Below are 72089 nucleotides of genomic sequence, written 5' to 3' on the forward strand. Positions count from 1 at the left end.
GACACCCCTGACCTACATGATCGCCGTACGACACTTCTCTGCAGTTTATTGTTCGATGGGCAAAAAGAATAACGTCACACTTACATTGAAGACATTACACAGGCTGTATAAAAGAATTGTGTATGATAAATATTTCTTCAAAATGTTATTAGTGATGTCTTGCTAATCCCAGTTCATGAATTAAGCAATCAGGCTCAAACTGCCTTTTCTCAGATGTCTACACTTTATTTGATCAGGAAACGTGCACAAAGGGTTAGAATCCTGTAACATCACAGCCACATACAAGCTTCACATATGATTTATAACCTACAACCTGTCTCCCAGTGTATATCCATAATTAAGGTCTGTGTGTTTTAAAAATTAAAGAAGAACATTTCAGACCTTCACCAAAGCAGATTATTCCTAATTTGGATCAACATCAAATTGTACTCCTTGGTAGGCATACACCTCCTGAATATGACCAATTTTGTATTTGGAGTTTATGCATTATTCACTGAGAAATAGTGGTGCCTCAACCTAAGAGTGTTTTGACATCATATGTGTCTTGTTAGGCCTTAGGTTGCAAGCAAAACTTGTGAGTTATAAGCATCCCCACTATTACAAACCCCGTTTCCATATGAGTTGGGAAATTGTGTTAGATGTATATATAAACGGAATACAATGATTTGCAAATCCTTTTCAACCCATATTCAATTGAATGCACTACAAAGACAAGATATTTGATGTTCAAACTCATAAACTTTATTTTTTTTTTGCAAATAATAATGAACTTAGAATTTCATGGCTGCAACACGTGCCAAAGTAGTTGGGAAAGGGCATGTTCACCACTGTGTTACATCACCTTTTCTTTTAACAACGCTCAATAAACGATTGGGAACTGAGGAAACTAATTGTTGAGCTTTCAAAGTGGAATTCTTTCCCATTCTTGTTTTATGTAGATATTCAGTCGTTCAACAGTCCGGGGTCTCCGCTGTCGTATTTTACACTGCATAATGCGCCACACATTTTCAATGGGAGACAGGTCTGGACTGCAGGCGAGCCAGGAAAGTACCCACACTCTTTTTTTACAAAACCACGCTGTTGTAACACGTGCGGAATGTGGGGATCGAAGGTCACGGTCATTCAGTGTTGGTTTCCGGCCATGCCGCTTACGTGGAGTGATTTCTCCAGATTCTCTGAACCTTTTGATGATATTATGGACCGTAGATGTTGAAATCCCTAAATTTCTTGCAATTGCACTTTGAGAAACGTTGTTCTTAAAGTGTTTGACTATTTGCTCATGCAGTTGTGGACAAAGGGGTGTACTTCGCCCCATCCTTTCTTGTGAAAGACTGAGCATTTTTTGGGAAGCTGTTTTTATACCCAATCATGGCACCCACCTGTTCTCACACCTGTGGGATTTTCCAAATAAGTGTTTGATGAGCATTCCTCAACTTTATCAGTATTTATTGCCACCTTTCTCAACTTCTTTATCACGTGTTGCTGGAATCAAATTCTAAAGTTAATGATTATTTGAAAAAAAAAAAAAAAGGATTATCAGTTTGAACATCAAATATGTTGTCTTTGTAGCATATTCAACTAAATATGGGTTGAAAATTATTTGCAAATCATTGTATTCCGTTTATATTTACATCTAACACAATTTCCCAACTCATATGGAAACGGGGTTTGTAGTTTGTCTATCAACTGTCACAGTGAACCCAGTAAGATCAGCCAAAAAACATTTGATCTTTCCTGCTAGCATTAGCTTATAGCTAGAGATAGACATAAGCGCCTTTTTCCAACAAGGGAAGAAAATGAGTGTTAAGAACAGTGCTGAAAAGAAGTCAATAATTCAATATTATTTTAATTATAGAAAACAAATCAACAAAAGCATGACGGAGTGTGTACCCAACATGGGTAAGCAAATTGAGCGTATCACTGCTAGTCTGCACCATACTAAAGCAGAATGAGCCTAAAGCCAACCAAGAATGTTTGAATACCATCTACACGCCGGACGTTTATCCATGAAAATATGAAAAAGCTGCTGATGGTGTGTTTGACAGAGAAGCAGCTGGAAAGAGATAATGTAGCAGTTCACCCTCCAAGGTCAATGCTGTACATTAGTATTACATTCCTTCATTTAACTATTGAAGTAGTTTTTTTTTTTACATTCTATTGTATTGTTTTTATACAATATTTCAGGTCTAAAAGATTTTAGACCAGACCTTTCTTTCTAGAAGGCATGTTATTTGTTCAAATTTTACTGTTTTGGGAGACAAAGCACTAATTAAATTGATTTCAGTTCATTTCAACAGGAGACGATGATTTGCGATACAAGTGTTTTGAATTAAGAGCTCCATTACATAATCAAATAAGCTCATAAGTTTAAAGTACTACATATTGTAATGAGTTGCAAAAAGACCCTCATTCTTAGGAGACCAGCAACAATTCTACAAGTGTATTTGGATTTGCACTCAAATGTAATTGGTTGTTTCCTTCACCCTCCAAAAGGTCTTGCTGGTGTTTTTGCAGAAACTAACACTCAAACAATTAGAACAATTTGGTGCAATTATTGAAAACACACAGAATGTATTTTTGCGGCTTGGAAAAATACCACTGGTATGCTTCATTCAAAACTAACAATTCAGTCAGTAATTGGATTATTCATTTTACTTTCTCGATGTAGGAAGAAAAAAAAACAAAGGTTACTGGACTACATTGTGATAATAGATAAGGATAAGGACAAAAGAAACAAAACAAAGTCAAAGAGTTTACGTGAAACATTATATTTATTGTAAGTAGAAGCAAATAGAGAAGTGCCTTTCCATCCATTCGAGTTGATATGCCATTTATTCAATGTTCTTCTCCAACAGACACATACATTGTGTAATATTTACGATAAAAATATTTGATTATACCATAATTGATACATCACATGGTCATTTCTTCTATCTTTTATCAATCTTTGACATATTTCAAGTGGGTGATGAACCAAAGTACTGAAAATGAAGCGAATTGTGTACAGAACAGCTACTCTATGTACAACATGTTGAACACATCCTATACACTGAAAGTGTAAGAAAAAGTATAATTCCAGTATGTCGTATACAAGAGAAAACAAACAATAAATAGTCTTTAATTATCTTCGATGTCAATGATCTCTTGACATTTAACCATGAAGCACTTCTTTAAGCCTGCCTGTTACTATTTGACTAGACAGCTTTGAATGTAACTGACAGATTCAAAGATAATGCAGACTCTTTAAATAAATACAACATTAATAATTGGATGAGAATATGTGTGTTTAACAATGATATGAAGAATATGGGGCCTTAGGGACATTATTTTGGGAGGAGCACGTGTGTGGCGGCTTGTGTCGGGTCAAGCTGCATCCCTGGAGAGAGACAAGGTCACGACCTCTTCTGTTTGACTTGCTCCGGACATCATATGGACGTTTGTTGATGTGGTGTCTTGTTTGTCACGCTCATTGTTGGAAACAGACGAGAATCAAATGAATGAAAAACAGCAGAACATTTGGTCGCTCAACTTTTTCGGAACTTTCGGTATACTTTAAAATAGAGACTTAAGTTTGTCCATGATACATAGTCTGGCACACTGATATATCCTCACAAACATTAAGTAATCATATAAAAAATGGTGTACTTTGCATATTTGTCAACCCTCTCATTTTTTCTTGGAAACTTTTTTATTTTGCCTTTCTTTCCCGCTTTAATAGTTTTTTGTATTATTCCTGAATTGTATGTTTTTTATTGTTTTCTTAATGATCTCTGATACTGCTGCACATCACAGCTTCCTGTCTGTGTCTTTGAAATAAAACCACACCAGGTGTTGACAGTAGGCTTCAGGAAGGTTGCATATGACGTCACATCCGTTTTTCTTAATTCACATGATGGTCAAGCAGCTTGAGTGTAGCATTAACACAAGTGAGAGTGAGTGTAGAGTTTGAGGAGAAAATGCCATATTGCTGTTCTGTGCTTGGGTGTTCCAGTCGTTCAAATAGAGAGATAGAAAAGAGCTTTTTATAGAGTCCCGAAAGAAGTGGCTCATAAAGATAATAAAGTCAGGAAAAAAATCAAAAGTGTTTCGAAGGAAATATCTCTTAAAAATATCACTTTCATCATCTTGTGGAATACAATCGGACTATGCTTGTGTCTGCAGCAATCACTTTGTAAAATGTTTGTTTGAACATTTAAATTGTTTGAGAAACTTTCTATGATGCAATCAAGTTTATTCTCTACTATATTAGTAGTGTTTGAACATACAGAAAGGACAATAGATCACATTAGTTTGTGTTCTTTAGTGGCCGCTATGTCTAAATATAACTATGAAGACCTGGTTGTTCAAATAAACTAAGATCATGTTAAGTCCTTGTAATAAATATAGTGATTGTTGGTCCAATTCATCGTATTTTCATTGTCTATTTTTATAACAGAAACAAAAAGCTTTGTTGTTGTCGTGCAGGAAAGCCAAGTGCTTTATTTGAAACGGATGACCACATTATAGCATCTTATGTGATATTTGTTAGTATCAAGACAATATCCTTAATATTATTAATAAACTAGATGAATACATATATAGTAGGCTCAACAGCATATCTTGATAGCGCTAGCAAACATTGCTGAACAACGGGGACATCTATAGCTAAATAATGATACGAAATATGAACTTCACAGCATAAAAAACAACTACAGACATGAATTAGATGAGACTAATATTTGTAGCAGGAAATCAACTGCTAACAAACTTATCTTTTTCTCAGCGTCACGATCAGAGCAGCACGACACTCGTTATGTCAATCGAATATGTTACTTATAAATAATAACTAAATACAACTTTGTTTTTCATGGATTAATTATTATTATTTATATATATTTATTTATTTATATATGCACCTTATTGCTTTTTTATCCTGCACTACCATGAGCTTATGTAACGAAATGTTGTTCTTATCTGTGCTGTAAAGTTCAAATTTGAATGACAATAAAAAGGAAGTCTAAGTCTAAGTCTAAGTCTAAGTCTTAATACTTAATGTGTAGACCCCTCCAGATGTAAAGACACAATATGCCTCCGATCTTTTCCTCTCTAAATACTGTTAGTGTCAACTGAAGTAAAGTTGTGGCAAGCAGTAACTTCTTGGTGATAATAAATGGTTTAAATCAGGGGTCTACAAACCTTTTGACTCTGGGGGCGCATTGGATCAAAACAATTTGGCCGGGGGCCGGGCTGTATATATATATATACATACAGCCCATATATATATGCATATATATATATATATATATATATATATATATATATATATATATATATATATTACTAACGCACTAAATGACGCAAATTGTTACATTATGTTTTCAGCTTGTCCACAACGTTTTTGGATTGTGTCACAACTCATGTTGTGAAATAAAATTAATTTATAAAGGAAAAAAATATATTTCATTTTAAAAATACATTAACTTTAACAAGTTAATTGTTTTGTTTTAAAACTCTTCTCACTCTCTTTTCACATTTTTCCATGAGTTCTATTGACATCATTACTCATTTATTCATGTTCAGCAGTTACTTTACTGCTATTTGTTTATTGTGTTTGCCTTTATTGACACCAAGAAAATATGTACATATTTTTTTTTATATTCATATTATTCTTGTGTGCTGCTGGTATTTACTAGCTGATGTAAAACTTTGAATGTCCCCACTGGAGGACAACACTCTTATGCTATACTCTAGATGTCACTCTCCAAGGTGCTGACGACTAGCCCAATGAAACTCACAGTCATAATTAGACTTTTTACAGTTTTATTCCCAGAAGCAGACTTTTTCAAGGCATTGCACTGCATAAACACATTTTCAGAAATTCATATGACATTCATATACTGCAACTATCAATAATTAATGTGTGTGTAGGAATATGTATTCGTTAAGACAAACATATGAACCTGGTACTTATGCTTGTCTGTATGTGTCCTTTTTCCCAAAGTCAGCTGGGATTTGTTCCTGTGACCGTAATGAGGAAAAGCTGTGTAGAAAATGGATGGATGTTTCTGGGACAGATAGTTGCCCCAATAAAACGCTGAGTTGATGATCTGGAGTGTGGTGACATCCATTGCTTGTTTTCCTGAAAAGACAAAAACAAGCGGTTAAGACTTAAGTGTACATAACTTCAACTTAAGACTTACAGTAATGCAAATTAATATAGATACTGTTCTCTCATAGTGTCAAACTGTAGAAAGTTCAGATGGAAGTCAGATCAATGCATAGAAATGACATGTGCACTGTAAATAAACACAATCTGAACACTTTTCAGTAAAAAAACAAAACAAAACAGGCAGCTCAGTCTGCAACATTTTACAGTAAAATTGATGATGATTTTTGCACTGAATTACTGTAAACGATAAACTGGTATCACTATTATTTTTACATTAAAATTATGACGCCTGAGCTGCTATTTTTTTACCATGACATCTACAGTCGATTTAACAGTGCATCACTGTCAACGGAAAAACGGGACCACTTTAATTTTTATAGAAAATGATAGCAATTGAACTGCCAGTTGTATTTTTACAATAAATTGTAGGGTTGTTTTGACGGTGCATCATTGTAAATGTTAAAACGCTACCACTTTTATTTTTACAGTAAAATTATAGCAACTGAGCTGCCAGTTTTCTTATGGTAAATTCAATGATCATTTTTGAAGTGCATAAACTTTAAATCGAAAAACAGAACCACTTTTATTTTTACAGTAAAATTCTGGCAACTCAACTGCCACTTTTATTTTTACTGTAAATGTAATAGTCGTTTATACAGTGCATTACCTTAAATGGCAAAACTGTATTAATTTTATTTTCACCGTAACATTCTGGTGAATGAGCTGCCAATTTTAAAGCGTAAAATCTATGACCATTGTTTTTACAGTGCATGGAAACTTTTTTTCAAGGTATAATTATACTGACTGAGCTGCCAGTCTATTTTTTTTTTTACCGTAATTTCAACAGTCGTTTTTAGAGTGCATTAATGTAAATTGAAAAACAGTAAAACTGTTATTTTTTGCAATAGAATTTTGGCAACTGACCTGCTAGTTTTTTCCCGGTCAAATCAACGTTCATTGTTTTTACAGTGCATTACTGTAAATGGAAAAATGGTACCACTTTTATTTTAATACTAAAATTCTGGCGACTGAGCTGAGAAGGGTTTCCCGCAAAATCGTTGTTGTACAGTGAAATACTGTAAATTAAAAACCGATACCACTGTTATTTTTACAGTAGAATTCTGGCAAATGAGCTGTTTTTTCAACCGTAAAATCTGACTTTTTTTTTTTATTTCCACTGTCTGTTAATAAAACATCAACTTTCTTATCCACTACTCCTCAATGCAACAATGATGATCCTTCTCCACCATGGCTGCAACCCCAGAATTCCCCCCCCCCCCCCCCCCCCCCCCTTTCCCCAGCCCCTGAAACAGCATACAGTTAGTGCAAATGAGCTGCTTTTCATGCACCCCCTGAATGAGACCTCAACAACAACAAAACCCTCACACACAGACTTGTCATTTCAGGTTTTGTTTGTCAATGTGAACCCCTTGTAACTTACACAAAGTAGTCGTCATGGCATGAGGTGCTGAGAAGGTGTGTGTGTGTGTGTGTGTGTGTGTGTGTGTGTGTGTGTGTGTGTGTGTGTGTGTGTGTGTGTGTGTGTGCTGTAGTGTTTGGGGTTGGAGGGATGCAAGGAGGGGTAAAAAAGGGACGTGCAAGGATGATGAATGTGACATTCCCGGTGTTCCCAGGATCCTGGTGCTGTTTGAAAAGGGGCAGGAAGGGGCGGGCGGGTGTTTTTTGGGGTGCCACACTGGAGTTGTGAGAGTGAGAGGGGACATTTGTGCCCAGCTGTTGGGGGGACCCTATGTCTCCCCTTTTACTCTCTCTGTGACAGGCTGTCCTTTTCACCAGCACATAGCCCGGCCGTGCAGCCTGCTGCCATAACAACGCCACGGCCTCTCTGTCATCTTAACGCCAGGAGAGGAAAGGTTGGGCGGCGGGGCGTTTTGGGGGGAGCTTGCGGGTGAAAGAGGGAGGAGCAATAGTGAATGAAGAATGCAGACATTTTCATCCTGTGAACTTGAACTTGACTGGCAGTCTGAGACACTGGCGGGAGGGAATGTAAATGTATCTCTTTCGGATTTATTTCAGACTAACTCATTTGCATTCACTTACATACTATTTATAATATCACGACTAGGAGTTTATTAAATATATACAAAATTGTTACTCTTTCCATCCACCCATCTATATTGATAACAGCCATTTATGTGATGTTAATATTCCATGCCCTTGCACGCTCTGGGTCCATGCACTTAAAACACGAGCAAATATATGCACTTGTGTTTTCACTTGACAGTTGATTGTGTATGTATAATGGTTATGTTCATGTTCTTAATCTGTTCACAGAAACAGAGCATTGAGATGAGGCGTGAAACCATTATCCGCAGCCTTATACTGTACCTTGGCGAGAAGGAAGACGAACTTTTTGAAGACTGCTTGGTATAGCATTATTTTAATCATCTAAAAATATTTTTTAATGACACAGGTTAATTTAATGTTAAAGTTAAGAGGAAAGCAGACAAAGAATAAATAATAAAAAAAATAATAATAATAAAAAAAATATTCTTGTGTTCATTCTTCCCTGATAATGAAGTCACTTTGAATGATTCATGCAGTTCTATTATTTGTTTCTCAATAACATTCTTCTTTTTTGTTGTAAATTGTATGCAGGAGGACAGCCGGAGTGATGTCAGTAACCACATCCTCAAAATACTCGTCGTCCACGGTGCTGATGAGGATCCAGTTGATATCTCCATCCTTGTGGAAGGCCATGAGATTTTGCCTGGGTGCAACAGTACTGCGAAAGCTTGCTCACTGCTCATGGGACTGATTTATGCCCTGAACTTGGCATACCCTCCCACTTTGTGTTACACTTTTGAAGTCTTCCAAAAACTCATGCTGGAGCTGGATGGATTCAAACTGTCCCCAAAAGTAAACACCTTGAAGTTGAAGTTGCTTTCTTAAATGCATGTCATGACTTTGTCATCCTAGAGGAGGAAAATGACATCATTTATGGACCCTTGTTGAGGACGTAGCATCATGCATGGACTCTTGTGAAGAAATGCCAAGAATTAGCACTGAGTTCCAGTTCATCTTGGTTTACTAGTGGGTTGCCTGTCATAAATGTTTTTCATTTTTTGTCAAATAAGGTATCTGTTAATGACAGTAAAGATTGTATTCTTCAACAAGAATGGTTAGACACCTTAAGCTGTTTATTTTTAGTTGATTATGTTGATTTTATGTCATTAATGTTTTAATTGCATACTTAAAAGTGCACTAGTCAGAGGACTGGTTTAAATGTTGATATTGCACTTTTTCAGTGTAGTTTGTAAGATTTTAATTACATATTTGAGAAGTGACTATGTTACCAGATCTATGTTGGATTTGGTGTATAATGTGTAATACTGTGTATTTGTTGTTTACCAGTCATACCAACCTTTGGATATTTTCTTTAAAAAATATACTTTTACTACTATTTACTTTGAATACCTTTTGCTGGAGATACATCTTTAATTTACTGTTAGTACAAATTCTAATGCAGTACAATATAATGCACTTTTACTATTAACGCAGTACTTGTACAGTACATTCTGTTTTTCCCCCCATTTAAATAGGGGTATACATAATCCATACACCACTGCTCAAAGTTTAAGTGGCGGTTTCTGTCCTGACCCTCTCCCAGAAGTTGTTGTTGAGTATTATATTTCTGCAATGAATGTAGAAACTCTGTTTCAGAGGGTTGTAAGATTGAACTAAAAAGAAACTGTTTAATTGCATTGTAATTTAGTTGTGTGATATGTGATACATATATATTAAATGCATAGAGTATTGGTTAAATTTATTTGGTAACATTTATCAAAAGAAAACTGGCAATGATTACCTAATTTTAGTGAGTAATGTAAAGTAATGCAACCAAGTAAATTAAAATGCCAAGCACAAGAAAATAATTCAAATCTACTGAATTACTTCATAACAGCAAATACTACAGATATATAAAATTTATTTAAAATTTTGAGTAAAATGATGTTCCTGCCGATGAAAAACAAGTAGACTTTACTTAATTTGTTTAAATAAATATAACTTAAAACTTGGATGTAATTAAGTAACTGTTACTTAATATCTTCACAACTGTTATGTTATATGGTAAGTAGAATTTACTTGATACTGGCAAGTGAGTGTTACTTGATATTGCAGCATTAAATTTTACTTAAATCATTTGCGTGCAAATACTTACAATAATTTTTTTAAGTAAATCTTATGAGTTATTTTTTTCAGTGTAGTGACAAGCTGCAGTTCAAACGAAATGAATGGGGACTGCACGTCCACACTGGGGTTCCTAACAGCTCGGACCCACTCAACCATGTGGAAAAGAAGACATGTGAAAGGTCCCCCGTCAGTGTTACAAAGCCATGAACAAGCCGCCGCAGGATAATCAGGTTTATCCCCAGGATTAAGACAAGATTGGCAGCTGTGGCGGCGGGTGGACTTCGACAGAGTGGGCCTGAGTTCAGGTGGAGGACCCCATATTTGTAGACAGGCAGCTCAGATGCCTTTAATGTGTGGTGACATCAAAGACACACACATAAGCTTAGTTTGAAAACTTTTGTTTAATTGTATGTTTTCAAGATGTTAATTTCTACTATGAATTAAAATATAACTACTGTATCTATTTTATACATTGGACCTGAATAGTATTTTCATGTATTCATGGCTGTACAGTACTTGAGATGCCAAACATGGGGCCAAAAAGTGCATTTTACAATAAGAGTTACAGTACAATGCACTGTAAAAGAAAAAACAGGATTTCACAGCATTTAACAGTATTTTTCCAATATAAAATATTGTAATCAAAATGTGCTGTAACATTAAAACTAATTAATTACAATACACTTATATAACAGGAACTACACATACGGTCATGGGAATCGAAACTCAATTCTTGGTCAGAACCATTTCCCAGTGTATCAATTCCTTGGAATCGCTTGCCATTTTTTCAAACGATTCTCTTAACAGATGAGGATGACGTCATTAAACAACGTGCGTAGTGACTTCAGACAGCAACTGAAGTTTGCCCACATTTTACCAGCAAAGATTGCAACAGCGCTACTTGTAATAATTCCAAGGTAGCTATTTCATCAAAAGGAGGACATACGAACGTGCTGAAACATTTGAACATACAGCATGCAGTGAATGTAGCATTTTTGAACCGCGCCGATCTCATGCCAGGCAGCAGCAGTCATCTGACGTAAATACTACAGGTACTAATACCGCCGATAATGTTAGCGCTATTACCTGTTAAATTGAAATGAATGTCTCCTCATTTAGAAAGCATGAGGAGATACATTCTGACTGGTTTGGAGGCGAGCAGTAACATCTACCGCAAGTTTTCACCGCAGCGGGGAAGAGTACCACTCGGCCAGGAAGGACAAATGTTACTGAGCAGTGACTAAGTTTGTGGTCGAAAGCTTAAAACTATTTGCTACATAGATGCTCCTTTGACAGGTGAATGTTCAATTGTAGTCAGAGAAAAGTTGCATGTTTTCCTCCAACCACATTTTTGCTCAGTCATCATATTATACAGGTGGAATTCATAAAATTAGAATATCGTGTAAAAGTTCATTTATGTCAGCAATTCGACTTCAAATGTGAAACTAATAAGTTATATCAACTCATTACATGCAAAGTGACGTACTGTATGTTAAGCCTCTATTTAATACAACCTTAATGATCATGCGGCTTACAGTTTTTTAAATAAACACCACATTTTCTGAGATTTTCAACTTAAGGTTTTCATAAGCTATAAGCAAATAGCATCAGCATTATATCAAGAGAAGGTTTGAAATAATTTGTGTTGCAGGAGCCTAAGTCATTATTTCAGTTTCACCTTGTAAATCTAAGCAAACCTTTGCATGGTATATTTTCTAAGAAGATGATAAAGATTCTTAAAAGTTTAAAAAAATGTTATGAAATGTTACATACTTATGTAATTTCCACATCTGTATCCATCCATCCATTTTCTACCGCTTATTCCCTTTGGGGTTGGTAAATTCTACATATTTTTTTACAAATGTATTTTCTAAAACGTTTTTCTATGCTATGTGCCTTTTAAGACCTCACTGTCGGTTTTGTAAGGTCATGTTAGCTCTGAACTAAACAAAAGTGATGCTAATCCCCATTTTGTTATCTTTTTTTCCAAATAAGAGAACCGATAAAGAAACAAATCGTTACGTAGAATTGAAAGTGGAATTGGAACCGGAAAAATCGTATAAATTCCCATCCTTAGTCATCATCATAGTCCTCTGAAATATCACAACAATTTACTGTAAATTCAACCTGATTTGTAAACCGAGAGAGTAATTAAATGCCTACTGAAACCCACTACTACCGACCACGCAGTCTGATAGTTTATATATCAATGATGAAATCTTATCATTGCAACACATGCCAATACGGGTTAGCTTACTAAAGTGCAATTTTAAATTTCGCGCAAAATATCCTGCTGAAAACGTCTCGGTATGATGACGCCTGCGCGTGACGTCACAGATTGTAGAGGACATTTTGGGACAGCATGGTGGCCAGCTATTAAGTCGTCTGTTTTCATCGCAAAATTCCACAGTATTCTGGACATCTGTGTTGGTGAATCTTTTGCAATTTGTTCAATGAACAATGGAGATAGCAAAGAAGAAAGCTGTAGGTGGGAAGTGGTGTATTGCGGACGACTGCAGCAACACAAACACAGCCAGTGTTTCATTGTTTACATTCTCGGAAGATGACAGTCAAGCTTTACCATTGGCCTGTGGAGAACTGGGACAACAGAGACTCTTACCAGGAGGACTTTGAGTTGGATGCGCAGACATGGTACCGTGAGTACGCATGCAGCTGCAGCTTCCAAACATTTGATCGCTTGCCTGACGTGCGTGCCGCTATGTGCATGTCACGTACGTAACTTTGGGGACTTTGGGGAAATATATGTGTTGTATGAACTTTGGGGAGGTGAACGGTACTTTGGGCTGTGGGATTGAGTGTGTTGTGCAGGTGTTTAAGTTGTATTGGCGGGTTATATGGACGAGAGGGGGAAGGTGTTTGTTATGCGGGATTAATTTGTGGCATATTAAATACAAGCCTGGTTGTGTTGTGGCTAATAGAGTATATATATATGTCTTTTGTTTATTTACTGTTTTAGTCATTCCCAGCTGAATATCAGGTCCCACCCGCCTCTCACAGCATCTTCCCTATCTGAATCGCTCCCACTGCCCTCTAGTCCTTCACTCTCACTTTCCTCATCCACAAATCTTTCATCCTCGCTCAAATTAATGGGGGAATCGTCGCTTTCTCGGTCCGACTCGCTTTCGCTGCTGGTGGCCATGATTGTAAACAATGTGCAGATGTGAGGACCTCCACAACCTGTGACGTCACGCTACTCGTCTGCTACTTCCGGTACAGGCAAGGCTTTTTTATCAGCGACCAAAAGTTGCGAACTTTATCGTCGATGTTCTCTACTAAATCCTTTCAGCAAAAATATGGCAATATCGCGAAATGATCAAGTATGACACATAGAATGGACCTGCTATCCCCGTTTAAATAAGAAAATCGCATTTCAGTAGGCCTTTAACAATTAAATTGCAATTGTGAAGTTACAGCACATACAGCCCTTTGCAAAAGTATTTCTCCCCGCTTGAACTTTTCTATATTTTGTCACCACCACAAACATAAATATAATTTATTGATTTTTTATGGGAAAGACCAACACAAAGTGGTATGCAATTGTGAAGTTGAAAGAAAATGATATGATTTTTTTTTTTTTCTACAAATACAAAACTGAAAAGGGCATTGTGCAAAATTATACAGCACCTTGAGTCAATGCGTTGTGGAACCACCTTTTGCTGCAATGACAGCTGCAAGTCTTTTAGGGTATGTCTCTACCAGCTCTTGCACATCTAGTGACTGAAATGTCTGCCCATTCTTCTTTGCCAAACGGCTCAAGCTCAGTCAGATTATATGGAGAGTGTTTGTGAACAGTAGTTTTCAGATCTTGCCACAGATTTTTGATTGGTTTTAGGTATGTACTTTGACTGAGACATTCTAACACATGAATATATTTTGTTTTAAGCCATTTAATTGTAGCCCTGGCTTTATTATCAGCGTCGTTGTCCTGCCGGAAGATAAACCTTTCAACAGGTTTTTTTCCAAGACTGCCCTGTATTTGTCTCCATCCGTCTTCCCATCAACTCTGACCATCTTCCTAGTCCCTGCTCAAGAAAAACACCCCCAGATCATGATGCTGCCACCACCATATTTGACTGTGGGTATAGTGTGTGCAGACTGTTATGTGATGTTAGTTCCCTGCAACACATACCGTTTTGCATTTTGGGTAAAAAGTTCAATTTTGGTCTGGTCTGACCAAATAAATTTGTTTTCACGTGTTTGCTGTGTCCTCAACATAGTGTCTGGCAAACTCGTCTGGTTTTCGTTAAAGAATGGCTTTCTTCTTGCCATTCGCAAAAGACCACATCTGTGCAGTGAACGACTAACGGTTGTCCTGTTGATAGATTCCCCCACCTGAGTAGTGGATCTCTGCAGTTGGTCCAGAGTCACCCCAAGTCTCTTGGCTGCATCTCTGAGCAGTACTCTCCTTGTTTGGCCTGTAAGTTTAGATGGACGGCCTTGTCTTGGTAGGTTCAGAGTTGTTCTAGACTCTTTCAATTTCCAGATGATGAATTGAACTGTGCTGCGGGAGATGTTCAACGCTTGGGAAATATTTTTAAGCCATTTAATGCTTCAAACGTCTCCACAACTTAAACACTGGCGTGTCTGGTGTGTTCTTTAGACTTCATGATGCTGTTTGCTCCCCAATATCACACACAGGTGGACAGTATTTAGTCAGTAGCAATCATCAGGCAACTTCTGAAGGCAATAGGTTACACTCAGAGAAAAGGGGGCTGAATATATTTGTACACCGCACTTTTCAGTTTTGTATTTGTAAAAACATTTTTTGAATCATGCATAATTTTCTTTCAACATCACAATTGTATACCACGTGTTGGTCTTCCACAAACATAACAACGTTTGTGGTTGTAATGTGACAAAAAATGTAAAAGTTCAAGGGCAGTGTATACTTTTTCAAAGTGCTGTATGATGTAGTTTTATTGGAATTGACTGTAAGTTACTGTGAAAGGAATGCAATTATTAGCCAGTAATTTGCTCTGAATTTACAATGAAAATGTTTACAGTGTGACATGACTGGAAGTGGAACCACACTCAATCTATTTGAACAAATGTGAAAACAGTAAGATTTATATTTATTGTTATTATTATTTTTGTGCAATGTGTAAGGCGCAAGAAGCCATAAAAACACAGTTTGGATATAGTGATGTGTTTTTGCTGTTAGAGTCTACCTGCTTTGGGGCCATCGTGTCAGACAAACATTTTTAGAATTATGCTGTCTTCTGCATGTTGGAGCCACTTCTTGTGAAAGTCCAAATGAACACTACTTGATGCTCATAAGTTTATATTCCATCATGGTTTGCACATAAACAGTACGTTTACTTGATTTAACGCCGCTTGTACAGATCCAGCTCAGAGGGTAACGTGACTGCAGAGATCAAGGACTGACATAGTCGATGCACACACAGCATCACACATGTTGAGAAAGCCTCACACTAACATAAAGAGGCGGTAAGACAAAAGGGACACTTTTTCAGTAGACAGTGACACAGACGTCTGCTGCTGTCTGGATCCTGGTTCCCACCTCCTTTGCAGGCTTCCTTGCAGAGCCCTCACACACACACACACACACACACACGCACACACGCGCACAACGCTGGCTGACCTTTGTCAAGTGGCCCATGCACAAAGCCGCCATTGTGGGGCAGAGTCTCGTTCAGAATGATAATGTGCACAATGTGGCGAGTGTATACCAACAGGTCTCTCCCTCTTTGTCTTTGTCTCTCTCTCTCTCTCTCTCTCTCTCTCTCTCTCTCTCTCTCTCTCTCTCTCTCTCTCTCTCTCTCTCTCTCTCTCTCTCCCTCTCTACACACAAATACATACTATGAAACAATAAAGGCATTTGATAATAACCCAATGTACGGTAAGTGGTGTAAGTATTTTCTTGTGTAAATCACTAACAGTAACCATAACTAGCAGGTACAGTAAAGTCAACAATAAGTATAGTCTAATTTGAACATGACACCACACTGAGCGTGGAAATGGATTAAAAATGATTAAGTAATATACCGGTACTGTGTGTGTGTATTGTCAGGATCAAAAGTATTCATTTTTTTCTTGATTGGAAATAACACAGGGATCTATACAAGAGACATCATTGTGGATATTTACATTTGAACAAAAACTCATTTTTATGAGTCTGATGTATTTTCTGACTTATAAAATCTGTCACAATGTTGGATAATCATGTTAAACAAAGCCAAATCGTCAAATAATAAAATTAATGTGTTTGTTGTGGATGCCTCTGAACAGTGGGCACAGTGTGACATCACAGTGTGGCAGACATACAGCAGGTATGTGTGCATTTCTCGTGTACAGGGCATTCGGAAAGTGTACACAGCACTTCACTTTTTCCACATTTTGTTATGTTAATGCCATATTCCAAAATTGAATGATTGCATTTTTGTCCTCGGAATTCTACAGACAAAACCTCATAATGACAATGTGAAAATGTTTTATTTTTTGGTATACTTATTCAAACTAAAAAAGCTTAAAACTAATCACATAAGTGTTCACAACATTTGCTCAATACTTTGTTGATGCAGCATCAACAGCACTTACAGCCTCAAGTATTTTTGAATACGATGCCATAAGCTTGGCACACCTATCTTTGGGCAGTTTCGCCCATTCCTCTGTGCAGCAACTCTCAAGATCCATCCGGTTGGATGGTTAGCGAACAAGAAAATATTGAGCAGAGGCTGTGAATATGTCGGTCCTTGTGATTTTTTTTTTTCTAAACACATTTTCTAATTAAAAAAATAAAATGAAAATGTTTACATTGTCATTATTGTCTGTAGAATTTTGAGGACAAAAATGAATGTATTTCATTTTGGAAAAGGGCTGTAACATAAAGTGTAAAGCGCTCTGAATACTTTCCAGATGCACTGTATGCTGTCAGCCAGTCTCCTCCCTGTCTGCTGAGCTGGGACTTTTGCCTGCAGCTTCCTGTGTCGTCCCTTCTCGTCTCATGTGCCCCCCTGCTCTGATATCTATAAAATAAATTTTTCCGTGTTTATTTGTCCACGACTTTTTACAGGGGACTGTTTTGTCACCAGTAAGTACAAAGTTGGATTAGCTTTTAAACTCCGATAAAAAAAGACGATTGAAGGTAGGACAAAGTAGATGCTGGCAAATGCAGTTTTTTAATGAATTATAAGGTGTACCTAATGTTGCGACTGGCGAATCTATATACTGTTTATGAAGTTTATTTTCGACCGTGTCTGAAAAATAATAGTAATTTTCATCTTAAATATATATATTTAACAGTGTAAATGATTAAATTATGATACTTTTTGAGAAATGACATGGACGGTCATTTACAATCTAAAACAGGGGTGTTAAACTCATTTTAGCTCAGGGGCCACATGGAGGAAAATCTTTTTCCACATGGGCAGGACGGGTAAAATCATTGCACAATAAAAACAACTTCAGGTTGTTTTCTTTGTTTTACTTTGGCCCCCAACATTTAAAAAAGCACATTCCGAAAATGTACATATCACAAACAATCCTCTTGACAAAACACTTCAAGTTAGTTAAAAATGATGAGGAAAATATTGGTGCAGTTTCATAAACACCATGAAGAACACAATTAATTTAGCCATAATCTCAGTGTATCTGCAAAGCAGTTAAACTTTAAGTCCCAGCCCATCTTGGATTGAACAAAAAACTGAAGCATAAAAAACTCTTCTATGTATCAACTACCTAATTTGTCATTTCCACTGTTCACTTTCTTTAAATTTGCACAAAAGACAATAATTTTCTGAAAACTATATCAATGTGCAGTGTCATGCAGCATTTTAAGTGGGCTTACCAATTGTTTATTTTACTCCTGTTTGTTGGGTCGAGGGGGAGGAGTCGCACCCCCGCTTTACCGTGTACCTTTAGCTTGGTATACTTGTACACTTGGTTTACTATTTACTTGCCTAACAGAATTGCTATTGCGACATCCAGTGGACTCATTTAGAACAGCAGTTTCGTTATTTTGAAAATGCGGCTCAATGTCATACTTAGCAAACTCATCAGGCCCGCGAACAGGTTCAATCCCGCATGTATGACATCCCTGAAGGGAACGCTTAAACTCCTGGTTTATCGAGTAGCTATTTTTATCGGAACTTGCACTAAAACCGTAGTAAGTGTGTGTGTGTGTGTGTGTGTGTGTGTGTGTGTGTGTGTGTGTGTGTGTGTGTGTGTGTGCGTGCGTGCGTGCGTGCGTGCGTGCGTGCGTGCGTGCGTGCGTGCGTGCGTGTGTGTGTGTGTGTGTGTGTGTGTGTGAAAGACAAAGAGACCCTAAAACAGCATGTACTAAAACAAAATGCACATTTTACTGTCATTTATGACAGTATGACAGGACTAATATTAGCATATGCGAAGCTAAAACATATAGAAACATCTATAATTTACCCAAATATTGTTCTTTAGTTTGAAGTAGGATTCTGGTAGGCTGAAATGTGAACCTTTCTACTGACAAATGACAGGGCAATATATAATTGTTATTTTTCATAGCTTGTAAGTAGGGCTGTCCGATAATGGCTTTTTGCCGATATCCGATATTCCGATATTGACCAAATCCTTAATTACCGATACCGATATCAACCGATACCGATATATACAGTCGTGGAATTAACACATTATTATGCCTAATTTGGACAACCAGGTATGGTGAAGATAAGGTCCTTTAAAAAAAAAATAAAGATAAATAAATTTAAAACATTTTCTTGAATAAAAAATAAAGTAAAACAATATAAAAACAGTTACATAGAAATGAGTAATTAATGAAAATGAGTAAAATTAACTGTTAAAGGTTAGTACTATTAGTGGACACGCAGCACGCACAATCATGTGTGCTTACGGACTGTATCCCTTGCAGACTGTATTGATATATATTGATATATAATGTCGGAACCAGAATATTAATAACAGAAAGAAACAACCCTTTTGTGTGAATGAGTGAGGGGAGGGAGGTGTTTTGGGTTGGTGTACTAATTGTAAGTGTATCTTGTGTTTTTTATGTTGATTTAATAAAAAAATAAAAATACAAATAAAAAAAGGCCGATACCGATATAAAAAAACCCGATACCGATCATTTCCGATATTACATTTTAAAGCATTTATCGGCCGATAATATTGTCAGGCCGATATTATCGGACATCTCTATTTTTAAGTAAACATGTCTCTTTTTACAGTGTTTAGTTTGAGTGCGGTCATGTGACTGCCAGGCTCCATTTGATTGGTGAAACGGAGTCATGTGACAGTATACTGAAAGAAGTCTCTCTAATGAGATACATATGTATTTGCAAGCAGTCATTAAAAGATCATAAACAAACATAAGTATGACATGAATAAATGTAGCGGTCGTATACATGTAAGTATGTTGTATTTTACTCTCACCTAAGTACAATTTATCCAAAAATGTACTTAAGTAATTGTAACAAAGTAAATGTAGCGCGCCATTCTACTCACCTCTGCACATGACCCTGACGAGGACAAATAATGGAAACTGGATGGATTAAATATTAGTCCTGATATTAAAGGGGTTCAAGTCATGTGTGTGTGTGCAGGCCTTTTTAGGAAAGAACACCTCTTTGGTCTGTGACTTAAACCAAATATATTAGTCAATGTACAGTAAAAGCATATGTTTTTTGTGTAACAAATCAGAAACTAAATAAATGTAAAAAAAAAGACTTGCATTTTATTTTTCAAATACATCTGGTCATTATTATTATTTTGTGGAAAGGGGATTTATCAAAGTAAAATTGTTTTTATTTTGTTATAATTCAAGTATTTTAATAAGTGCCCCGTAGGCTTAAATGTGAATGAAGAGCACATTAATGATCAAACATTAGAAACTGCATTATCCTTTAAAACAAAGTGTATATTATTGCAATGGTATAAAACTGTATACTTAGCTAAATGAACCTATTTCAAACATCTTTCAGTAAAGCATATACTAACTAAGCGTGATTATTTTTAGATTTGATGATAAATGACGTCCATGCAGCTTCTTGTGGGCGCTAATTAAACAATGTCACTGTACCTTTAAGTCGTCAGTTTCCTTCGTTCCCACGCAATTATGTGATTGAGTTGCATTATTTTTATTTTATTTTTGCGAAGTCAACATTTTGTGTTCCTTTTTCTCACTTTTTCTTTGCTTTTAAAATGAATCTTAACTCAGATGCAACATAGCACACCCTAAAACCTGTTGTATTAACCTATCTTTATTTACCTTCCATGTGTTCGTCTGAAATATCGTTTTAACGATTTTATTTTACACACAAACGCACCATCAAACGAAATCTGACTCAAATAAAGACCATTATATTACAAAAATATTCTAATTTACAGGTTTCTCTTCACACTTCTGCTCTGAAACAACGGCCTGCTGCTTGCTTTAGTCCCGATTTGAAATAAAACAATTACTTACTTGTTTGGATACACAAAAGTGCATTTTTACATCACTTTGCATTTAATGCATGCAACCAAAAACAATCTTAATTAATAAAACCTCTGTTCATATCTTGAGATTAAAAATGTACTTTTAACATTATTTCCTGTCTTTAATGAGATCGGGGGTTAACGGTTCTCTATTAAACAAAATAAATTGTAATATGGAGAAAAGTATTAAGACGTGAATTTGCATGATACAATATAAATATAAAATACATATTAAATACATATATTGTATAATAAAATAAAATCAGCAAAAGTGCAAAAGTTACCTTAATGGAGTTTATTATTATATGTGTGAGACACAGTGTATTTATCATTATCGAAAATAAACTATTCTTAATAAATTAATTAATAAATGCACAGAAAGTAGTAATAAACATATACAATTTTATTTATAGATAATAGAGTGATGATTAAATAGATTTGTATATCAATTCTCAGATATATTACAGGATGTCATAATTACTCACGTTGACCCTGAATTAAAACATTTATGTAAAAAAATACAAATAAATAACACGTCAGTCCATGCAACAACAAAAAATAGTCAAACAAAATGTGTTTGCGTTAATTATGATTACCATTTATTAGTATAATATATGCATTTTTATTAGCTTGGCACTGATTGGTTAGGAAAAAATCAGATTCTTATCTGCGTGGCCACTTTATAGCAATTCTGCCTTAAGAGGGTTGCATGATACAATATATGATGAATATATAATACATATTAAATACATATATTGTATTATAAAAAACCTGTGAGAGGCCTTAAGGGGGATGTCATCATGAATATTTCCATTGAATGAGATCAAACTACACTCACACACAGACACACACGCACACACTTACACACAGCAGGCCTTACATGCAGAGTGTGCCATCAGTGACCAAATAAGTGCTTTGCACCTCCCCAACCATTTAAGATGCAGAGAGAATATCAAGATGGCTCCCACACAGTGATGGTCTGCAACATCAAGCAGGCCATGAGGCCTTCATACTGTACACTACATGTGCATCAGTTCATTGTATTTAAAATAATACAAATAACTGAGATAATTTAGGATTGAAATTGTACATGTTGGGACGGCGTGGCGCAGTGGGAGAATGGCCGTGCGCGACCCGAGGGTCCGTGGTTCAATCCCCACCTAGTACCAACCTCGTCATGTCCGTTGTGTCCTGAGCAAGACACTTCACCCTTGCTCCTGATGGGTGCTGGTTAGCGCCTTGCATGGCAGCTCCCTCCATCAGTGTGTGAATGGGTAAATGTGGAAGTAGTGTCAAAGCGCTTTGAGTACCTTGAAGGTAGAAAAGCGCTATACAAGTACAACCCATTTATTTATTTATTTATGTTTTATTAGGGAGTAAAAACTACAATGTATTCACTTTATGGGGTGTGATTTGATGTGCATACCCTGCTGTTTTTATTAGAACTCTGTATAGTCATGTTAAAAATGCATGAGGGCTTTTATTGGACTGAAATAATTTCATAAAGTATTATGAGCCCTCACCTTTAGCAGTTTAAATTGGTGCAGGCAGCAGAAAAACCGAGCAGTTTGAGTAATTTGCAGCCATTAAACTTGCATGGAAGTCATACTTAACTATATTTGACATAATCAGACCAAAACACACTTCTCTGTCCAAGACAAGTACAATTTTGGATTATGATACGCAATATTGCACCGATTATACAACAGTATTTGCATGGAGCATCCGTCACCTGATTTAGTGCATCCCATCTTTACACTATTTAGACTTGAAGCAAACCTACCTGCAGACACAGCACGCTCTCTTGTCTTTCTCGGTGTCCTTCTTTATTCATCTTGCGTATTCATTCATGCAGAGAAGAGAAGGTTTGAAGGTCATTCCTACTTTCGGTTATCTAGCTTTATGACGGATGGTTAACACTCATACAGCTAGATAACCAAAGACAGGAACAGGCTCTATTCTTTGCAGAAGGAGCACATTGTACCAGGGAGCGTGCAGGTGTCTTTTTCTGCATGGGCACAGAGAACATCAACATACTTAAATATATGAATACATAACTCACACTGAGAATTGCATTTTGATTACTTCACACGGTTGTAGCAAATGTATACTCACTTATAAAAAAAAAAAGTGTTTTTTCTCTATATGTACTCTTGTTATTCATTAAAATTATTAGGCCTATGCAGATATGAAAATAGATTGAACCTTTTAATCTGCACATGCTTTATAATCAAGAGAAACATACCCAAATATGTATGACATGTGTCAGCACATTTCATTCATGTTCACCTGCAGCTATAGTATAATGTCTTCTGGTTAGGTTGCAAAAATGCAAATAATTCAACTTAATTTATGCAATAACTGATAGTATTCATGCATGAGTGATGTATTTGAACAGGGCACATGCATGACAAGGACGAACACCCATTATTACAATAACAAGACGTTTTCTGGGCCTATTTTTTGCAAGCCAAACTGAATTTATTTTGCACGCATTGATTCAAAAGCACCAGCAAAAAAAAAAAAATATGGGAGTGTTATTGTAATGTCAGGAGCAACATGGAGGCATGGTCAAAATGACGGCCAACGATGCATGCGTGGAACTTACTCCAATCCAGAAGGTTCTTCTCCAGCTGCGTCCGCCACATGTACTCGTGGACGTAGAGCATCCTTCCGGTTCCAGGTGTGCATCACGAGGCACAAACGGGTGAGTAAATCGACACATGACATCCTGTGTGTGTGTATGTGTTTGTGTGTGTGTGTGTGTGTGTGAGGCCACAAGGTGCGGGGTCCTCTCAGTGTATCCGTCTGGTGGACCGAGGAGAGGAGGACGTCTTTGACGGTCTTGATGGCTCTCAGTCCGAGTGCGGAGGCTGCGCGGTGTCACCCCGATGGAGCTTCTCTCGGCCTCTCTTTTCACCTCGACTCCTCCTCCTGGCCCTTGTGACGTCACTGAAGGAAGTTACCAATCGGCCAATCAGAGAAGGGTTCACCTCTTTTTCGTCAGCTCCTTTTCATAATACTCGTTTTACTTCAAATGACATAGATTTCGCTAATAGGGTTACATTATTAATAAATTTACATCATTACATTTTCAGATTTAATGGGTGCATATAATAAAAGACGGAGGTGAGCGGATTAATAGAATGTAGTAAAGCGCGAGGCAAACAAAGTGAATGCGTCTACTTGTCAAAAGAAAAGTCAATCCGTCCCTGCAACCATTTTCTACCGCTTGTCTCTCTCGGGGTCGTCTTTATTAGCATTGCTTGATTCAGAGCTGGCTCAAATGGAAATGGGAAATGTATTTGTGACCTGCTGCCCCCTGGTGCTAGTGTATGGAACGACGCTGAGTTGGGAAATTGTGTTAGATGTAAATAAAAACGGAAAACAATGATTTGCAAATCATTTTCAACCCATATTCAGTTGAATATGCTACAAAGACAACATATTTGATGTTCAAACTGATAAACTTTTTTTTTTTTTTTGCAAATAATCATTAACTTTAGAATTTGATGCCAGCAACACGTGACAAAGAAGTTGGGAAAGGTGGCAATAAATACTGATAAAGTTGAGGAATGCTCATCAAACACTTATTTGGAACATCCCACAGGTGAACAGGCAAATTGGGAACAGGTGGGTGCCATGATTGGGTATAAAAGTAAATTCCATGAAATGCTGTCATTCACAAACAAGGATGGGGCGAGGGTCACCACTGTGTCAACAAATGTGTGAGCAAATTGTTGAACAGTTTAAGAAAAACCTTTCTCAACTAGCTATTGCAAGGAATTTAGGGATATCACCATCTACGGTCCGTAATATCATCAAAGGGTCCAGAGAATCTGGAGAAATCACTGCACGTAAGCAGCTAAGCCCGTGACCTTCGATCCCTCAGACTGTACTGCATCAACAAGCGACATCAGCGTGTAAAGGATATCACCACATGGGCTCAGGAACACTTCAGAAACCCACTGTCAGTAACTACAGTTGGTCGCTACATCTGTAAGTGCAAGTTAAAACTCTCCTATGCAAGGCAAAAACAGTTTTTCAACAACACCCAGAAACGCCATCGGCTTCGCTGGGCCTGAGCTCATCTAAGATGGACTGATACAAAGTGAAAAAGTGTTCTGTGGTCTGACAAGTTCACATTTCAAATTGTTTTTGGAAACTGTGGACGTCGTGTCCTCCGGACCAAAGAGGAAAATAACCATCCGGATTGTTATAGGCGCAAAGTTGAAAAGCCAGCATGTGTGATGGTATGGGGGTGTATTAGTGCCCAATGCATGGGTAACTTACACATCTGTGAAGGCGCCATTAATGCTGAAAGGTACATACAGGTTTTGGAGCAACATATGTTGCCATCCAAGCAACGTTACCATGGACGCCCCTGCTTATTTCAGCAAGACAATGCCAAGCCACGTGTTACATCAACGTGGCTTCATAGTAAAAGAGTGCGGGTACTAGACTGGCCTGCCTGTAGTCCAGACCTGTCTCCCATTGAAAATGTGTGGTGCATTATGAAGCCTAAAATACCACAACGGATATCCCCGGACTGTTGAACAACTTAAGCTGTACATCAAGCAAGAATGGGAAATAATTCCACCTGAGAAGCTTAAAAAATGTGTCTCCTCAGTTCCCAAACATTTACTGAGTGTTGTTAAAAGGAAAGACCATGTAACCAAGTGGTGAGCACGTGTTGCAGCCATGAAATTCTAAGTTAATTATTATTTTCAAAAAAAAAAAAAAAGTTTATGAGTTTGAACATCAAATATTTTGTCTTTGTAGTGCATTGGGGGTTGAATATGGGTTGAAAACGGATTTGCAAATCATTGTATTCCGTTTATATTTACATCTAACACAATTTCCCAACTCATATGGAAACGGGGTTTGTATAATAATATACTGCGACTGGGAATTTCAAAAGTTAAAGTTAAGTTAAAGTATCAATGATTGTCTCACACACACACACTAGGTGTGGTGAAATTTGTCCTCTGCATTTGACCCATCCCCTTGTTCCACCCCCTGGGAGGTGAGGGGAGCAGTGGGCAGCAGCGGTGGCCGTGCCCGGGAATCATTTTTGGTGATTTAACCCCCAATTCCAACCCTTGATGCTGAGTGCCAAGCAGGGAGGTAATGGGTCCCATTTTTATAGTCTTTGGTATGACTCAAATCAAAGTAGTGAATCAAAACCATTAGGTCCCAGGTAATTTGTGTTACAATTGACTATGATAGCTCTTGAATAAGAGTTCAAATCAAGTCATCAACGCAAACAAATACATAAGATCATACAAAAAAATAATCGTTTTGACTAGTCGACTAATCTAAGAAATTAATCGCTGACTCGTCAACTGCTAAAATAATTGTTAGTTACAAACAGCCCTAGATGAAAGCGATCTCTAAACAATCAGATATTTCTTAAACATCTACCTTACAAATACAATGTTTTGCTTCGGTGTAATACTGTTAATATAATCAGCATTCTTTGCTATGTAAATTCAGCATAATATGGAATGCATTTTTGGACAAATCTACCAATTAGAGAATGTGACTTTTGACTCACTTTCATGTACACATACTTAAACATAAGATATCCATCCATCCATCCATCTTCTTCCGCTTATCCGAGGTCGGGTCGCGGGGGCAGCAGCCTAAGCAGGGAAGCCCAGACTTCCCTCTCCCCAGCCACTTCGTCCAGCTCCTCCCGGGGGATCCCGAGGCGTTCCCAGGCCAGCCGGGAGACATAGTCTTCCCAACGTGTCCTGGGTCTTCCCCGTGGCCTCCTACCGGTCGGACGTGCCCGAAACACCTCGGCATCCTGACCAGATGCCCGAACCACCTCATCTGGCTCCTCTCGATGTGGAGGAGCAGCGGCTTTACTTTGAGCCTCCCCCGGATGACAGAGCTTCTCACCCTATCTCTAAGGGAGAGCCCCGCTACCCGGCGGAGGAAACTCATTTCAGCCGCTTGTACCCTTGATCTTGTCCTTTCGGTCATGACCCAAAGCTCATGACCATAGGTGAGGATGGGAACGTAGATCGACCGGTAAATCGAGAGCTTTGCCTTCTGGCTCAGCTCCGTCTTCACCACAACGGATCGATACAGCGTCCGCATTACTGAAGACGCCGCACCGATCCGCCTGTCGATCTCACGATCCACTCTTCCCTCACTCGTGAACAAGACTCCGAGGTACTTGAACTCCTCCACTTGGGGCAAGATCTCCTCCCCAACGACATTACAAATTTAACATTTTAGGCCATCTGGTGAATATGAGTTCAAAGGTCACTGGTCTCCCTTCAATCCAATCAGCTCCCAGAAGAAACATATTTACCTATTGGGCTGTTAATACACAATATTTGACACACATACAATACTGCAATATTCCTATCAGACCTTACATGCAGAGGTTACACTGCCCTCTACTGCTCAGCTCGGAGAATACAATGTTGAAAATACAAACAATACGTCAAAGCCTCTTCAATTTTAGCATATGCAACGTTTTAATATAAAATACTGTAAAATACCAAAGTTCAAATGGAATATAATTAACCTCTTTCTGTATCAATAACAATGATTGATGAGGCCATCATGCATCTTAGCGAAACAGAAACTACCACATTCCAAGTGCTTTGTAGAAAAATCTGTCCATTAGAAAATTAAATACACATACAGAAAATTGTATTACATGCAAATCTAAGGAAAGTCTGAAAGCTCTTCCCTTACTAATTTCAGGCAAGATTCTTGCGCGTGTCCGTGAAAGTGTTGTTAGAAATGAGTGGTCCGATATTGAGGCTGCTGCGACGAGAATCCCTCCGAGACTTTACAGCGGGCAGCAGCGTTGGCACGCTGGGAGAGTTGGGCCCACTTTGGACTACGCGGTTGACAGGAACGTCGGAAGCGGTTCGCAGCCACAGCTCCTCCATGGCAGCGGGCTCCTCTGTAGGGAGAGAGGAGCGCCTCCAGGTGGATGGGAGAGGAGCGTTCACGAGCTCCCGCATTTCTTCTCTGGATTTGGGAGGTTTTTCAGTCATTGGGGTCCCTCTTCCTGCATGACTATCTGCACTGTTGACATTTAGTGTTTTACCTTCAGATGACACCACTGAAGCATAACAAGAGGAAAGGAGAGTTAGGGCAGATTTTTAAGGATGAAACTCAGGCTGCAATTATTAGTCTCCATAGTTGATTGTCTACTATGCACTCCAGTTGGCACTTTTTTGATAAATGTAAGAATCTAAATGATTAAGAAGGCTGTTAACTTTTAAATATTAGGCATGGGCTGATCAATCCAAATATTGATAGTATTGATACTTAATATATGGTATCAGTATACGATCAATGCTAGCGTGATTACATCAATATTTTCTATTTATTGTGAACATAAATCTAAAGGCTAAATTATTCAATGATTTTGAATATTTTAAAGCAAAACATAATGGTATCACAAATACTGCCCCTATAATTATTTGGTATTGTATCAATACCCACGTTTGTAGTATTGCCCAGTACTTTTGAATATATTAAGATATGTTCATGTTTACAATTGTGTTACTTGTGGGACATAATAGCAGCTAAAGCAGGATGTTAATGTTTTGACTATTATGAATAATGTTCATGTTTACACGTTTATGTAAATAATGTCACACGGTCTAAAAAACCCAACTGACAGTATGGAATGAAAACAGTTGTAATACAATAATTTTACTTATGTGTGCAATATTAGTGTTGTTATCTTTTTAATATTTTATATTCCTTACTTTTTTGTATGTAAATCTGCACTGCAACTGTGGGACTTCCCCATTGAAGGTGAGGTATATTCTATCCATTACATTTATTTTGCACTTAATGTATATAGGACATCTTGCACTTTAGGCCTTCACTTATAATTAATTCACTGTGGTAATGTTTTTTGTAGTAAATCAAAACCATTAGGTCCCAGGTAATTTGTTATTTTCGTTACAATTGACTATGATAGCTTTTGAATAAGATTTAAAATCAAGTCGTCAACGCAAACAAGTACATAAGATCATACAAAAAATAATCGTTTAACTAGTCGACTAATCTAAAAAATGAATCGCCGACTTGTCAACAGTTAAAATAATTGTTAGTTACAGTCCTAGATGAAACCAACACAGGAAATGTACCTTTAACCTGCTCCTTCGGTTGGCTGACTGAGCCACAGAACTCCCTCAGTTTGTTGCTAAGGTCCAGATTTACCGCCTTGTAGTGGTTAAGCTCCTTGTTGAGGCCATAGATCCATCCCTCGTACTGCCGTTGCCTTCCTGCCAGGTCCTCGTCCATTTGCTCTGCACGGAAACACAAGAGTTGTGTTTAAGATGTCCTGCAAGAGCTGCTCTTGAACGGGTTTGTGCTGAAAATTTAATTTGTTATACTTTTTAAGTGCAATGACAATATAACACTATCTTATCCTATCCTTTCAAAAATGACACTTGCACAAATAAAGCTCATTGCGCTTAATGCACACTTATATTAACACGGTCAAAAAAGTATTTTTTAATCAAATTAGAGCTGTCAAACCATTAAAATATTTAATTGCAATTAATCGCATCATATTCTTCGTTAACTCAAAATTAATCGTCATTCATTGTAGATAGATATAATTTAATAATATGTGTCCCCTGGACAGATCATTCTTTTCAAGTTTTTAATACCATGACTAGACAATTAGCTTGCTTTAATAAAGTGTTTTTAAACATTCTTTTTTTAAACAACTCAACACCAAATGGACATAAACATGCTTTTAATGACATACAAACATTGCCTCAGCTGTGTTGGTGTCTTGCCAGATTGTGTATTTTGTAGGAATACTGAATTTGTATTCCTGCTGTAAAAGCACTTGCATTCAGAGGATCGTTATTGACCATAGTTTGATTGTTAAAGATGTTTTGTATTGTAATTTGTGATATTTCAACCTGAATAAATGCTTCTGATATTCTGTACATAACGTGTTGTACAAGTTAATGGTATTCATATCTCTCTGCATGACAATGTTTTAACCTTCTCTGATAATAACATGTAATATTCAGCCTGCTAAACATTCCTTAATTGACGACTATCAACCAGAACATTTTATCAAAGCATATACACTTTATTTCAATGTGCCAGAAAATGTCTTATTCCTATTCCTCAATTGATGTTCTAGCATTTATTTAGATATAAATATCACATTACATTACAAAACATCTTTGACAATGCATGCTTGTAATGTAAAAAACTTTTTTTATTTTGTTATGTAACGCATGGCGCTATTATTGTGAAGCTGGAAGTGTGTGATTTGTTTGAGAAGGTGTCTTGACGGCATGAAAGTCTCTGATAAAATAGTGACTATGGACTTCCTGCCTATTGTCTCTACTTTCTGCTAATTTTAATGCCATATTACTACAACAGTTACGGCAACAATCTACATTTTATGTTTTTAATGCGTTAAACTAATCTAAACACGGTAGTGAAACTTGACCGTCCTTGCTGAATGCTAGCTTGGCAACAGGTTGTTGCTCCAATGTGACGTCTCAGCGATCGTGAATTCAATCAATCAATCAATCAATCAATGTTTATTTATATAGCCCTAAATCACAAGTGTCTCAAAGGGCTGCACAAGCCACAACGACATCCTCGGTACAGAGCCCACATAAGGGCAAGGAAAAACTCACCCCAGGGGAGATCGAATGCAATGGATGTCGAGTGGGTCTGACATAATATTGTGAGAGTCCAGTCCATAGTGGATCCAACATAATAGTAAGAGTCCAGTCCATAAATTAATTTTAAAAAATGGTTTTGTTTTCTCAGTAAAACAACTTATAATGGCTTTGGATCTTGTATTTTCAAAATGTACCCTTTTCTGATCGCTATTTTCCCGCTTGTGGCTCATCAGTAAATAGTGAACATTTACCCATGCTATGGGATGGCCCAAGGGTAAAAAAGGAATCAGGACACATGAGCGTTAATCGTGCATTTAAAAACGAGTGCCGTTAAAGAAACTTATACTTAACGCGTTATTATCGCATTAACTATGACAGCCCTAAATAAAATATTTATTATTGTGGTTGTGATTTAAAATAGTGTACAATTGCACTAATTTTCCCCTCTAATGTAGCTAAATAAGATTAATAAATATGATAGACACCTCGACACTGCTGCAGTAAGAGCTGCACGCTCCTCTCGTGCTCCTTCTGCTGCTGAGTGAGCCTGCGGTCAGTGTCGAGCTGCGTGCGATCCAGAGCATTCTCTAGCCACTGCACCAGCTGCTGCTGCTCATCCAGCTGCATTTCTAGCTCCGCTAGGGCGAGTTGCAACTTACGTTCTTCTTCGCGCAGAGACACCACCTACAGAAGACAATCACGTCAGCCAGCATCATCGAAGTTCAGTTGAACATTTGTTGTGACTCTTTTGCTAAAGGCTATCTTGCACTGTATCATGCACCAATGGTTTGATGTTGAAGCCTGGTTAGTGAGAAAACTATAACAATAAGATCGGGCTGGCTGGTCTACAAACCTTGTCAAAGTACTTGCACAGCAGAGCTCGTGTCTCAGAGGCAGACAGGTAACTGAGTTTGGCCATGAGATTCATCTCCCACTGGGACAGCATACTGGCCGACGCCCGAAGCTGCCTTTGCCTCTGAGTGATGGCTTCATTCTTATACTCAATTGCCGCATCTAGAGCTTCAATGGCTTCATCCAGCTGGAAGAGAGTTCGCTCCTCCTGACAGAAGCAGAAAGAAAAGATAGAGATTCATAAATGCTTGCACTGTGGTTCTTGTTGAGTGTCATACATTTGAAAGAACGTTCAAATTACAGGATTTCTACAGTTAAAACAAATTTAATATAGTTTTTAATGCCACTTAAAAAAATGTAAGCCATGTCCTACTACAGTTATGTTCAAAAACTTACAACTGTCTGTATAGACAAAACGGTAAGCATTTGACAATGAATTGATAATACTGAATAGTTGAAAACATGTTCAAGGCAGCCGCCACCGAAAATCATCACACAAGTGTGGAGGAGTTTGCATAGTCTGTGTCCGCATACATTCAGAAGTGCATTGAGGATGTTAGTGTGATCAAGAACACCCCCACGCGGGCCAACGAGAAACCCTGGATGAACAGTGAGGTACGTCAAATGCTGAAGGCTTGGAACAACGCTTTTAAATCTGGCGACATGGTGGCACCTAAAACAGCCAGAGCTAACCTGAACCGTGCCATTAGGGTTGCAAAGCATGCTCACAGTCAGAAAGTGCAGGACTTTTTCGAGAACCCCACGAACACTAGACAAATGTGGCAGGTCATGCATGCCATCACGGACTATAAAGCTACCTCCCGTCCCAGTGACAACAGCATGAGCTTTCTCAACGACTTCAACAACCACTTTGCAAGGTTTGAGGCACTTAACACCACTCTGGCGAGGAAATCCACCCCTCGCCCCGATGAGCAGCCGCTCTACCTGTACACAGCGGATTCCCGGAGAACCCTGAGGAGAGTGAACCCCAGCGGGACCTGATGACATTCCGGGCAGGGTGCTTAAGGGATTTGCAGACCAGCTGGCTGGGGTTCTCACAGACATCTTCAATACCTCGCTGACCCAGGCTGTGGTACCATCGTGTTTTAAGACGGCCACAATCATTCCAGTACCAAAAAACCCACAATCTCCTCCCTCAATGATTATCGCCCGTGGCACTCATCCCCATCATAAAGAAGTGCTTCGAGAGGCTGGTAAAGGAATACCGTATTTTCCGCACTATTAGCCGCACCTAAAAACCACAAATTTACTCAAAAGCTGACAGTGTGGCTTTTAACCCGGTGCGCTTTATATATGGATTAATATTACGATTCATTTTCATAAAGTTTCGATCTCGCAACTTCGGTAAACAGCCGCCATCTTTTTTCCCGGTAGAACAGGAAGCGCTTCTTCTTCTACGCAAGCAACCGCCAAGGTAAGCACCCGCCCCCATAGAACAGGAAGTGCTTCTTCTTCTACTGTAAGCAACCACCCGCCCGCGTAGAAGAAGAAAAAGCGCGCGGATATACCGTACGTTTCATTTCCTTTGTGTGTTTACATCTGTAAAGACCACAAAATGGCTCCTACTAAGCGTCAGGGATCTGGTTCATGAAAAGACGCAATCTCTCCATCCGCACACGGATTACTATTTCACAGCAACTGATATTCCTGTGAACCGCACTGTGGATACAACGGGAGCACGTACGCTGAGTATTCGCACCACAGGGAATGAGAAGTCATCTTTCACTGTGGTTCTAGCTTGCCATGCTAATGGCCAGAAACTTCCACCCATGGTGATATTCAAAAGGAAGACCTTGCCAAAAGAGACCTTTCCAGCCGGCGTCATCATAAAAGCTAACTCGAAGGGATGGATGAAGAAAAGATGAGCGAGTGGTTAAGGTAAGTTTAAGTTTACGCGAAGAGGCCGGGTGGCTTTTTTCACGCAGCTCTGTCCATGTTGATATACGTATGTTTGTGATTGCACATTTGCGTACATTTTGGGAGTGAACAGAGTTGTTAGAACGCTGGTTTTTAATATATTATTAAAGTTTGACTGACCTATCTGACTGTTTTTTTGACATTCCTTTAGCGCAGTTAGATGCGGCTTACAACACCGGGCGGCTTATAGGTGGACAAAGTTTTGAAATATGCCGTTCATTGAAGGCGCGGCTTTTAACCCAGGGCGCCTTATGGTGCGGAAAATACGGTACATTGTCTCCAGACTTCCCCCCACATTCGACCCATACCCGTTTGCTTATCACCTTAACCCCTCCACAGAGGACGCCATCTCCTCAGAACTCCACCTGAGCTTAGAACATCTGGAAAATAAGGACACACACGTGCGGATGTTGTTTCTGGACTTCATCTCGGCGTTCAACAGAATCATCCCGCAGCACTTGTTGAGCAAACTGGTCCCCCTTGGATTCTGTACCCCCCTAAGCAACTAGCTGCTTGACTTCCTCACAGACAGACCCCAGTCTGTGAGAGTGGGCAACAACACCTCCAGTGCCATCTCCCTGAGCACCGGCTCCCCCCAGGGCTGCGTCCTGAGTCCACTGCTGTTCACATTGATGACCCATGACTGCTGCACCAGGTCCACTGCTAACCACATTGTGAAGTATGCGGACGACACAACAGTATTTGGCCTCATCAGTGACAACAACAACATTTACTACAGGGAGGAGGTGAAACATCTGGTTGACTGGTGCAGAACCAACAACCTGTTCCTGAACATCAACAAGACCAAGGAGATCATCGTCAACTTCAGGAAGCACCAGTCCAGCCACACTCCACTCTTCATCAACGGCACAGCAGTGGAGATCGTAAGCAGCACCAAGTTCCTGGGGGTGCAGAGAACTGACAATATGACCTGGTCCCTACACACCGGAGCTCTTGTAAAAAGAGCTCAGTAGCTCATGCACTTTTTTGCGTCGGATGAAAAGAGCATAGCTCCCTCCCCCATTCTACAGAGGCACTATAGAGAGCCTACTGACCAACTGCATCTCTGTCTGGACTGGAGCCTGCAGAGCCTCAGATTGGAAGTCTCTGCAAGAGTGGTGAGGACGGCGGAAAAGATAATCAGGATTCCTCTTCCTCCTATCCAGTAAATTGCCAAAAGCCGCTGCCTGACCAGGGCTCAGAAAATCTGCAGAGAGTCCTCCCACCCCCACCAATCACTGTTTTCACTGCTGGACTCTAGAAAGAGGTTCCACAGCCTCCGTAGCAGAACCTCCAAGTTCTGTAACAGCTTCTTCCCTCAGGCCATAAAACTCTTGAATGCATTATAATAATCCCCAGAATTCTCCCCCAAAACGGATTAACTTGCTGGAATATAAAGACAATATAACATACATTCATAAATGTGGATGCATATGCAAAAGTGCAATATATTTATCTGTACAGTAATCTATGTATTTATATCCGCATCTTATTGCTCTTTTATCCTGCACTACAACGAGCTAATGCAACGAAATGTCATTCTTATCTGTACTGTAAAGTTCAAATTTGAATGACAATAAAAGGAAGTCTATGTCTAAGTCTAAAAGTTTACATTAACTGTTACTATCTTGTGAATTAGAATTGGCTCACAAGAACGTTTCATCTGAGAATGTATTTTTATTTATTTATTTATAGTAGCAGCAGCTGACAGTTGTGAAGGTCACAGCATCGGTTGTTTTTTTTCTCGCTTTTGCGAGAGCATCATTATTAAAGGGAATCTGAATTTTTGGGGGGAATTTTGCCTATCATTCACAATCCTTATGTAAGACAATAACTCATATGTTTTTCTTTTTTATGCATTTTAAGTCGTAAATAAATGTCAGCAAATCCCTAAGTGCACCAGAAGTCATTTTGGGGGCGGTTAGCCAAGTTAGTTCATGTGTGTTGAAGTGGAGACTAAAATAAATGAGTTGTGTATGAAACAAGCTCAACTTCCCCATTAACATAACATGGTGTCACAGTTAAGGGACTACCGTACACACCTACAGTAACCAAAGAATTGCAAAGTTTGGGTTCGAGAGCTGTTTTATTTGGCTGTATGAGGCAGCGCTTTTTACGCTTTCGGGCCGGACCACACAAGACCTCTTGTATCCAGTTTGAAAACCGCAGCCGAAAAAAAGAAACACATAGACAGACGTAGCAATGTATCGATGACGGCGAAGTTATTGAGTTCATTTTCATTTACTGTTCGATTGACTGACTTACTGAATACCGGCCCTCTCCTACAATTGCATTAACATTTTTAATGCCTCTGTACATTGTATTTAATGATTTTTAATGCCATTTAAGGCCTTACATTTTGCTAACTCCATATATTGACTTACCGGTAGTACTTTTTTTATTGTCCCTCGAAAACCCTGTATTAACGCAGGACTGCTAATCTACACCACAGGTATCCAAGTAAAAGTACAGCCATGTGTTTAAAAGCCTATCCTATTCTACCATGTCCTAAAAAGCCACATGTATAGAATTAGAAACTGATTAAAGTACATGTAGACATTAGGAGTGGGCGATACTGCAAAGTTTGTGAAGTAAAGTACGGGAATAATATTGTCGATACAAATATTTCTCGCTTGATATGTTTCAAGGTCATTGAATGATTTTGTGATTTTTCCTTGAATTTGTTGATCGGGATTATAATCAAAAGTAAAACACATGATTTTGGGCAAACCTTTGCTTCTTTATCAACAAACCTATTCATTTTTATTATATACATTTATTTTAGCAAACTAAAGTCCATATTGGTCAATAACTTCAAAGCAAAAATACTATTACCGGTACATTGTTTGTCATTAAAATCCTTTGACTTCTTGCCACCAAAACCTATTTGTAAAAAATAAAGATAAAAACAAAAAACATGCACTGCCATTGATACTGTGTAATCTCGGTTTATAAACCCCTCATTGTACAGACATTCCGATTTAAGAACATAGGACCGAATAAAAAAACGCTTTGGTGTACGAGTCCTTTCTCCGTGTACGAACGTTTCACTCACCCATTGCATGCATCGCAGCGCAGCCATTTTGTGTCCGGCAGCACATCTACAGTGGGCAGACTTATCGATCTCTGGTGCTCATTGTTTGTCAGCTTAGTCGCAGGCGTTACCTACCAGTTGAGTTCGTAAAGGTTCCACTGTAATACCCTTGGAATCCATACTATCAATACTTGGATCAACCCGCCCACACTTAGTTGACATGCAGCAGAGCAGAGACTTACCTCAGGTGAGAGCAGGTTACCCTGCCGCAGTTTATCATCAAGCTCCTCTCTTTGTTTCAGCAAGGAATCTTTCTCTTGACGCAGGTTGGAGATTTCTTGCCGAATCTGTTGGGAGTCCTGAGCACTGCTGCTGCGAAGGAGACCATTCCTCTCACTCAACTCGTGCTCCAGGGTCTCAATACGTCCTGTTAGCGTCACCAGATCCTTACTCAGTGCCTGCCGAGACACATAAGCCCAGTGGTAATGCATCAGTGTTTTTTTTATTCATTGTGCTGCTGAAAGGTGCTAGATATATTAGAATACCTGACTTGAGCGGAGCCTCTTGGTTTCAAGACCACTGCGTTCCTGTAAGAGGGCTTCTTTCTTGGCCAATATTTCTTCTCTTTTCGTGAGCTCTCCTTCAAGATCTTCAAGCCCTCGTCTCTGCTCCAACACACGCTCCATTTCCTCATCCAACCAACGTTTCTGCTCCTCGATCTTCTGCTCAAAGAAAGAGCAGACACACACAACACAAATGTACAAGTGTAGTAGGATACAGTAAATTGGTGTTAATTTTAGTGCATAGAGTTAAAGTTTGATGCAGTATCAGATTTGTGACTTTACCTGTTGCTCCTCCAGTGACACAACAGAGCCGTTGCTGCCACTGCGTCTTTGTCTCTGGAAGGCAGCGATCTCCTCCGTCTTAATCTTTAAGATCTTCTGCTGTTGCTCATTCTTTATCTCAAGTTCCTGTTGAAGAAAAACCCTTCACTAAGTCAAAGATAAACATTACCAAAATGTATTTTAAAACAGAATTAGTGGTGAGAGCCAGAAGTTCAGACCATGTTGCAAATCCAAACCAAATGTGTGAATATCTGTGGTACCTTGACTCTGTGGGTTCTGCGCTGCATCTCAGTCTCCAGACGTCGTTTCTGCTGACTCTCCTGTCGCAGCCGCTTTTGCAGAAGTTCCTGTTGTTGCCTCATGGAATGAACACTGCGCTCCAGCTCGAGCACACGACGCTCACTCTGCGCAGGCAGATTAGCAAGATGGGCCGTATCCCTCTGACGCTGACTGAGAACCTGAAACAAAAATATTTTCAAAATTAGTAACTAAAAAGCAAGGATGACACATGCTCTTAAATAGTTCAGAGAATACAAAGGCGCAACAAACCTGAACTTTGCTTTGTGCGGCCGCTATTTTCCGTCTACATTCCTGTGCACGGGTCTTGTCTGTGGTGCTGATTTCTCTCTCCTGCCTCTCCAGGTCCTGAAGTTGCTTTTGGGCCTCCTGCAGCTCCTGTCGTGCCTGCACGGCCTCACTTTCCAGAGCTGTGATCTTGTGACTGTACTGCCTGTTCAAAGACTGTGCATCCTTACCTGTTGAATCATATACAATGCATGAGCCATAGTGCAAAATATGCCACACTACACACTTTGCTGAGTGCGACACATACCCGTTTTGACCAGCTCTTTAATGAGCTCCTCTTTCATGCGAATGGTGACTGACAGTTCCCGAATCTTCTGCTGGGCCTGATGAAGACCCCATTCTGAAATGCCTTCAAAGCCTCTCACCACATCACGTATAGATATCTCCTCCACGCTGGCGCAAGCTGAGCAGGAGTTTAAAAATGTGAATGTATGAAATGTAACCTTTAAGTACCTGTAATTTGGGTAAATGGCCCCTCTAATGCAGACAACATTTCATAGCCTTAAACTGAAACTCCCTCCCCCCATTGACAGTAGTGATTTTGGGCTTCTTTCTGAACAAGTTTCAGCACATTTTGGAACGCTCAATTTTAGCTACAAAATGTGGCAGGGCCGAATCTGCCTGCTGACGTCGCCTTATCGAAGCCTGGAGGCAATGTGATATTGCGACGTTTGTGTTTAGGTAGCTTCGTCTTCTCAAATCACAGTATGTATGCACAGAATTTGAAGGAATTTTCAAATATGGCTACCAAATGCATTGTTGCAGGTTGTAGCAATACAACTAAAGAAGGGGTGAGCCTACATTTATTCCCAAATGATGGGAATATGAGGAAAGTATGGGCCTCCCCTGTCAAATTGACACACGCAAAATGAGATAGACCAAGCGAGAGAAGTTTATTTTGCAGCAATCATTTTAATGATTCTGACTTCAAAGAAAAAGGGTTTAGAGGGAAAAAAAAGTATAAAAGCTCAAGCCAAATGCGATCTTGAAAATCACAAGCACCCTCGAGGGGAGAAAGACTGAGTCAAAACCTGCGGTACTCTTTTTTTTGTCTTCTTCTACTGATGTTTCCCTCAAGATGCTTGAGGAATTGTTGAAAGACCATGAGGAAACACAGAAGATGGTGTCAAGGGAGGAGGAGATGGAAAAGCAGCAAAGTCTGAAAATGGCAATTTTTTTTTTTTGCTCATAACGTTAACCATATAGTTTTGAAGTAATCATGTAACAGGGCAACAAAAACATGCCATAAAGTGATCTAAATAATATTTTTACATGCCTTCATCCACACTGTCAATGCGGGGAAATCTTTTTCCTCATACAAAAGGATTAAAAAAACGGATGCAATGGCTGCTGTGCATAGTTTAAACCGGTGAGCAAGACAATAAATCACACCCAACACTGCCCTTATGCTGTGGCGTTGTCCTTTTTCTCTGTGCGTGTAAGTAACCTGGAGGTTTGAACTAGGAAAAGGGCGGGTCAAAAGGATTGAACACCAGCGCCTCCAAGCATCTACCTAAAAGTGACATACGTCCATTTTCTACCGCTTGTCCCTTTTGGGGTCACGGGTGACATACAGCAGAGAAAGAGAAAGAAAAAGAAAGTGGGCTTGTACTTTTTTCTGCATTGGATAGGTAAAACTTACAAACATTTCTTGCTAAACTTGGATGCTGGTCGGGCTCAGGCAGCTGAGATATGAGCCCTTTGCCACTGATTCGTCCAACTGAAAGCAAGTCCTTCTTGCTCCATGTTTGGTTCACCTGCCTGTCGTGTGCAATGTGTATTGACATCATACAAAACATGAGAACACATAGTAGTGTGAATTATCCCATCGTACTTTGTACAGTATCTTCATCATGCAAGCTGCAAACTGTAATGTTAAAGGACAAACCTTCGTCTCACTCTAGGCAGGTTTGACTGACTGCTTTCTTCTTCCACTTCATGGATTTCTGCTCCACCTGAGGTCTTCTGATCCTCATAGAGACAGACATCCTGTTTACCAAACTGTAACCACAACAATGCAAGCTTGGATAGCTGATTTTAAACTGTGACACCTCATTAAATACACCCCATCATCTTAAAGTAAATAATCAGAACAAAAAAATAAATACCGGTATGCTAGATAATATAAGCTCCCTTTGTCACAAATGTTTATTTAAACATATGGTGATTGGTTACCTGCAATCCGCCATTCATGCTATGCTGCATGGATCCCATTGGGGCAGTGTGTGGCCGTAAACACAAATTATGGCCAAGTCCATGCAGCCCAGGACTGGAACGCAAACACTGCAACTCTGCTATCAGGTCCTGTTGCTCCTGTAGCTTATCACTCTAAGAAAGTAAACAACACAAATGTTGTCACACATGAGAGGAAACAACTCAAAGTACAACCAAATGAGAATTATATAATATATAAAAACATAAGACTAAAATAAGTACTGGGGATCATTTGTCTTTTACCATGTCCCCCCAAATCAATGCTTAGACTTCTAACCTGCAGCTTGTATTGTTCCATAGCATCCTCCAGAGCTGCCAGGAAGTCTGTATTCTCTTGCTCTAGGTGCAGGATCTGGGTTTGAAGCCTGGCTACGGCAGGCGGATCCTTCTCTCCATCTTTTACACCGTCATGTTCATAGCTCCACCTCTCCTCCAAAGAGTCAGAATCCTGGGTTTAAAAAGCCAAAAATCACAAAGAGTTATATTACTAATGGAGCTTCATATCCAAACAAATAACACAATAAACAATTACAATCCGTTGTTCTAAATGTGAATATGGTAAGAAAAAGTATATTACATTCATTGAAAACTCAAGATATTTTAAATTTACAAGGAAGACTGAGCCCCCTCTTGCCTTTTTGCAGACTGTATGCATCTGTAAAGTTTTTTGAATTAGCTTGTGCACAAAATCTGCCGTATGTATAAAGATGCCTTGCCTTACACTCTAATTGGGCTTTAAAGTAGTTGAAAAAAAACTAGACAATGTCCGGTGGAATTATTGTTGAGAGCCATTTTATGAGTCACACTGCACTAGTTTTAAATATTTGTTCAACACAGACCTGGTTGTTCACGGAAGGCCTTTCCCTTCTTAAAGCGACATTTTCCTCAGTAGAACTGTTCTCGATCCCGCTGTCCGGTCCAGAGGCAGTCGTCAGTCTACTCCGTTCCTCTTCCACTGAGCAGATCCACTCTTTCACTTTCAGAGTCTGTTCCGCGGTCAGCGCGCCTTCACTTTGCAGCTCACGTAGCAATCTACGTGCAAGAAATGATAAAAAATTTGGTTTACATTGGGTTAACTAATACTGCAACTTTGTTAGAGTTACAAAATACAACTGGGTAAAATCTGATTATGTTTACAATTTAGTGTATACATTCATGTAAATGGTGTAACTTAGTATAAATCATGCAATGACCTGTAAGCGGTGTCTGTGCAAGTCCTATAGTGCACACTTTGGACTTGAAGCCTGCTGATTTCTCCTTCGCCAAGTCGTAGTCTTCGGTTAGGATCAGCATGAGCGATGATGCGGGTCTCTGAACGATGGCGGTTTTCCAAGGCTCGGCGAAGGGCCTTGATTTGTTGCTCCAGCCCTTCCACGCGATCAGGCTCCCGCTTGCAGTTGACAGTAGCCCGATTCTGAATATTGCGGGCCCTTGTGGCATAGTTTAGCGTGTTAAGACTTTCATCAAAGTCTGAGGAAGATGGGCTGACGCAGGCGATCATCAGAGTTTTTGAATTTCCTCCCAAGGAGTCTTTAAGAATCCTGGTTGAAATAGCGAAACAAGTTCAAAACATACATCTAACATTAATATTAGGGCTAATAATGTAATATTGCTATAAACGCACCTTGTGATTTTAGAATCTCTATAGGGTATGTGAGAGCCTTTCCTTTTGGGGTCACCAAGGGCTCCGATAACGTTCCCCAGTGCAAGAAGGCCACTGTTAATCTGGATGCTCTCCTTTAGTCTCTCGCCTGTGTTGCCTGTCCTCAGGATGCGCTCTGAGCCAGCCAGGTCTACAAAATGGAACTTGGAAGACAACATTTGGGGTCCGGTGCTTGTCGCATTCCCGTAAAGGCGCAAACTCCCCCGCCGCTGATCCATGTACAAGGTGAAGATAGTGTGGGAGCGGCTCGAGTTTGGATTCATTTGGGTAGCACCAGTGTGTCTCGCTGTGTTTCCTGATTCCAGTAAACTCAACACCTCATCAAGACCCTCCACTTCACACTCTTTTACACCACACAGGACTAATATGCACACAAAAAGAAGTATGTAAATAATCAAGGGAGACTTTATACAGTACACTATGTCCACAACATTACATAGACATGCATGATGATAATGAGATCGAAAAAAATGTTTTACATACAGTAAATAAACATTATTACTAGGGAAGTTTCAATTAAGGATTTATGCTGCTGATTCCGAGACCAATTATCCATGAATGAGATCGGCGGATACCAATAGTGATACCGATCACATGCATTAACTAGAGGTGGGAATCGTAGGGCACCTCACGATTCGATTACGATTCAGGAGCTACGATTCGATTAAAAATTGATTAGTTAAATTAATTCCCACATTTATTAAATTAATGAAAATGTGTGCAAAACTGGACTATAAATGCCCGATAACAAAGGAGCTGGTCGGATCTCTCGGTGAGGTGGTTTACTTCAGTCAGCCAAATTTTAGAACTGTGTGCATTACTTTATTTACAATAAATAAATTGTGTATCGATTATTGACGTTTACTAACCGATTCTATAATAGTCCATTGCCGAATTGCGATGAATATAAAAATCGATTATTTCCCCCACATCTAGCATTAACTGTAAATCCTTCAATGTATTTATTGTGAGTGCTATTGACAGTTTAACATTATTAGCACAATATTTAAAGTAGTTCCTTATTCTCTTTTATTACATACAATTGTTTGAATAAAAACAAAGTCAATGATACACTATAACAAAACAAAATCAAAAACTACTACAGACTACCCATTGAAATGTATTTTGCCCTCAAAGTCCTCCTGTGTCCAGGGAATTATACTCTGAATTTGTAAACATTAAAAAAAATAAAATTAAATATTTTTAAAGATATCAATCTAATCACTCTAGTATCGGTCATATACTGATATTGGCCTTTGTGTTGACAGCACCAATTAATGGATCGATCCGCCTTCTTGCATGTAGTTTACTGACTGTGACAATGCTGACGCACCAACAGTTGTCATATTATCCTCTCTCTAGACTCTTATTAATCTACTTGTTAATTTTCTGTTAATATCTGCTTACTTTCTGCTGTAAAGCGTTTCCATTTCCACTTCTTAAAGTTTACTAAGCACTTATTTCTTCTTTTGTTTCGAGCTAGCTTATGGGCTGGCTTAGCTATTAGGATGCCTGCTCCTGCTTGCTCTCCATGTGGAACAACAATTTGCTGTAATGGATGGGATAATTAATAACTTAGGGGAGTGGCTACAATAATTTATAGTGATACATAATTAGTTGCTAGCTTGTCAATTCGGGAACGACCAATGCATATATTAGCCAGAGGGGATCAGCATTTGTGATCGGCATTGAAAGGCATTAAATAAAAATTGCGATCACAAATATCGGCCATTACTGATTGGAGGCATTCAAATTATTACTTCCAATTTTCACAGACAGAGGGTTGCATATCTTTATTAAAGGCAGATTTGTGGATACAGCTCTTGTACTAGAGCTCAGGTACAGTATACCTGTAGACAGTGACTATGTGTATTAGAGGTGTGTCATTGCATCCCGATGTGACGATCAGTATCGATTAGCAAATGTTGGGTTTGGTTGTAGCGGGGGTGTATAATGTAGCCCGGAAGAGTTAGAGCTGCATGGGATTCTGGGTATTTGTTCTGTTGTGTTACGGTGCAGATGTTCTCCCGAAATGTGTTTGTCATTCTTGTTTGGTTTTGGTTCACAGTGTTCCGCATATTGGTAAGAGTGTTAAAGTTGTTTTATACTGCCACCGTCAGTGTAACCTGTGTGGCTGTTGAGCAAGTATGCATTGCTGTCACTTACGTGTGCAAGCAGAAGCTGTACACAACATGTGGCTTGGCTGGCACACTGTTTGTACAGGTTGTAGAGGGAGTTAAATGCTGTGCCATCAAGGCACGCCCTTATTAATGTTATTAGGGTGAAAATCGGAGAATATTTGCCCCGGGAGGTTTCTGGGAGAGGCACTGATATCCGGAAGTCTTCCGGGAAAATCGGGACGGTCGGCAACTGAGCCGCATTAGAGTGGTCAAAGAGCCGCATGCGGCTTCGGAGCCGCGGGTTGCCGACCCCTGGCCTAGACGAAAAAAAGCCACCTGGACCATTTTAAGGGACGGGTGTATTGTAGCATCTACCGTGACGTTAATGATGAAGAGGAGGCGGTCAATCAGCAATCGCTTTATTGCAAAATTGGTTACTGTTTACGGCTTTTTTTTAGGGTGATATACATTTTTATCACGGGTGATTCCCTCGTTCTACTGGGAGACTTCAATGCTCATGTTGGCAGCGACAGTGAAACCTGGAGAGGCGTGATTGGGAAGAATGGCCGCCCGGATCTGAATCCGAGTGGTGTTTTGTTATTGGACTTTTGTGCTCGTCACAGATTGTCAATAACAAACACCATGTTCAAACATAAGGGTGTCCATATGTGCACTTGGCACCAGGACACCCTAGGCCGCAGTTCCATGATCGACTTTGTAGTTGTGTCATCGGATTTGCGGCCTCATGTTTTGGACACTCTGGTGAAGAGAGGGGCGGAGCTTTCTACCGATCACCACCTGGTGGTGAGTTGGCTGCGATGGTGGGGGAGGATGCCGGACAGACCTGGCAGGCCCAAACGCATTGTGAGGGTTTGCTGGGAACGTCTGGCAGAGTCTCCTGTCAGAGAGAGTTTCAATTCCCACCTCCGGAAGAACTTTGAACATGTCACGAGGGAGGTGCTGGACATTGAGTCCGAATGGACCATGTTCCGCGCCTCTATTGTCGAGGCGGCTGATTGGAGCTGTGGCCGCAAGGTAGTTGGTGCTTGTCGTGGCGGTAATCCTAGAACCCGTTGGTGGACACCGGCGGTGAGGGATGCCGTCAAGCTGAAGAAGGAGTCCTATCGGGTTCTTTTGGCTCATAGGACTCCTGAGGCAGCGGACAAGTACCGACAGGCCAAGCGGTGTGCGGCTTCAGCGGTCGCAGAGGCAAAAACTCGGACATGGGAGGAGTTCGGTGAGGCCATGGAAAACGACTTCCGGACGGCTTCGAAGCAATTCTGGTCCACCATCCGCCGCCTCAGGAAGGGGAAGCAGTGCACTATCAACACCGTGTATGGTGAGGATGGTGTTCTGCTGACCTCGACTGCGGATGTTGTGGATCGGTGGAGAGAATACTTCGAAGACCTCAATCCCACCAACACGTCTTCCTATGAGGAAGCAGTGCCTGGGGAGTCTGTGGTGGGCTCTCCTATTTCAGGGGCTGAGGTTGCTGAGGTAGTTAAAAAGCTCCTCGGTGGCAAGGCCCCGGGGGTAGATGAGATCCGCCCGGAGTTCCTTAAGGCTCTGGATGCTGTGGGGCTGTCTTGGTTGACAAGACTCTGCAGCATCGCGTGGACATCGGGGGCGGTACCTCTGGATTGGCAGACCGGGGTGGTGGTTCCTCTCTTTAAGAAGGGAAACCGAAGGGTGTGTTCTAACTATCGTGGGATCACACTCCTCAGCCTTCCCGGTAAGGTCTATTCAGGTGTACTGGAGAGGAGGCTACGCCGGATAGTCGAACCTCGGATTCAGGAGGAACAGTGTGGTTTTCGTCCTGGTCGTGGAACTGTGGACCAGCTCTATACTCTCGGCAGGGTCCTTGAGGGTGCATGGGAGTTTGCCCAACCAGTCTACATGTGTTTTGTGGACTTGGAGAAGGCATTCGACCGTGTCCCTCGGGAAGTCCTGTGGGGAGTGCTCAGAGAGTACGGGGTATCGGACTGTCTGATTGTGGCAGTCCGCTCCCTGTATGATCAGTGCCAGAGCTTGGTCCGCATTGCCGGTAGTAAGTCGGACACGTTTCCAGTGAGGGTTGGACTCCGCCAAGGCTGCCCTTTGTCACCGATTCTGTTCATAACTTTTATGGACAGAATTTCTAGGCGCAGTCAAGGCGTTGAGGGGATCTGGTTTGGTGGCTGCAGGATTAGGTCTCTGCTTTTTGCAGATGATGTGGTCCTGATGGCTTCATCTGGCCAGGATCTTCAGCTCTCACTGGATCGGTTCGCAGCTGAGTGTGAAGCGACTGGGATGAGAATCAGCACCTCCAAGTCCGAGTCCATGGTTCTCGTCCGGAAAAGGGTGGAGTGCCATCTCCGGGTTGGGGAGGAGATCTTGCTCCAAGTGGAGGAGTTCAAGTACCTCGGAGTCTTGTTCACGAGTGGGGGAAGAGTGGATCGTGAGATCGACAGGCGGATCGGTGCGGCGTCTTCAGTAATGCGGACGCTGTATCGATCCGTTGTGGTGAAGAAGGAGCTGAGCCGGAAGGCAAAGCTCTCAATTTACCGGTCGATCTACGTTCCCATCCTCACCTATGGTCATGAGCTTTGGGTTATGACCGAAAGGACAAGATCACGGGTACAAGCGGCCGAAATGAGTTTCCTCCGCCGGGTGGCGGGGCTCTCCCTTAGAGATAGGGTGAGAAGCTCTGCCATCCGGGAGGAGCTCAAAGTAAAGCCGCTGCTCCTCCACATCGAGAGGAGCCAGATGAGGTGGTTCGGGCATCTGGTCAGGATGCCACCCGAACGCCTCCCTAGGGAGGTGTTTAGGGCACGTCCCACCGGTAGGAGGCCGCGGGGAAGACCCAGGACACGTTGGGAAGACTATGTCTCCCGGCTGGCCTGGGAACGCCTCGGGGTCCCACAGGAAGAGCTGGACGAAGTGGCTGGGGAGAGGGAAGTCTGGGCTTCCCTGCTTAAGCTGCTGCCCCCGCGACCCGACCTCGGATAAGCGGAAGAAGATGGATGGATGGATGGATACATTTTTTGTTATTCTGTAGTGTGCACGCCTCAAATCCTCAGTGCCATGCTATATCTTTTTATTGTCAACAATGCTTTTGCTGGGAAGTCTTTATATATGTAATATTTCTGAACAACATACTAGTACCAAAATTTGCAAAAAAAAGCAGAGAATTTTGGTTAAAAGAAGTGCTATTTCTAAAGGCACTTTATTTCTTACACTTGTGTAATAAGATCCACTTATGGTGTGGATCAGTATGTCTGATATAAGTGTACTGTATTTAAGGGATGCTGACAACATTTATGAGTAGGGAAAAAGTTGCCGCCAATATCTATAGCAATAATCATTACAATCGTGTAATAACTGTATCGTAATCACATCGACACGTGAGGTGCCTAAGATGGCCCATCCCCATTATAATTTATAAATGTATCATTCAACAAAAATTTAAAGAGTCCTCACCAATGTTGCCCTTATCTTCCCGGATGTGGATATCCTTGCTTGCAGTTTCCACCTCCAGTAGGTCCTTGAATTCCTCTTTGTAGACCTCTAAGTAGGAGACTCGGACTGAAAAGTCTGTAAGATCATTTTCATCCAGCAGCTTGAAGACGTCTGCAACAGCCCTGGGGATGATGCCTTGCTCCTCATCTCGGAATGAACCTACAAGAACAATTAAGAGTGAGCAATGTGCACAGAAAAGTAAAACTGCTCTGAAGCTAAATAAGCTACAACATTAAAATATTACATTAGACAAACTTTAAACTTTAATGATCCACAAGGGAAATGGTTCTACTTACATATATTAGCTTCTCCAATGGTGTACGTCTTCCCTGAGCCTGTCTGACCGTAAGCAAAAACTGTGGCATTGAACCCTTGAAAGAAAGCATCAATGAGAGGCTGCACTGACACAGAATAAACCTCCTCTTGGCGGCAGGTTTCCTCAAACAAGAAATCGCACAGGAAGTGTCTGTCATGACCCAGGGTGACCCGCTGGAGTTCAGAGTCTACAGTGATGCAGCTCTCATGGCAATGGAGGAGCTCTTTAGGAAGCAACGGACGCACTCGAACAGCAACTTGCACTGCAGAATAATCTCCTCTGCCATGGTTGACTGGCACTTTGGGGGACATGACTATTATGTCAAGGCTGCTCTGCTACGAGTGGATCATCTTGGAGGGGCGACAACGGACCATCCGCCTGTAAAATGCAAGAACAATTTATGACAATGTTGACAAATAAGCACATACCCCCCAAAGGTTAACTTAAAGTACCAATGATTGTCACACACACACACTAGGTTTGGTGAAATGTGTTCTCTGCATTTGACCCATCCCCTTGGTCACCCCCTGGGAGGTGAGAGGAGCAGTGGGCAGCAGCAGTGGGCAGCAGCAGTGGCCGCACCCGGGAATAATTTTTGGTGATTTAACCCCCAATTCCAACCCTTGATGCTGAGTGCCAAGCAGGGAGGTAATGGGTCCCATTTTTATTGTCTTTGGTTTGACTCGGCCGGGGTTCGAACTCACAACCTACCGATCTCAGGGCGGACACTCTAACCACTAGGCCACTGAGTAGGCCAAAGCCAAAAACATGCTTTGTTAAAAAAAAAAGGGTACTAATACTCATACTGCCTTACCCCAAAATTTCCAAAGGATACGAAATGGCAGCGGAAGGTCATCGTCATGGCGGCGGACTCTTTCTGTTTTTATTCAAGTCAATGTGTCCGTTTCCACCGCTTGCGGTACGGCACTGACATGGTGGTGACTTTCCGCATCCCTGCACTAACTATACACAGAGCTTCTATTTATGCTGGCCGCTGCAACACCGTGGATCCATTTAGCTAAAATCTACTTGTGTTGGACAGGAAGCCAAGCACAAGCGCAAAATACATTTTCCTATTTACTTTTAAAATAATAGTACGCTTTCAAAGCGGATTGTATTTTAGACTTTGAAACATCCTAGTGGGGACGAACATGAAGTGAACTTGTCAAAAGTTTTCAGATGTAATTTCACCTCGTTGGCACAAATGGAGGACAGCACGGTGGAAGAGGGGTTAGTGCGTCTGCCTCACAATACGAAGGTCCTGAGTAGTCCTGGGTTCAATCCCGGGCTCTGGATCTTTCTGTGTGGAGTTTGCATGTTCTCCCCGTGACTGCGTGGGTTCCCTCCGGGTACTCCGGCTGCCTCCCACTTCCAAAAACATGCACCTGGGGATAGGTTGATTGGCAACACTAAATTGGCCCTAGTGTGTGAATGTTGTCTGTCTATCTGTGTTGGCCCTGTGATGAGGTGGTGACTTGTCCAGGGTGTACCCCGCCTTCCGCCCGATTGTAGCTGAGATAGGCTCCAGCGCCCCCCGCGCTCCCGAAGGGAATAAGCGGTAGAAAATGGATGGATGCACGGATGACACAAATGGATGGGGACATGCGTATTCTGGAGGTCAAATATTTAATAAGCACATACAGGCATATCCCGGGCAGCTATCCGGGGGCCTGTGTCAACTACCAGCTGATAAGAGGCAGGGAATCAGGGGAGTGGTTTGTAGGAGTTGAATGCTTTTGTAAGTCTATGTGTGTGTGTGTGTGTGTACAACACTTGCCAGGGATGATGCTACTGTTGTGTTGTTACTTGCTACAATAAAAAAGTTTTCGTTCTGAATGGCAAAACTGTCTTTTTTCCCACAAGTCAAGTCAATGCCGTCCCAGACGCACCCGCATGTGAGTATTGATGAATAGCAAAGCTCGAGAAGTTTCTCAGTGTTTACTTTCTCACGTTATTACGCACGGATTCGGAAGAGAAAGGATGTGGGGATTGCCGGACAGCAGATGGCGGTGCCGTTCCGTGGCGGCTACGTTTCGCTGCTGTTCTGCATCCTGTGGAAATCAGGGGTTACTCTCTGTTTGCTTAGTCCATCACTTCTACACTGCTGTATTACTGCCATTTCCCAGACTTTGTGGATTATTTACAGTCTTTTTCCGAGACATTCTGAATATTTTTTGCAAAGTGGACACTTCAAGCTACACCATGTTGTGTTGCTATGTGGATAGGCTCCAGCACCACCACCACCCCAAAAAGGGACAAGCGGTGGAAATGGATGGATGGATGAGAGTTTACACTTCAGTTTGCTATTAAAGGTAAAAGGCTACTTTTACGGCGTTTTACTTTTGTAGCGCATGCATTAAAGTAGGACAATATCATAACATTAGTTTATTAGCATAATAGGTTATCATACTGTTAATTTAATGAGTAATAGGTGATTAACTTAAATGTTAAGGTTCCAATATTCATCTAAATTGGCGTAATCACTCACCTTTACTATAACATCACAACTGGTGTTTAATATTTTATTGTTGTTATTCATTATAACTAGACTGTTAAATACAGGCTAGTTTTGATGTTGAATGTTTGTAGCCCGAGGCGTTCCAGTGAGAGGCTAACTTAACTACGATCCCAAAAGTTAGCGAGGATGCACCGTGATAATTATTAGCTTAAAAGATTAACATTTGTGTTGGTTATATTAATAAATGTAACCGTGTAACCGCTCATCCAAACCGAAATTGTTTGTAGTAAATCACACGCTAGTCTTGTTTACCAAAATGCTGGGTTAGCATTCCAAGCTAGCCAGGAGCAGCAAGCAGTCCGAACAAAAACAAGAGAAAAGTGACGACAACATTTTTTAAGTTCTACGACATGTTCCATGTACAACGTGATCCGTTAGAACGCATTCGTGAATCTGAGAGGGCATATTGAAACAGGTAAATATTACTTACTTGATTAGTGTTGAAGTTAACTATGCTTAAAAGGATAACACTTTTTTTTTGGTTGGAAATGCGAGTTTAGGGGGAAGTCATTGGGAGGAGCAACGGAGAGTTTGGGATTGTTCTTTTTTTGAGCACGTAACCTACTAGAATGGATCACAAATCTACTTCATTTAGTCAGTTGCATTTATTTTTCACATAACATCGACAAAGATCATTCAAATGTTTTACTGAGTTAAAGTCAAATTAATATTTTTTTCTGTACAATTTAGCAGTGTTTAGAACTCTCTTGGTTACGTTAGAAACAAGGTGGATGTTTACATGGTAAACTGCATTTAAATATCGATATTGCATTTGTTTATTAACTGGTCAAAGCCGTTTCTGTCATTCCCTAAAAATGCGTTCAAAAAAATACAGTACAATTATTAACAGTATTTAAGGGTTTGGTTACGTGTCGAATTTGTTCAAATATTAAGACAATATATTAATAAAGAGCATGGGGTCTGTGCCATAATTAAATGAATATTTAAAGCAAGTTAGGTCAACCAGTCTTTCTTAACTATAGAGCCGGTGCCCATTGTAGAGCCGTGAGCGTCCCCTAGAGGGCCGCCAACAAATGTCTGTTTCACAGAGTGGTCTGTATGGGCCGCAGCATAGATATCATACATGACTAGATACCGCATTGGGTACAGTGGCGCAGGAAATTCGCCCGCCATCTTGAACCGGTATTCTACTCCTCCTCGAGCCACAGAAACAACAAGGAAGAACACGATGACAGAGTATTATGCTGCGTATTCTGGAACAAATCGGCGGACCATGGAAAACGGTTCACAAGAGTGAACATTAGTAGTGGTTAATTTTGTGAATCGAAGGGACAAGCGGTAGAAAATGGATGGATGGATGATCATTGTACTCACCAGCGAAATTGTTGCCTGCTTTTGCAGCAATCTTAGTTATCTACTGTATGTCTAGTGCCAGTGTTCCGGATATGAACTGAAACGTCAGTAGTCATATTCCTTAACACTGACTTAGATTACAACAGACACAATAATGCTAAAAAACACATATTCTTGGTTTAACATTGACCAACGATTTGTTGCACAGAATGTATTCACATGTATTTCACCAACAGCAAGCTAGCTGTCATGTCTAAATATAGATTTACTTGAAAATGTAAATAACTGAACATCTGACTGTACAATAGTTGGTCATCCAGCTAATTTGGCTATTGTTGTATTCTCAATTTTAGAACCTTTGCTTCATTATCAACAGATAAGCATTAAAAATAAGTATTGTTATATAAATGTTTAAACCGACTTGTTTTAAAGGTGCCATACGTAATAATTTAATGTTAAGTCATCATTTAATGGCTCTTATATGTCAAAGGGCATTTATAAATTATGTTCTTTTCGAATACATTTATAAGTGATAACGGTAGTTCAGCCGGGATATGCTCATTTCAAAATTAGATTTACAGCCTCGAAGTAGTTTTATTGTTTTAATTTTGATGCCCTACCCTCCACCGTTTGACTAATTAAAAAGTGCGTGAGTGTGTCACATCCAGGTTGCCAGTTACACACCGCCCTCTTCGTCTGGCTACTGCCACTGGTAAAGTAACTAAACATGTCAGACCTTAGTAAATCGAAAAGGCGTCGTTATGATTCTCAACTTATTCTTGACAAAGCCAGGAACAAAACGAGGATTTGTATTGGGGATGCCTTTGAAAGATGGAGACATTTGAAGGCTGAGAAGATTTTTTCATCTGATGCCAAACTTGCTCATTTCCTCCTTGATATATAAGTCAGACACTTATGTTTTCTTATTATTTGTAATAAATGGAAATGGACATTTGGTATGCAAACTATATTGTCCAATACAGTCTGTGATCTTCTCTAACAAAGCTAGTAGGTTCATGCAACGAATGCTTAGGAGCGAAGCACCATCACACTAATGTAGCTTAGCATGCTAGCCTGGTCAATGACACATCGACATATAGGCTAAAGGGGGAATTATATGCCCGTTATATGCCCCTATATGTTGATGTGTCATCCAACTGACAGGGCAAAATATATTTTCGACAAAAAAAACCTATGTAGATATGGGTAGTGTCAGTGCCTATTTCCTTCTCAATATGCTGATACGCTGAGGAAATGTGTTCCAACTTTAGTACGGCTAATTGCGGTTTCTGGTACTATATGTGCATCAAACACATATGGGGTGGTATTTGCTTGGCACAATATAATGCATGACATGTAGTGATTTTCTACTTTGTGTATTGACATGGTAGCAGGCTATATGATTTATGCAGAACGTGGGTTGGCTCATAGAATTGCACTCTGCAATGAAAGATGGTGATGTACGTAAATGGAAGAGAGAGCAATGCATCAGGTTAGATATTATATATTATTATATATAATTATTTCAATGGTGGTCCGTGCGGTCAAACTAGACATTTTAGCATGGTAATGCCAACAATCTGTCCCGACTCCCGACAAAAATATTGCTGCGTAACTTTACAAATACATTTGGCTAATCGACATCAGTAAAATGTGACATAATGACTTAGTAAACCATCTTGCAAGAAGCATAAACAAGAGAAACCTACAGCGTAGGACTCAGCGATTGCCATTTGAAGTTTCTTGGAGTAGGATTCGGATTCGGCTGTGTATCTGGCAACCTCAGTCATGGAGAGGAGGAGGGGACTACGTATTTTTTTACCGTGATTGCAGTACCATTTCTGGCCACAATACTACATATGACATCTTTAGATAGATCGATAGATAGATAGATAGTACTTTATTGATTCCTTCAGGAGAGTTCCCTCGGGAAAATTTAAATTTAATTCCCACATGACAAGTGTCTTTGCAACATGTTTGCTGAAATGATGCCCATTTCAATGTTTTTCACTGTTGTCTGTTGTTTGTCTCTTTTGCAGTGTATTGCAGGTCCTAGTGATGCTTCTAAATGTTATGTATCACACAACATCAATGTTATGGATGGTAAGTATGTTTGTAAAATGATTTCCTTTAAATGATGTTCAACATAAAGTTGTGTTCTTGTTGGATTGATCTAGTATTCAGTGTATGTTTTCTTGTGAGTTCACTAATATCTGCCGTTCCATTGTCCTGAAAGTACACTGTATAAGCTAAACAAAATACCGTTCCCATTTCTAAAAACATGGATGCAAACTGATTATTTGTCCGCCCTGGTAGCTGTTTACAATTTAAATTATTTGGGAGTTTGTGTCCCTGTGATAGGCACTCAACAATTGGTGGTTACACATTACTGATCGATGTGATTGTTGAAATTCATTGAACTGCTTTGACCAAACAACATTGTATAGTACTTTTTTGAGGGTTCTTGTTTTGCTATGATCAAACTAATACAACATTTTAATTGTGCAGGTAATTGTCCGTAATCAGATTTGTCATTTATATGGACACACGGATGCTAATGATCCCGGATTTCTCCAAGTTCATGGATATGTTCTCACTTACAGGTTCATCCAGGATCCCTTGGAACTCCTATTTAATTCAATCAGAGCGTCAGGTAGGGTTGATGATGTTTTAACTATAATACATTCTGGAAACAACTGATGTCTTTATATGCTATGCCTCGGGTGTAATTCTGTATTGTGTCTGTTTTCCATGTAAGGCGGCTGGAACAACAATCCAGTTGCACGCCAGTTCCAGGCCATTTCCGCCGTCTGATGGTTCGCTTTGGTGTAGTGTGGCAGCCCAAGATAACACAGGTTCTCTCTCTGCAGTAGCGATGTCCTCTGCTGAAACTGCAGAAAAACACCTATCTCTATTTGCCAACTTTTTGGCCATTTTGTGTGACCACAGTTATCTTCCCACTCGTGTTACTGGTCTGGTGGAAAATTCTCTGGTCTACATAGAAGGATCAGTAATCTGGCAGATACCACAGGAGCTGTCTTGTGATGTGAGCTGGGTAGCGTAGTCATTTGACAAGAGCTACCACCTTCGAGCTCTGAAGAACAACGGCGGCCTAGTGATTCCATCACAAAGCACATGGAAAGTTTAATTCCATAATCATGTTTGTTTTTAAATCTTTATGTATTAAAGTAGTTATTTTCTTATTTTCTCTGTTTTGTAAAATGTCTTTTAACATTATATATATATATATATACATATATATATATATATATATATATATATATATATATATATATATATATATATATATATATACATACATACATATATAATAATTATATATATATATATATATATATATATATATATATATATATATATATATATATATAGGCAGCACGGTGGAAGAGGGGTTAGTGCGTCTGCCTCACAATACGAAGGTCCTGAGTAGTCTTGGGTTCAATCCCGGGCTCGGGATCTTTCTGTGTGGAGTTTGCATGTTCTCCCCGTGACTGCGTGGGTTCCCTCCGGGTACTCCGGCTTCCTCCCACCTCCAAAAACATGCACCTGGGGATAGGTTGATTGGCAACACTAAATTGGCCCTCGTGTGTGAATGTGAGTGTGAATGTTGTCTGTCTATCTGTGTTGGCCCTGCGATGAGGTGGCGACTTGTCCAGGGTGTACCCCGCCTTCCGCCCGATTGTAGCTGAGATAGGATCCAGCGCCCCCCGCGACCCCAAAGGGAATAAGCGGTAGAAAATGGATGGATGGATGGATATATATATATATATATATATATATATATATATATATATATATATATATATATATATATATATATATATACATATATTTCTATATGTATGTATGTTTATGTAAATATGTATTAGCTATATATATATATATATATATATATATATATATATATATATATATATATATATATATATATATATATATGTTTATGTAAATATGTATATATATATTTATATACAGTACCGGTATATACAAATCTTTGTCATACCAGCACACATGAGATGGTGCAACATTAGTACCCAATGTACCAAAATTAGCCCAATGAGTACCACTACAACATAATTAATGAAGAAAGGTTAGAGTAAGTTATAAAAAGCATAGGCTATATGGTATAAATTGATATATTATTAATAGAAAAGTGTGTATATACTGTATATGTGATTAAAGTGTTTGAAAAAATACCACCTTCAAGCCCTGAAAAACAACAGTGGCCTTGTGATTCTACTACAAGGCACAGGAAAGGTTTGATTTCAAAATCATGTTTCTTTTTAAATCTTTGTGTATTAAAGTAGTTATTTTCTTATTTTCTATGTTTTGTAAAATGTACTTTAGCATTGTATATATGTATATACATATACAGGTAAAAGCCAGTAAATTAGAATATTTTGAAAAACTTGATTTATTTCAGTAATTGCATTCAAAAGGTGTAACTTGTACATTATATTTATTCATTGCACACAGACTGATGCATTCAAATGTTTATTTCATTTAATTTTGATGATTTGAAGTGGCAACAAATGAAAATCCAAAATTCCGTGTGTCACAAAATTAGAATATTGTGTAAGGCTAATACAAAAAAGGGATTTTTAGAAATGTTGGCCAACTGAAAAGTATGAAAATGAAAAATATGAGCATGTACAATACTCAATACTTGGTTGGAGCTCCTTTTGCCTCAATTACTGCGTTAATGCGGTGTGGCATGGAGTCGATGAGTTTCTGGCACTGCTCAGGTGTTATGAGAGCCCAGGTTGCTCTGATAGTGGCCTTCAACTCTTCTGCGTTTTTGGGTCTGGCATTCTGCATCTTCCTTTTCACAATACCCCACAGATTTTCTATGGGGCTAAGGTCAGGGGAGTTGGCGGGCCAATTTAGAACAGAAATACCATGGTCCGTAAACCAGGCACGGGTAGATTTTGCGCTGTGTGCAGGCGCCAAGTCCTGTTGGAACTTGAAATCTCCATCTCCATAGAGCAGGTCAGCAGCAGGAAGCATGAAGTGCTCTAAAACTTGCTGGTAGACGGCTGCGTTGACCCTGGATCTCAGGAAACAGAGTGGACCGACACCAGCTGGACTGCTGCTGAGTGGTCCAAAGTCATGTTTTCTGACGAAAGCAAATTTTGCATTTCCTTTGGAAATCGAGGTCCCAGAGTCTGGAGGAAGACAGGAGAGGCACAGGATCCACGTTGCCTGAAGTCTAGTGTAAAGTTTCCACCATCAGTGATGGTTTGGGGTGCCATGTCATCTGCTGGTGTCGGTACACTCTGTTTCCTGAGATCCAGGGTCAACGTAGCCGTCTACCAGCAAGTTTTAGAGCACTTCATGCTTCCTGCTGCTGACCTGCTCTATGGAGATGGAGATTTCAAGTTCCAACAGGACTTGGCGCCTGCACACAGCGCAAAATCTACCCGTGCCTGGTTTACGGACCATGGTATTTCTGTTCTAAATTGGCCCGCCAACTCCCCTGACCTTAGCCCCATAGAAAATCTGTGGGGTATTGTGAAAAGGAAGATGCAGAATGCCAGACTCAAAAACGCAGAAGAGTTGAAGGCCACTATCAGAGCAACCTGGGCTCTCATAACACCTGAGCAGTGCCAGAAACTCATCGACTCCATGCCACGCCGCATTAACGCATTAATTGAGGCAAAAGGAGCTCCAACCAAGTATTGAGTATTGTACATGCTCATATTTTTCATTTTCATACTTTTCATTTGGCCAACATTTCTAAAAATCCCTTTTTTGTATTAGCCTTAAGTAATATTCTAATTTTGTGACACACGGAATTTTGGATTTTCATTTGTTGCCACTTCAAATCATCAAAATTAAATGAAATAAACATTTGAATGCATCAGTCTGTGTGCAATGAATAAATATAATGTACAAGTTACACCTTTTGAATGCAATTACTGAAATAAATCAAGTTTTTCAAAATATTCTAATTTACTGGCTTTTACCTGTGTGTGTGTATATATATATATATATATATATATATATATATATATATATATATATATATATATATATATATATATATATATATATATATATATATATGCATGTGTATATATGTGTATGTATACATATATGTGTATGTATACATATATGTGTATATATATATAAACATATATATATATATATATATGTATGTGTGGGAAAAAATCACAAGACTACTTCATCTCTACAGGCCTGTTTCATGAGGGGGTTCCCTCAATCATCAGGAGATTTTAATGGGAGCATTCACATACCATGGTTTATATAGGGCACAGAGTGGGTGGGTACAGGCTGGCGTAGGGGCGTGGTGATTGGCTCATGTGTTACCTAGGAGGTGTTTCCGTCTGTGGCGGCATGCTGATACAATTTCGCTGCGCTTGTTGAGGGATGACTGGTCTGGACAGTATATAATAAACAGTTTCTCTTTCAAGCATAGGTTGCATCTTTTATTACCACTATTGTAAGGTGTGCTGGATGCAAGAATTTGCCATGTTATTGAATATTCAACATTATTGTCTTTGAGGTCCCAAATGTGTTTGCTGAGTTCTGTGGTATTCCACAGGTTTTGGTTCCTGAAAGAAGCCTTGTGATTGTTCCATCTGGTTTTAAACTCTCCCTCGGTTAATCCTACATATGTGTCGGATGTGTTAATGTCCTTGCGTGTTACCTTAGATTGGTAGACAACTGATGTTTGTAAGCACCCCCCGTTGAGAGGGCAATCAGGTTTCTTGCGGCAGTTGCAGCCTTTGTTGGTTTTGGGGTCGCTCTGTCCGGGGGCCGACGGCTCATTTGCAATTGTTTTGTTGTGGTTTGAGATGATTTGTCGTATATTGTTCATACAGCTGTAGCTCAATTTAATGTTGTTCTTGTTGAATACTTTTCTTAGGCTGTTGCCTTTGGGAAAGTGTTTGTCAATCAGAGTGAGGAATTTGTGGCCAATGTTAGTTGAGACGTTTTTGCTTTATGGGGGGTTGTACCAGATGATGTTGTTTCGTTTTCTGTTCTTTTTTGGTTCGTTTCCAGGCGTGGGTTCATAGGTGAGGGTGAAATTGTATCCGCTTTCATCAAGGGCTTTTTGGTACGGGGGGGTTGCTTGGTCAAATTCAGCTTTGCTAGATGACAGCATCGATAGCCTTTTATTAATTCCGGTAGGTATTCTTTTCATGGTGGTGGGTGGGTGGTTGCTGTCATGGTGCACGTATTGGAGTGTTGTGTTGGGTTTCGTGAATGGTTGGTAGCTGTTATTTCTCAGGTTGAAAGTGACCTCGAGGAAGTTGACGGTTTGCTTGTTGGCTTCAATCGTGATCCGTAGGCCGTTCTCTTTGAAAATTTGGCATATGCGCTTCTTGGTATTCTCGCTGCTCCTTGACACACACAAATATTTGTCATACCAGCACACATGAGATTAGTACCTAATGTACCAAATGTAGCCCAATGAGTACTACTACAACATAATTAATGATGGAAGGTTAGAATAAGTTATAAAAAGCATAGGTTACATGGTATAAATGTATATATTATAAATAGAAAAGTGTGTAACTTTTTTTTAAAATACCGATCTACAGTCTAGTCTGAGTATTGTATTAAATTATAATATTAGAAAATATGACAATTCAGTTGCACTTTATCATAGCTACTTGTATGAAGTTTGGATAAAAAAAAATGTGTGAAAGTTACTTATTGAGAAAGTTATGATCGATTAAATGTGCTAACACTTCATTGATCCTCACTGGATGGAGATATTTACCGGTTTAAGATGGCAGCCCTACGGCTAGTCAGCGCCAATAGGCAGTAGCGGTCGATGCGACAGCTCTATAAGATATCTATGGGCCGCAGCGGTACTCAGTTGTAATACATTTTTCCACCACTTGTGGCAGTAATAACAATAGCAAAGAAACGGTAAAAGCCTGGAGCATTTTTTGATTGATTGAAACTTTTATTAGTAGATTGCACAGTACTGTACATATTCCGTACAATTGACCACTACATGGTAACACCCGAATAAGTTTTTCAACTTGTTTAAGTCGGGGTCCACGTAAATCGATTCATGGTAAAGTCATAGATAAGTTTCTGAAGCGGAAAAATTATGACTAAAGTGGTGAAGCGGTATTTTCATTTGCAGTTAAATTGTATTGACAGTTCAGTTAAGAAACATATATATATATTATAATTAATTATTAATTAAGTTTGAGATAGGCTCCAAGCACCCCCCGTGACCCTGAAATGGACAAGCGGTAGAAAATGGATGGATGATAGATGTATTTATTTTAGCACTGCGTAATTGTATGGAAATTTGGTTTTATTAATCAATTTTTATGAATCCCTGCCTTTGCAGTATGTTTGATTATTTTTTATTTTTGTAATCTTTGTGATTAACACATGCTTTCATATCATTTGACAAGGTTTATCATGTTAAACTGTAGTTGTATATAATTATCGAATGTGATTGAAATAAAGAGTAAGATTACTAATTAAATGTTAATATTTGAGTGGATCCGTGGATTCCCACTGTAATGGAAAAGTTGGGCCACGAGGTCAAAAAGGTTAAGAACACTGGCCACATTTGGAATGTGCGCAGTTCTGTTTGGCCGGGAGAGGGCAGTATAACTCCATGTTTTGCAACGCGCTTACACTCGTTCACTTTGCAGGAATAGAATGAAGAAATTGGTCCACCAAAACTCATTTCGATCTAAGTCTTGTGAATATCATGTGCACTTTGATCTTCTTCTGATGCATTACGTTAAAACCCACAGCTCACTGCGTGATGCGAAATGTAACCATAACAAACAATAACACTTGTGTTGAATGAATACTTATCTGGTAGTGTCATTGTAAATTGATGTGTTAAATCCTTGGGGCTTGTGGAGATGCATGTCATGTTGATACATTTAGTAGGTGAAAATGGGAGGAGCTGTTTGTACGTTATTATGACAAAAATGGGATTAAAAATACAGAAACAACATATCTATGTGCTGTGTAAGCTGGTTCAAAGTAGTGTGTATAAAAACATGTGCCATTATCCAGGAAGTAGAGTTGAAAAGGGAATTCCTGAGATTCCTCTTCTAGACACAAGGCCAATTGTCTTTTGAGACAAGCAAGGAGAGTGTTTTTTTTCACCCGGCATGCAATTGCAAAGGAGGAAACATTTAATGGCATTAAGTCTTTTGGCCCCACTGTCCTGTCATTGGTCAGCCTCATCCACAGGGGGGAGTACCATCTGTAACCGAACACATCCAGTTTGGTTCCATTTAAATGGCAACATTCCCTCACTATATGCAAGATACACGTTTGTGCCTTGGCAGTCCTTGCTTGGAATATGGCACAAATCCCCCAAATTGTGGAAATAAATATCAAGTACATCCCCTTATAAATAGATGAGTCTCACACACGCATGTACAGTACTGTATATTCCTTTGGTTATTTTGGTGAATTTAAGCAGTAAGGGGGTTTATTCATGACCTGTAAGAACATAGTGGCTCTTTGAGCAGCGCGTCTTTGGCACTCTGTCTGCAGAACAGCCCCGCTCTATGCTGTCGATGCCAAAAGTGTTGCAACAGCTCACAGGCACCTCTTCACGTCCCTGGAGGCTCAATTGAGACTGAACCTTTACGCCATTTTCTAATTTTCCAGACAAAACAGACGGGAGTTGTGATGGATGTGAAGGACAATTGCTTTCATCAGTTAATTCAATGAATAATAACTTCAATGAAATGTTGAAATAATTATTTCTGTTGACATTGAAAGAGGTAGATTAATTTTTCATTTAATTCTCATGGAATACACGATGCATATGATTAACAGAATCCATTCAAAAGACACATTAAGTCTCCAAAACATACATTTGCATTTCTATAGCTATGCATTCTGCCTTATGCATGCAGCAGTGCAAAAGCGGCTGGATATTGTACTTGAAAGTCAGTATGCTTGTTCACACTTACTTAAGTAACCATTTAAAAAGGCTGAAACAGGTTGATCAACAGACAACTTTAAAGGTAGTCAGAGTTGACTCAAAGCTGCCATCTGTTTGACCTTATTCTTTTTTGTTTCAGAACTCATACTGTGAAACAAACATGGTGACTTTGGTGATATACCTCCCCAGTTGGACTCGTCTTTCCAGCTCACTCATCTCCACTTCAGCCTCCAGAGTGACAGGGCCCTGCACTGGGCTGCTGAGCATCAGCTGACCTGTCAGACGATCCGAACGTTGGACTGCAAAGTGGCGGCGAACTTGCCTTCCACCCAGCAGGGAGAAGCGAAGCGTGTCGCCCATTGGACGCAACGCTGAAACCCGGAACATGACACGGGGAGCTGACAGGTTGGATACGACTGCCAGGTAATGGTAAGAGAAGGAATTTGGAGTCTGAGAGCAAAGCTTGTTGTCCACGGGACAGGGATTACGTTCACAGCGCCTTGAAAGAAAGGATAAGAAGCACGAGTAAAATTACAAAATGTCTCAAATACAAAATGATGCATATCAAACTTAACAATAAGAACATAGAAAACATTAGAAGAGCACTGTCAGAAATTCTGCCCTCTTCACAATAGGCAGTAGTAACTGATGCTGCCATTTTATTATTGTGGTTGTAGTTTGCATGGGTGTACAAATGCACTGTATTACACATGTCATTTATAAGATTGAGATCAAGATCTCTTTCACAATGGTGACCTGGCCAGGAGGTCAGCAGTACATGTCATAGAGAAGTTACAGAAAGGTATTAAGTTAAGACATATGTTTTAAGACACATAAAAGGGAACTGCAGCAAAATAAAACAATTTAAAATATTATTATGGTGTTAGTTTTCACTGTTATGCTGATGACACCCAACTTTACATGCACCTAAAGCTGACCAACACGCCAGATTGTAGTCATGTAGAGGCGTGTCCTAATTAAATCTAACAATGGATGTCCAGCAACTTTTTGCATGTTATCGCTAAGAAAACAGAAACGTTTATTATCAGTCCTGCTAGACTCAGACACTTGTTTAGGGATACCACATTGAAATTTGATAATAAAACAATTGCACAAAGCGACTCGGTAAAAAATGTCTTAAAGTGTGACTCAAACGAGTCACACATTAAGAATGTCAATAAAACAGCTTTCTTTCATCTCTGTAATATTGCTCAAATCTGTCACATTTTGTCCACCGGTGACGTTGAGATCATTATACATGCATTTGTTACGTCTCGTCTTGATTACTTTAACATATTATTTTCCAAGTCTCCCCATGTCCAACATTACAAGGGTACAGAATGTGGCTGCTAGACTTTTTATGAGGACTCGAAAGTTCGATCATATTACGCCTATGTTGGCCCACTTGCACTGGACCCGGTACACTTAAGATGGGATTTTAAGGTTTTATTACTTACGTATAGGATACTAAACGGTCTAGCACTGTCTTTTCTTGCTAACTGTATTGAACCCTACGTTCCGTCCAGAAATCTCCATTCCAAGAAAGCCAGATTCCCAGAGCCCCAAATAAATGTGCAGGCTCTATAGCATTTTCTATTTGGGCTTCAGTACTCTGTAATGCCCTACCGGAAACTGTTAGAGATGCCACCCCAGTAGAAGCATTTAAGTCCCACATTAAAACTTATCTATATACTCTAGGTTTTAAATAAACTCTGTTCTTTTTTGCACCCTTCTCCTGCATGGAGAGGTTACCAGAATGCCACGGATAATCCCTGGAGAGGTTCCAGTCTGTAGGAAGCGCTAGCTGTTCTAAGTCATGACACGGGTATATATATACACAGGATAGATAACTCCTCTATGACATAGATGAAGACCTCTTCCGACTCTTTGCCTGCCCCCAATAGACTGGACTCTTACATTATCATGAATAATTCAATAACTGTACCCACTTGGCATCCATTGCAGCTGATAACCCAGGACGGGTGTCCTCATATCTGCAGTCCTTTCCAGGGTTTAAGATTTTTCCTAGTTTGGGTTTTGCGTTTTTCTTTGCCCGAATGTGGGTTACAGATCAGGAGATGCCATTGTGGTTTGTGCAGATTGATGAATTGATTGAAATTTACAACTTTTTAAAACACAGGCACAGTACAAACATCTCATGCTTCCTATACCTCAGGATAGAATGGAAGGCCCCAAATGGAAGTAGTTCAGAGTTTCTGTTGTGTTTGTAATGTATTCCATGCCAAAAGAACAGCAACGCTGAAAGCTCTTTTCCTAAGTTTAGTCCGTTCCATCGTTTCTCGGTCTGGGCTCTGACGTAGTTACACATGCATCATTTGTATGAGTAGGTTCAAGGGCGTGTCAAGTAAACCGATGGTGTTTTCTTTTATTATGGAGACAAAAAAGCAAGCCCAAACAAGCAACCACACTTTAAAAAAAAGCCAAAAAACGTTAACCCATGACCGACGAACTTTGGAAGCAGCTTAGGAAAAAAGTAGTTTGTAATGCGCAAACTTGGCAACACTGCTCCTGCTTACGGCTTGGAACGCAGGTAAAAACTCACAGTGAAAGTGGATGGAAATAACCTCTAATGAACTTGTAACATGTAGAGAGAGTGACCTGCCAGGACACCCAAGCTCAACTTGCCATTTAATATAAAGTACCTCTTTGTTTTATTTCTACTCTCTATTTGTTCCTCAACATCAGTTGGCATGCCGCTACAGTATGGACTAAGGGTCACACAGGTCACGTTAACTGCACGATAAAAAGATAGTGTCCCTAAATGAAAATTTTCATTAACTTGTTATTATTGTGTCAACTTTGACAGCCCTGTTATTAATATATTGCTTAAACAGTTATTTCTGGTGTTTTTGGCACAACATCTGCATCTCCTCCAGCTCACCCTGGGCGTGCTATAAAGTGGGTTTCATTGTTTAGATTGTACTGCAGGAGTGCTTCTAATAGCCCACAAAAGGTGGCACAAGTGATAGTTGTCTGCTGTATGTTCAACAACATTACAAAACACCAGAGGTTGGAGCATGACGTGGAGGTAAATGACTGTATCCACGGTGATAACTAAAATCCTTACTTAAATAGGGCAGTTTGCACTACTTATGCACTTGTTGCTAATTGTGCAAGCAGTCTTAGTATATCTCCAGCAGCACGCCACTATAGTATGTGCAGTTTTATAGTTTGCACTTGTTATTTGGTATCATAGTAGCTCAAGCCCTATGTTGTGAATGGTGTGCAGAGGCAATTCTTACATGGGTGATGTTTTGACATAAGATGCATGAGGGATTTTTGGACATTCTACACGAACACACTGGAATCCTCCATATGTGTTGATGCACATCTGGTCCTTATTGCAGTTGTTTTGTCTGATGGCACACTCATCAATGTCTGCAAGGAAACAAACGCAACATGACTAAAACAATTAATGATATTGAAAATAGTTTAATAAACTGGAATTAAAACAACAATTTGGAGGGAATAAGATCACAATTAGGCCAATGGATTCGAATGGGATGAAATTTTACAGTTCTATGACAGAGGAAGTCATAAAATGAAAGCATTAGTGATGCACCTTTACAGCTGCGTCCATCACGGGTCACATTGTATCCAGCAGGACAAGAGCAGCGGTAACCTCCAGCGGTGTTAACACAAGCGTGTAAACAGAGTCTACCAGCCTGCCCATTGTGGAACAGCTCACATTCATCTATGTCTGTAAAACACATTACAGTCACTCACAATACATAAGAACCACATTACAGTGTTTTAAGGGTTGGGTTTGAGTTGACTAATTAGTCATACCGGTGCACGTGGTGCTGTCTCTGCCGGATATGGTGTATCCTGGCTCACATGTACAGTGGGTGGTCCCCTGGACTGTGCTGCAGCGTGATGGACCCACAAATGGCCCAGCTGTGTCTGCTGCCAGTGTAGCAGCAGCAATGGAGGCAGAAGCATTTGTAATGGTGGCAAAGACTGAGGAAGGATGTTAGAAAAAGTAGTCATACATTAAATGGTAGTTGTGTCCGGCTTTCATACTGTACATAGACTAAGTACATTATCAGAGAGACCCGCACATTCTAATGAGCTGTATCAGTTATTCTGCCTTCACAAATACAATTTTGATTGACACTATCAAAGCAGTATTAATTTCAAATCTCTTTGTATTGTGCAAGTGTACCTGAAGATGTCATGTCTGTGTGATCATGTTTTGTTTTAGTCATGTTTTGTCTTGTTTAGTTATTGGACTCTTTAGTTTCTGTTTACGCTCCATTGTTTTTGTTTCCATGACTACCCATTAGTTTTCACCTGTCCTCATGTCACGCACCTGTCTCACGCTTTGCACTCGCGCACCTGTCACTAATCATGTCACTGCTATTTAAGCCTGTCTGTTTCTGTTGATCGTCCTGGTGACATTATCCATACTACCTCTGCTACTCATGAGATTCCTGTTTACTATAGTTCATGCTTCATGACATTCCACAGTAAGTGTTTTTGTTTCGTGTCCATAGTTAATTGCCTTTGTGCTAGTCTTTTGGTTTCATTAGTCATGTTTGTTCTCCGCTTTAGTGCGCGCTTTTTGTTAGTGTAAAAATAAACATGTCCTTACCTTCACGCTTTGCCCGCGCCAACTGTCCTTTGCATTCCGGGAAAACACAACACCTCAAGGTCTACGTTTTGACAGAAGATGTGACATTTTGAATGATTATGATTAGCAATACCTGGAGCTTTGGTGGGCAGATCGATCTACGTATTGATATTATTGATGCCGAGCGTATTGGTATTGATTTGATACTAGCGTGACAATATCAATATTTTCAAAGCCCTTTGAAGTTTATTATCATCGATGTGTTACTTAAATATATGTTATATATCAGTCTTTAGTTATATTTTTTACGAATTCAGGTAGTAAGCCAGTGGACACAGTAAGGCTTTGGGGAAAAAAAGCACACATGATTTTAATGAGAGATACACAAAATTGTTGCTTTTGTTTGGTTATTTTTGTAACAATATGCTTATAATACTATGCTTTTTTATATTAATGGCAGCGTTGTGCACCACTAAAATGAGTAATCCCACTTAAGATGAACTGAAGCCCATGCAGGAAATTCAGTGTCCACTGACTGATTACACCTCAGAACCAATGGATAGAAATGCATAACAGTCTTCAGACATTCATAAGCTCTCTTTGTATTCTACCACTGTGCATCAGGGAGCAAGCAGACAGCCACTCACCCAGCACTGTCTTGGACTTCAGGCTGGAATTCAATAAATCCTGCTTTGTGGGTTGTAGCATTGGCTTGTAATGGCAAACCAAACCACCGAGCAGAGTAGTATACTTTAGTAGACCAGTATGTTGTCTTTAGATTTACATACATCTGTTTCACTAGACAATCTTGCACAGTCTAATAAGATCCAATACAATAAATGCCTTAACAAAAACAAAAATGCTAAGTTTTGTCAGAACAGGTAGTGATTCAATTTATAGTACTATTGTGCATGTGGTTTACAGTGGCGTAGAACTGCACTGCATCACACTGAAAGCTGTAGTTACTGTTTGTGTGAGATAAAATAACTAAAACAGTCCACACCACTCCCCCCCCTTTAGTGGCTGCTAAATGTGCAATGCTTTAAAAATATAAAAGGAACAGTTATATATCAATCGATTTTTGATAGCTAAATAGTTGACTGTGTAGTGTATTACACATACATGTTGGCACAGGGCTTTGGCAGCTTTCTCCAGCCCAGCCTTTGGGACAGATGCAAGAAAACTGATTGATTTCATCCAGGCACGTTCCTCCATTCAGGCACGGGATGGACGCGCACTCGTTGATTTCTAAGTGAAGAAACAAAGACGTTCCGTGAAGAAACTTTGTTGTTACAAAGACGTAATGAAATATTGAACTTGAGCAAAGAGAGTGGTAGAAAATGGAGTTGGACTAGACCACTCATTACCTTATTGTTAATTATACTCTTTATTGAAACCTTTTGTATGTGTCAACTTTGTGGGAATAGGAAGCTGCTTGTCTATACCTGGCTTGTTCGAAATTCAATTGAATCAATTCAAATAATTGGAATTTAATAAGAGTAGGCTCCACCCCTGAGGATGATGAACTGGAATGTGATTTGGAATAACAAAGATTTAAATTAAAAGAACGCCTCGGGGTCCCACAGGAAGAGCTGGACGAAGTGGCTGGGGAGAGGGAAGTCTGGGCTTACCTGCTTAGGCTGCTGCCCCCGCGACCCGACCTCGGATAAGCGGAAGAAGATGGATGGATGGATGGATGCAACACAGATAAATTCCTTACAGCCAAGTAACATGAAAAATCTGTCACGTTTAACAAAGGCTTTATCTTTAAGGGGAACTGCACTTTTGGTTATATATTGCCTATCATTCACAATCTCTGTGTAAGACAAGAACACATATGTTTGTATATTAGCAAAAGTTCGCTAACAATGGAGTCAATGGGAGTCGCTGTATTCTGCCTATAAAGCGCTCCAAAAAACATCCAAACACCTCTGTCATCGTTTTTCTGGGTCAACCTGCATACATTTCCAAATGATGGGAATGTGAGGAAAGTATGGACCGCTTCACTCAAACTAAATCGCGCAAAATTAGACGGACCTAGCGAGTGTATTTTGCAGCAATCATTTTTTAATGATTCTGACTTTGAAGTAGAAATGGTTTTAGTCAAAGCTGGGCTGGAAACAGTTTTTTAAAAATCCGAAAATCAGGAGCACCGTCCAAGGGACAAAGAGTGAGTCAGAAAGAAGAGCAGACCCAGCACTCATAAACAGGAGAAACATGAAAGTAGGCCTTTAGTATTCTATTGTGCATCCTCCTTTACTGATGTTTTCCTTAAGATGCTTGAAGAAATGCTGAAAGAGCACGAGGAAACACAGCCTATGGTGTCTATCAAAGAGGAGATGGAAGAACAGGGAAATCTGGATTCTTTTATATTTCTCTTTTGATCATTATGTTAAACATGTCTGTTTTGAAGTAATCATGGACTAGGGCGACAAAAAACATGCAATTAAGTGATCAAAATAATAGTTTTACATGCCTTTATCCACACTGTATATGCGGGGAAATAGGCTCCAGTTCTGTAGATGACATCACTCCAAGGGGGACCGGCATATTGAGTCTGGAAAGGGGGTGTTCCAACTACATTACCTAACTAATTAATATTTAGAGAAATGACTGCTAAATTGATTTTCTGGATAAAACACACTTTAAGAGAACTTTTCAATTAAATGTTGGTCATCTGGGCGCTATGGGAACTTTCATTCAAATTCAACAAACATTCATGGAATTATTTAACACACAGCAAGGTTCATAAAGACAAGCTTGGGTGACTTTGGTGTGGAAGAGCACAAGAGGAGCCCAACCTCAACATACTCATTTGAAATGAAAATAAATAAAAGCCCTCTACCCCATGGGCCTCCTTCATGATAACTTTTTGGTGGCTTTCACCTCTGCAGATTGCTTGCTGGCCAGTCCAGCTTAGACTTTCCTGACAGACTCTGCTCTCTGATCCCACCAGTTCATAGCCAGGTTCACACAAAAAATGAACCTCATGGCCCACGGTGTGTGATTTGCCCAGTTTCCTCCCATTGATAGGCACATCTGGCTTTGGGCAGGTACCTGTAATACAATCCAGTTCAATCACAAAAAAAATACATACTATGTTATGCAAAAAGTATTAATTTAAGATAGTATTTCTCAAGATTATACTTACTGTTGACAGTTTTTGTTGAGTGTTTCCCTGTGCTGTTCTGAAGCTGGTTGATTTTCTTCTTTAGGTTGCGTAGACTTTGCAAGTAGGAGGCTTCATGAGCTGAGAGAAGCTTCTGGATCTGCTTCAGGGATCCTTGCAATTCCAGCCTGCTTGAACAGTCCTAGACCCAATGGAAAGGTTGCAGAAAATTGTTACTCACATACTCTTTCACATCCTAATTCTGATGGTCCATTGGTCCATTCATTATTTTAAAATTTACATCCAAATTCAACACTATCTGCAGGTGTTCTTTGTCAATTAGCAGATTAAATGAGCAAATAAATATACTCCTGTGTATTGGGAAACTTGAGTAATTTAAAAGAGAACATTTATAGAACATTGCTTTTTTAACGCGTTGACTTAAAGGTGCAGTGTCAATGTTGGGACTGAAACCGTAAAAACAGCTCTGCTGCAAATGAGTGTGCTGAACGTCAGTGCAGTACAGGCCTGCGCTGTTTGATACTGAAGTAAACATCGCTGGATCACAGTATGTTTGTCCAATCTAACTGTTTGCATGACGGAACCTTCTCTCGTCAAAAGCATGTACTGTAAGTCTCAGACTGAAAGTTCCCAGTTTACCTCTTAGAGGCGATGTGGTCGTGGGTGTGGCCAACTTATGTAACCGTGTTATATCAAGGAAAAAGAGTTGACTCAGCAAAACATATCAAACGTTCATTATGGAGTCAGTGATTATCATTGTTATGTGGTAGCCAGTAGGTCACCTTTCCATAAACGGTGGCCTGGATCACCCTCAAAATGTAATCACTTGTTTCTTATCCCATTTCTGACATCTCTTTAAAGTTGAATCAAAATCTGCCCATAACCTTTCGATTTTATACTGCTGGCTAACAAACAGACAGCTAAACCTTATGAGTACGTGCAGAGGTAAATAATGGAAAGATACATTAATTGCCATGTCCGTGTGTGTTTGTTTTGTTCGTCTGTCGCTTACAATCAGGCTGAAAGAGGGTTCACTCTTTGCATCGTTCTCAGCAGCTGGTTGCTTTTGTTCTATAGTTGAAGGAAATAAAGGGAGTGACCCCTTTTGTCAGTCATCCACTCTCCTTGTCTATGTGGGTGGTGATAGGTCCGCTAGCATACACAGAGAGAAGTTTAAACTTGTAACGTAATCTAACAAAATAATGTACAGGCGAACTTTAGATCACTGGCCAATCACGATTAATTGACACACACGGTGATACAAAATACCCCTGTTGTTTCCTGGACTCTGAGAAAAGTGTGCACTGATTTCAACAATACAGAGAGGTTATGTGCTAATCATCTGTACGTGGCTGATTTTTTTTCTGGCCTGGACTAAAAATTTGCATTTTATTTTTAAACTCCACTTTTTTTTAATGCTGGTGTGGAGGAAATATGCATTTTTGAAAATATCTACATTTGTGTTTGTATATTCTTGCTTAAGAGTTATATTTTTTGACAGTCTTAGAGTCCATAAATACATTGTGACTGGTCATTGAGAAAATAGAAGGGGAGATACTTTGGAAGAGCGCCACTTTGTGTGCACGCTGAAACAACTGTGGGTGTTGTTCTGGTTTGGTTATTTGTTTTGATTAAGTGATTGTTGATCGACCACCTCCTTGTCAATATTTTAACATCAGGGCAAAAGCTACAATATTTTATATACCCAAAAAGACAGCACAATCTGCAAGATGTGTAACTTCATTCTGGATGCCACTAGACAAAGGCAATATCTGTGAGTCTTCCGCAGAATCCATAAGTCAGAGCATAAATTTGAGGATGAAGTGTTTCCCAGCATGTCTCGTTGTTGTTAGTTATCACTTATTTTGACGGTGTTATCATGAATCTTTAATGGGCTTAATAGTTAAAAATGGGTTGTTTTTAGTCATGTACAGTTACATTATTGCTACTATTGGTGGTAATCTGACAACCTTAGTCAGAATAGTTAGTGCAATGCATCCTACTATTACCACTGTGGCTGCCTATGTAATCTGTATTACATAAGAGGACTGATTTACCAAATATTTACGTGTATTAAAACATACAATCTTGACAGCACACACAAAGTTGATCTACTAATTGTGTGCAAAGTGTATTGCGTCTGTAAAGTTAGCAAAATAAAGCATGTAGTGTCCCTGTCTTCATTAAAATGTACAACGTATGCTGATCATCAAAGCCCCCACAATACTTAGAGGAGAAAATACAAATCTGTTTTACAGCACGCATAATGTAATTTATCATCACTCATCTCAGTTTTGGGAGGACTATTTTGCGTTTTATTTAGCACGCTTGAAAAGGATGCATAAACTGACACAAACCCACACGGCCGTGAGAGATGATTGCTTGCGCTGCAAAGACACACAAAGGACGGAGAATCCACTGTCCTACTTGTACATTTTAACATATTAGGATTGTTGGAAATAAAAACATATTAGACTCATTGTCTATTCAGAAACATCCTTTTATAATTTCATAGCTGCTAGATGACTAGCGTTGACCTAGAGCAGGTGTTCTTAACCTTTTTTCACCTTGGAGCCCACAGAGGGGCCTGGGACCCACTCAAATATTACACTAAATTAGTAATCTTACATTTAATTTTAATTATATTCAATAATTATATCTAACCTACTTACAGTTTAACAGGATAAGCATTGCTAAACATATGAAAGTATGTGTTAATCACAAAGATTATTATCAAGGCTTAGCTCAGGCTGATTACATATATAAATGCTCATCAATTGTACTGTAAAAGAAGGGACTAATAAAAACTGATGAAAAACAAATTTACATACAATTAAGCAGTGCTAAAATGATACAATTCTAACTAAATGAATAATAGATAATAATAATTATATATATGCTTCCTTAATCAACTGTCATTAAAATTTTAGCTTTGGCCCCAGACTTCTTCTGTTTGTTTGATATTGTCATTTCTGCTAAGTGGTGGAAAAGTGAATTGCAACTTAGTACTGTTACGGCCCACACAGACCACTGCCGAGAAACGGCGCAACAATAAGCTCCAGCCCTATGGTTAAAAAACACTGGCCGAGGGGGGCGCCAACTTGACAATGTATTTTACACAGCATGTCCCGC

At 39.7% G+C, this 72089-nt stretch overlaps 2 protein-coding genes and 1 long non-coding RNA gene across 5 annotated transcripts in view; all 3 read right to left on the reverse strand.

The window, feature by feature from the left end:
• Positions 1–5791: 5791 nt before the first annotated feature.
• Positions 5792–23611, reverse strand: LOC133608321 (uncharacterized). The gene is made up of 3 exons (XR_009815558.2): positions 23361–23611; positions 22536–22760; positions 5792–6118 (listed from the first exon to the last, which is right to left on the reverse strand). It is a non-coding gene; the product is annotated as an uncharacterized lncRNA (long non-coding RNA).
• A 3611-nt stretch (positions 23612–27222) lies between these two features.
• kif7 (kinesin family member 7) lies at positions 27223–50558 on the reverse strand. Of its 3 annotated transcripts, none has more exons than XM_061964163.2 (20): positions 50416–50558; positions 47448–47845; positions 47113–47310; positions 41495–41894; positions 41064–41411; positions 40710–40902; positions 40148–40318; positions 39832–39984; positions 39545–39621; positions 39299–39417; positions 37904–38059; positions 37621–37826; positions 37332–37529; positions 37072–37197; positions 36772–36948; positions 36469–36684; positions 31256–31462; positions 30888–31086; positions 28888–29049; positions 27223–27845 (listed from the first exon to the last, which is right to left on the reverse strand). In XM_061964163.2, exons 2-20 carry the CDS (start codon positions 47776–47778, stop codon positions 27475–27477), a joined length of 4008 nt encoding a protein of 1335 aa, XP_061820147.2. In that variant the 5' UTR covers positions 47779–47845; positions 50416–50558; the 3' UTR covers positions 27223–27474. The 3 variants fall into 3 exon arrangements, with proteins under 3 accessions (XP_061820147.2, XP_061820146.2, XP_061820145.2); XM_061964162.2 differs by having other exon boundaries at positions 39545–39627; XM_061964161.2 differs by having other exon boundaries at positions 39545–39657.
• Positions 50559–61063: 10505 nt separating this feature from the next.
• The window catches only part of LOC133608699 (fibulin-7-like), a 12798-nt gene continuing 1772 nt past the window's right edge, over positions 61064–72089 (reverse strand). The window contains exons 2-8 of the mRNA XM_061964164.2: positions 68979–69138; positions 68714–68884; positions 66950–67075; positions 65044–65214; positions 64817–64954; positions 64497–64632; positions 61064–61732 (exon numbers count right to left, since the gene is read on the reverse strand). Coding sequence (XP_061820148.1) covers positions 61369–61732; positions 64497–64632; positions 64817–64954; positions 65044–65214; positions 66950–67075; positions 68714–68884; positions 68979–69138 — 1266 coding nt within the window. The 3' untranslated portion in view covers positions 61064–61368. The remainder of the gene's footprint in view (positions 61733–64496; positions 64633–64816; positions 64955–65043; positions 65215–66949; positions 67076–68713; positions 68885–68978; positions 69139–72089) is intronic.

The sequence above is a fragment of the Nerophis lumbriciformis genome, linkage group LG06 (genome assembly GCF_033978685.3).
Source record: "Nerophis lumbriciformis linkage group LG06, RoL_Nlum_v2.1, whole genome shotgun sequence".
Lineage (NCBI taxonomy): Eukaryota > Metazoa > Chordata > Actinopteri > Syngnathiformes > Syngnathidae > Nerophis > Nerophis lumbriciformis.

Coding starts and splice junctions, on each gene's coding strand:
- kif7 (XM_061964161.2), bottom strand. CDS start 47,778: ATGTCCCCCAAAGTGCCAGTCAACCATGGCAGAGGAGATTATTCTGCA. Junction 47,311..47,447: donor CATTGGAGAAGCTAATATAT/GTAAGTAGAACC, acceptor TTGTTCTTGTAG/GTTCATTCCGAGATGAGGAG. Junction 38,060..39,298: donor AAGTTTAGCAAGAAATGTTT/GTAAGTTTTACC, acceptor ACTCCTGCTCAG/CTTGCGCCAGCGTGGAGGAG.